Source organism: Silurus aristotelis (assembly GCF_946808225.1).
Source record: "Silurus aristotelis genome assembly, chromosome: 21".
Classification (NCBI taxonomy): Eukaryota; Metazoa; Chordata; class Actinopteri; order Siluriformes; family Siluridae; genus Silurus; species Silurus aristotelis.
In genome coordinates, this window is record NC_139594.1 from 15169259 (window position 1) to 15241347 (window position 72089).

General features: G+C 38.8%; 2 protein-coding genes and 1 long non-coding RNA gene across 5 annotated transcripts; 1 reads left to right on the top strand and 2 right to left on the bottom strand.

The window, feature by feature from the left end:
• Window positions 1–6105: 6105 nt before the first annotated feature.
• On the bottom strand, window positions 6106–36112 carry tpd52 (tumor protein D52). Of its 2 annotated transcripts, XM_083523824.1 has the most exons (8): window positions 25455–26054; window positions 22198–25400; window positions 16597–16718; window positions 13410–13558; window positions 13033–13134; window positions 8775–8816; window positions 8560–8608; window positions 6106–8489 (listed from the first exon to the last, which is right to left on the bottom strand). In XM_083523824.1, exons 2-8 carry the CDS (start codon window positions 22319–22321, stop codon window positions 8367–8369), a joined length of 711 nt encoding a protein of 236 aa, XP_083379950.1. In that variant the 5' UTR covers window positions 22322–25400; window positions 25455–26054; the 3' UTR covers window positions 6106–8366. The 2 variants fall into 2 exon arrangements, with proteins under 2 accessions (XP_083379950.1, XP_083379951.1); XM_083523825.1 differs by lacking the exons at window positions 22198–25400; window positions 25455–26054 and adding an exon at window positions 35942–36112.
• A 1014-nt stretch (window positions 36113–37126) lies between these two features.
• Window positions 37127–40403, bottom strand: LOC310716327. Of its 2 annotated transcripts, XR_014530556.1 has the most exons (3): window positions 40265–40403; window positions 38454–38587; window positions 37127–37461 (listed from the first exon to the last, which is right to left on the bottom strand). It is a non-coding gene; the product is annotated as an uncharacterized lncRNA (long non-coding RNA). The 2 variants fall into 2 exon arrangements; XR_014530557.1 differs by having other exon boundaries at window positions 37127–38587.
• zbtb10 (zinc finger and BTB domain containing 10) lies at window positions 40008–57584 on the top strand. Its single transcript, XM_083523381.1, has 4 exons — window positions 40008–41400; window positions 45132–46026; window positions 51703–51878; window positions 54601–57584. The coding sequence occupies exons 1-4, from the start codon at window positions 40735–40737 to the stop codon at window positions 54904–54906; spliced, it is 2043 nt and encodes a 680-aa protein (XP_083379507.1). The 5' UTR covers window positions 40008–40734; the 3' UTR covers window positions 54907–57584.
• The last annotated feature ends 14505 nt before the right edge of the window (window positions 57585–72089 follow it).

Consider the following 72089-nt stretch of genomic DNA (forward strand, 5'->3'; position numbering starts at 1 on the left):
CACACTGGAGCCTGACTGTGCCTTGGTGAGGTGTGTGTGTGTGTGTGTGTGTGTGTGTGTGTGTGTGTGTGTGTGTGTGTGTGTGTGTGTGTGTGTGTGTGTGTGTGTGTGTGCGCGTGCGTGTGTGTATGGATAAGAACGTCTATAGAAAGCAAAAGGAATGTATCTGGTGTCGGTTTATCTGAGTTCTCTGGGTTTTTTGTACCAATGAGCATGGCTATCGGAGCCGTTTTCCCTTCTCTTTCGTTTTTTCTAGTGGACGTGTTTTGCTAAGAGGTGTTCTTATTTCCCTCCTAACTGTATTTTGTAAATGACTTTTAAACAGCAGTACTGTAGAACTTTTTGTCCTTTTTTTAAATCTGTTTTCCAAAACATGGATAGTTCGTTTGGTTTGTTATGTCTATGTTTTGGGAACCCAAGAGCCTTTTTTTTCTATACAATGCTACATCAGTGAGATCATTCATTGCAGTCAGAAACACAAGCCTTACAAAAAACGCATATATATACAGGCAATGCCGTTTGGTGGAAAATTTCCACAAATGGCAACCCAATTTAATTAAAAAAAATAAATAAATCCTTCATTTGTGGATCTCAAGTCTATATATTTTTCCGGTTTGACAAAAGCACTTATTTGGGACAAACTGTTTGCATTGAATTCCCACTGGGGTTAATGATATTAAACGATCTATAACGTATTGCTGAAATTGTTCTTATGCGTTATGACCCCGAATGCTAACAAGCCCCGTTGCTCTGTAATGAATTATGTCACTGCTCGTGTTAAGTAACGACCATGTTAACCTCAAGAACTCGAAGACTGTCGTGCTGGATTTTTACTCTTTCTAAACCTATACTCTGACTGTATTTTTAATACTGCATGTGCATGCTTGAAAAAAGAGGGGGAAAAAAGAAGACCTGAAATATGATCTGAATTTATAAACGTGTATATTGTGTTTTGTCTCTCAAAGCCAGAGGGCAGGCAGGCTGCAATGCATTATGGGTTAATTAAAAGGACAATGTGGCGCGAAAGGATTTTCTGTGTTTCGGGTCATGGTCTCATCTGAACGCGTTTGATTTTAGTAGCTGCATGGGAAGTGGGAACGCTCTGATTGGCTCAAATAATTCATACTTCATATGCTACGATTTGTCCAGTCTGGGAAGAAAGCCAGAATTCCCTGGGATAATATTATTATTTTTTACGCTCTATATTTAGCAGGCGATACAAATTGGGAAATTTTATAGCACACGGAGGCAGAAGGACGAACGTGGCAGTAAACAAATAGCGTGGCTGCCATTAAAGTCTGCAAATGGCATTGATAAAAGATGAGAGTGAAGAGAAAGTACATTGGCGCGTCTCACTCGTGTGCAGCAGATCAAACACAGAAACGCAACATGCAACTTTAATGGCAACTGCCTGCTCGTGCTCAGTGTGCTTTGTTTTTTTTATTCTGTTCTTGCCATTTCTTTTCGGTAAAGTGTAATAAGTGGTTTGGAGGGTTTATATGACCTGCTCACAGAGGTATACTGAGTATACAACAAACGGAGGTGAATTAAACAAGGTTTGTCATTACTACATGATATAGTTGTTGCAATAGAATTTTGAAGCCATAGAAGATGGACAAAGTTGCAAATGATTTACTGACTTTCCAAAAAACATCACTCGATTGAATTTTATCACAATGATAGCATGCATCGGGTTTTTCTTTGTTTATCTGCTTTGTTTTTTGTTTTGTTTTTGCTGGATGCATTTCATCTGGACACCATATGTGTGGGTCATATTTCTTTAAGATGGTTTCATTCAACCAGCAATGAAAACTTCTCAATTCTCCAACACTGTCAACTCAATATTGTATTGTATTTCACTCCTTTATAAAGCTGCAAACACACTTTTCAGAAGTCAGAATCAAATTCAAGGGCAGTGGGCGAGTGGAAACCCCTAAACCCTGAACTTAACTATTAGGCAAAATATGACGATGTTCGTTTCAAAATCGTTCACAGCTGTAACAACGACAACAGCTTCTTTTTTATTTTATTGCTGCTCAAGGAAAGTGGTGGAAACAGACTTTTCAGTGCTCCTCATTGTATTCGACACAAACATTCCAGTTTCGCATCTTACATACTGTACACACGTGCCGGGGTTTCATTTTTATTAACAATAATTCTTAATAAAATATTCATCATAAAATAGAATCATAATTAAGTAAATATAGAATTGTAATTTAATGATAATTGTTGTCACATGCTACAGTTTTCTAGAAAGCTTAGAAATCCCATCTCTCATTTCTCCCTGATTTCTCGAAAAGGTTTCAGAGATCTGAAGCGTCTGGTGGACTTTAAGTGACCCTATAGACCAAACTTTTGTACACTATGGATAAGTTTTGTTTTGAATATTTTTTTCTAGACCAGCTGATACGATGTGTGGTATAGACACAACCCACTATGTTTTATTTTCATTATATATATTCAACCAATTCTTTTACCAATTTGTACCAATTCTCTGACAGTACCGGGTCATGACCCAGTGGTGGGGAACCTCTGATGTAGACTGCAGGAAATAGGAATCGAGGAATAAAAAAGTAAAAAAAAAAAAAAAAAAAGGTAAAATATTAGGCTTATTATTGAAATGTGTTTCATTATGCTCTGGTTGTTTATTGGAACTAAAAAGCTTTTGAATTTCCAACTTTCCACTGACAGCACAATGTCAAGTTAAAAGGATTTATAAAGTGAATTGTTTTGTTTTGATTTTGGATTCAACCTCATGTGATTCAAATGACCAGTTAAATCCCTGTGAGAAATCAATAACAGATATAATAGCGTTCATAATAGAATCATAGTCTTTTTTGGACCCTTTTGAGTTTTCAGACCTCAGTTTAATAAAAGAGCTAAATTAGAGTTTTGAGGTTGCACTCACTCTTATTGCCAGAATTCTCGTTTTGGCATCTGACCATTAATCTAAGCTGAAAGTGATAGCAGCTTGGGAAATCTGGTGTTCTCTCGGGATCGGTGGTCCGCCTTCCTCTGATAACTCTCCATACGCAGACACGTAAACTTCGACATCATGTGACCGACAGGTCGACATTCACACACATGCTGCTGGGGTCCCTGAGGAATCCAACAGTCTCATTTCCCTCCTTGTCATTTCTTCTCGTCTCTTTGCTTTCATAATGAGCTTACAAAAGACATATTTTTTTATTTTTATTGATGACATTAACTGCTACTGAAAGCTACTAGTGACAGGTGACCAAAATGTTTACCGCTTCATCATTGATCTTAATCCAGACAAAATCCTTATGGCACTACATCACTTTTCCACCTCTTTCTGTTCCACGCAATTATGCAACGTTGCGTATTCAGTGCACATGCAGCCGCACAGCGACGCCTAAACCGTTAATACTTATAACGTTCATGTTATTATGCAATTGGAACCGCAGACTAATCCAGAGGATTAAGTGAAGAAAGAGTTGACAGTGTGAGAGACGCTTATTTCGTGATCTAGGACGATTACGGTGAACGCAATACCCTTTTTGCAAATGGAAGCACTTGCTATTATGTGTACAGTGTCTCAGTGTTTATTGTGTTGCAGCGGTTCCCAAACTGAGCCAGGGATCCCCCGGGATTTACACAGGTCACTGACAAGAGGTGGGGATCAACAGCATAAAAATGAAATTGTGGTTCAAATCTCTGTCATTTTTTAAAGTTTTCAATCGTGAAACTATTCCGTCTGAACTACTCGTGACCTCTATTCTTCGTTTCTTTACACATTTTTGCCTCTTGAACAAGGAGTCCTTGGTGTTAAATGTTTGGGAAGCCCTGCCTTATTGCACCTTTTTTCCCCCTCTTCTCTTCCTCTATTTATAGAGGACAATCCTAGACTGTTAACTTCTTCTCACTGCTGTTGTTTTTTTTTGTTGTTGTTTTTTTTAAACCGTGTGTATATGGAGACTGTAAAATTGTGCTACAGTGACAATGTCCTGGTGCTCGTCAGTGCCGCTGTTGATGTTTCCTTTAGTGTAAGTTTGATGTTTTTCAGTGACTCTCTGAATTAATAAAGAAAATGATTTTTTTGGCAGCTGTTTACTAAAACCTTGTGTGTTCCTGTTTGTTTATTTATCTGGAAATGAAGGCAAAATTGTGTGCTGATTTAATTGAGATTTTAATATTAATATCTTCACTGCAGGAGGGAAAATAATTGCATTTTATTCGCTATTGTGGACCAGGTTCAGTTTCTGTTGAATACAAATTTTTCTATAATTGACTAGCAAAATTAATCCCTTGCAATTAACCAGCCGATAAAATAATAATAATTTAAAATAAAATAGTCGAGAAGAGAAACCTAAAAGGTACAACAAAGTGTGTGTGTGTGTGTATAGATAGATAGATCGATAGATAGATAGATAGATAGATAGATAGATAGATAGATAGATAGATAGATAGATAGATAGATAGATAGATAGATAGATAGATAGATAGCATGGTAAATCTAAGTAGATACATTTTACTTTTTTCTTTGTAATCATTTCACCATAAGGCACATTAATCAACAATTATTTAATTAATTCATTCATACATTAAAGGCAAGCAAGCTTTTTAAGAACCACTTTTCAAACCAGCTAATGTGCAAGACTTTTCCTGTCTATTGATTATAAAAAATAAAAAAAAATACATCTTTACATTTATTTGTTTTTGTCTTTTTATAAAAGAAAACAAAGAAATACATTAGTGACTGGAATCATTTAAAACATTTCATTCAAGTGAATAATTTATTCTTACTGTTTTTTAAATATATATTATTAATAATACTACAATTGTTGTTCCATCAATAGTAGAAATAGAATAAAATTAGTTTTAATAATATTGATGATAAAAAAATGGGGGGGGGGTTTATAGCTTATACAATGGGGAAAAAAGGCAGGCATTCATTTTTTATTATGTGTTTTAGCTGATACTCCATCCTGTATTCATTTGTTCACATTTTTTGACTGGATAAAATGATTTATTTATTTATTTATTGGAAGCCATTGCACAGGCAGAGTGTAATCATGGCCACCAGAGCCTTGAACAGAAATCCTCATACATGCTCCCTAAAACCCTCCTAATTTCTGTAGTACTTCCTTGATTGTCCTTCTGTTCTTGAGAAGCTGAGAACAGTGTTTTAATATTTATTTTTATTGAAGCTCGGAACACTGTAAGCTTAGACTAAGAACTAAAAGAACCATAGATGAACCCTATTTTAAGGACTCCACAGTGAGCACTGATACTTAAAAAGATTGTATATTATCAATTGAAGGATAACCGAATTTATGTACATGGCTGAAGGCAGACGTTTGGGAAAGTTCACTATAATACTGTACATTAAAAAAAAGTGGGGCTACCTGTAAGCATTGAGCTGTTTCACACTGCCATCTAGTGTTTATCAGATGTAGTGCATCACAAACTTGGAACATGAACAGAGTCATACATTTTGGTGCTGCTGTTACAAGCATCTGCATTTGAAAGTGCATCATTTAAAATGATTTTCTATTGATCATGATCCTAGGGGGGGGGGGGGGATTCCTTTATTCCACGTGTCTATCCAGCTCTCACATTCCCATCTCTGTTTGCTCGACTCTGGTAACCTGTGAATGTAATTCTTTTAGTATTCGTTATTAGTTTAAATTCTTTAGTTTTTACACTCTTTTAATGCAACAAGGTTTTTAAAGAATTTGGAAACATTTCTTAAATATAAATAAAAAAAACCCTGCAAATATAATAAGCTTTATTCAGGAATGGATATACAAAGAAACTAACAGCATTTTTGAATTTAGCAGTTTACATCGTGAATCTAAGACACTGCGTGATTTTGCAGAGAATTAGAACAGTTGGACAGGGTTTATTAGGTGTAACTTTATCTAACAGGTCATCTGTTCTACAAAGTCATTAGTAAGTTATATTCTGGGACGCATTGAAAAATATCATTGCTACTGCACATGAATTTTACACAGAAGAACTGACAATAATTTTTCTATGCATTTAAACACTACCTTGCAATACAGCAGCTTCTAAACAAAAGCCATTAGTGTTACAGACAAAAACAAAAAGCCTGCCAGCATTAAGCATTAAAGAATTAACTATATAATAACCTCTGCTTTATTACACATTATCTGATATTTTGTACTTTTTCAATACAAAAATACCTAAATAAATGTTAGGAATGTCTAACAAGCCAAGAAGATCAGTCCAACCTGTCCATGAGGTGCCTTTTATTCTGAGATTGATCTTTAATTCATTTCTAATCTTTCATTTTGATTCTGTGGGGCTACAATTTAGACATAAAAAGTCAACAATGAGAGCATTAAAAAGCAAAAAGTTCTGAACACAATAACCCATCTGAGCCACCTACACCATAAAGTTTATAGATCACGTTTACACGCAAGCGGATTAAGGGCTCGGACATGATGTTAAAAAGAGGATTTGCTGAGTCCTGGAGTAAATCTCAAGCCTTGTTTATTAGATTATATACAACCGAATGGAAATTTGCTCCACTTTAAAACAAGCCAGAAACCTAGGAGATCAAATGGAGAGCCTGGTTTTCTCTCGTATCAGCGAATGTTTGCTCGAAGGCCTCGGAATTGAAACGTGACAATTTGCCAAATGTATGAACGCATTCAAGTGAAATGAATCGGCTTCTACCACAACTCAGGTCAGTTCACGTCCTAATGCTGAGTGGACTGGAAGTTCTGTTACAGCAGCTCTGACAGGACAAATCGCATTTATATGAAGGCACTCGTTCATTACGTTATCGTTTCTATCGTAACAGCGTAGACGAGGAATTGTATAACAGTTGCTCCAAATAAACGGATTTAAAAGGTTATATTGTTAACATGGTTACATTTTCTGTAGTAACAGATTCTAAGATGTGAAATTTTCAAGACGGTGCGCTTCTCAGTACAAGCTGCATATTCAGTGTTATAAGGTTTAAACAGAGGAAAAAAGCTGGTATAAGAACAGCAATAACAGAAAATAAACCAGCATGTTGTACAAACACTAAAATAAATGTGTAAATGGATTAAAAAATGTTTGGTTCTTTCATGAATAAAAAAATCAGCTGTAGTATAAGAGAAATAAAACGCTTGAGGACATGCTGTAGTAGGAAAATGACAAAATTCAACACGCTCTTACTGACATAACGGAATGCCCTGTTTTATTCTTCTTTATTCGAAACAGAGAAGCTACAAGAGCTACATGCAAATAAGCACAACGCTTTGTTTCACTGTATAAATTGTTCTTGGTATTTAAATACATAATTAAGTATTTAAATATCTGGAACCATAAATGTTCCTCAATCAATTCGCGTGGACTCGTATAATGTTGGCGAATACTTTCGATGGACCTCCTCCTCACTAGATCATCTGAACAGAAAAGAAATTCCACACAATTCTAATTTCATCATTTTGGATATTTTAGAACAATTTGTTAATATAGAGAAACCTATTTTTATTTACATTCTATAGAGTTTTGGCAACTACAATCCAGCATTTTTTTTTTATCTAAATGACAGAAAAATTGTCAGATAAGGCTTTTGTTCAGAAAATTGTTCACACTATTTTTTGGCATTTGCATTGTTAAAAGACCAAGAGGCAAAACATTCAATAGAAAAAAAAAGATGTATTTTGGGGAGGGAAACGTTGTAATGAGGTGCTAAAAAGTATGAGATACTGTTTAGAACAGCCTCGAAGTGCGATTTTATGAGTTCTATTTCGAGGGAAATTAAAGGAGTACATTATCTGTATGAAAATTTATGTTTGACCTTCTAATGGCAGTTTTGTCTCTTAAAGCAGATCTGCATATAAAGGTCATCCGTGGGTTTGGGCTACCAGTGTAGATCTCAACCACTATGAACTAAACCCATGAAGGGCACACTGGTCTTATGTGTATCCTACATGTTTGGGGAGTTTTTTTAGAGGTTTGGGGGGTTTAGAGGGAAAAAATACCAAGTAGACTGATCAGGAGTTTATATAGAAACTGTGTGAAGCCCTAAGTCTTCATACATTTCATTCAACTGACCTGAGATCAGCTCCAGTGTTCTCCTACCACACATTCAAGATACCAGACTCGTGCGAACATACGCAAGATTATAACGGAATTTGGAGGAACGTGAACCCATGTAGTGCGAAAATTGAGAAAGTGAGTGGTTTTAGAAAGCTGGTAAATCTTCTCTTATCTAATATTCTTGTGTCCAACACATTCTTTCCTAACTAGTTTGAGGGAAAGAAAATGACCACAGAGCATCGGTTTTGTTTTTCAGCTATGTATGATGATAGGAAGGAAGAAGCGGAAGGGGTGGAAGGGTGGCAAATAGGAAGAGTGGAGTGAAATGTAGATGCTGTTCCTCAGTGTGCCTCTGGTGCCAAAACACTCGTTCCTTCTGGCTGCTTGACCACTGGCTCTTCAGTCTGCATCGATTCTGACTCGGTCCCAAGTTCAGTGGATGATTCACTGGGGCTCACCTTGGTCTAAAATAACATTGGTGGTTATTTCATGATTTCTGACTGTAGCCTTAATGAAACGCAATGCACATCTTACCTTTAAACTCTCCACTTTCTCCTCGAATGACTTGAAGGTAGGAGTGTTCCTGCAAGACATCAAGTACAGCTGGTATTTAATACAGATCGAGTGTTTAGCTGTTTCTGTCACTGCACTGCATCTTAAAATCCGAGTTCAAGCTACGAGAGAAATACAGATGATTCTAACCAGCCACCTTTCTGGGAATAGTCACTCCCAACATACTAAAGGCTTACCTCATCATAGGCATGCTAGTGGATTGCTGTATGGAGCGTATACTGTCAGTCAGCAGTGAGGAAGAGGAGAGAGAATGCAGTTAGACAAGACACATAGCAGCGATGATTTGAGAGAGAAATGACACGTGCAGAACATGCACTTACACATTTAGAATATGGGGGGGGGGGGGGGGGACGACACATCTCTGAATTTTTCCATACGAATCTTTGTTATTGACTTATTGACTTTTAAATTAATTACATTTGTGTATATACAAAATTTTCTCTAGGTGATAAAAGACATCTCACTGGTGCGATTATGAGGTGGTAACAAAAAGTAGTTCTGTAACACATCAACAAATGGCAGCACAAGGCTGCACACACAGTCACGGGGAGCACCGACCTTCATAATGTCAGTGTGCCACAAGACATCGTCCTGTGTACATTAGTGCTATTCTGAGCATGTGGGTTAGCACGTTTGCGATTTAAGTGCGAAAAACTGGAAGCTCCACAAAGACACTCTCCTCAGACGCGAGTTTCTCGCTGGAAATAACTACTCGGCAGATTTGGCTCCTGTGAAATTCAACCTCTCCCCAAAGATGAAGATCCAGCTCAAAGGTCGTCGTTTTGACACTATTGAGGAGATCCAGCACGAATGGCAGAAGGAGCTTGGCACGCTTCGAAAAGACATGGACAGGACATATTCCAGAAGGACCGCTGGGAGAACTGTATTTCTTTGCACAGGGACTATTTAGAAGGTGATAGTGTGCAAACATAGATAAGTAAAGTACTTTCTTGTAAACAGAGCTAGTTTTGAAAACTTTTGATACAACCTCTTAGTGACACTCGTTCTGAATCTCACATCCCGCTGTGCCCCACACAATATATTTTACTAGATGCACTTAATATCATGCAATGAAAACCTAAAACCTTTTCTTATGCAGGCATGTGAAAACCTTTATATATCCTTTCTGCTTACTGCACACACACACTCATCTTACACCTAAACATCTTAACATTAATACACTTTATGGTCAAAGGTTTGTGGACACCTGACCATGAGATTTGTATGGGCCTTTTAAACACAATTAGTCTTCATTTGCTGTTATAATAACCTCCACTCCTCTGGGAAGATGTTCTACTAGATTTTGGAGTGTGCTTGTGGAGATTTGCACTCATTCATCTACAAGAGTGTTAGTAAAGTTTGTTTTAAAACATTTGTCCATAAAGTGTGTCCCTTATGGGATGTGGGATGTAAAGGAAAACACAACAGCTCACACCCAAGCCCTGATTAATAACAGAGTGACTTTGCTGAAGGGGTAAACACCATGTGCTACATCAGAAACTTGACTAAATCATTGGAATTTATGTACTGATTGTAACAGTGTTAATGCACCTAATCCAATTTACACACCCCATTTTTTGTTATGTTAGACACCACTTTTTAGCCTGATTATTTAGGTTTCTAATTTTCAGACACCTGAACGTTATCATACGACATTATCTGTATTAACGGTGTCCAGAAGCACCGGAAAGGTTTATTGCTTCTGGTTAGAGTACATAGAGATAAAATAAACCAGAAGAACACACAAGGACATGTTCATTTAGAGGATCACGAACAAGCAACATGGCCAGCTGGAGATCTAAAAGAGAAAGATCAAACCCGACTCGCAGGGATTTACACCAGACTCAAATAGTTTATACTGAGCTTATATGTGCTTAAACACACACTCACAGAGTCAGACTAGCAGGGTTTGTGTTTGGAAAGTTACTGAATTCATAAGAAAGAGAGAATGTGCAATGGAAAAATCCAGGATATAAAAAACTCTTCCTAAAGGGCAATTCTACTGTCAGTTTCACATCTAAATGCAAACGGTTATAAATTATTACTGAAACACAATTCAAACCATCAACAATACAAGCGAAACAAACAGAGAACGGACATGCATGAACATCAACATGCTACTTTACAACACAAGCAGTACAATCAATTTCTATACAGAACCAGATACACAAAGTTGATCTACAATAAATCTGAATGTTGATAAATGCAGCATCTAGAACACCTCACACTGATGGGAGTATCTGACCTATAGAAATTGGAAAATGACTGTAATTTGTAAAATGTCAGATGGCATTAGCAAACAAACAGAAATGAAACTAGCAGCAAAGACCTTTGTGGGCTCTGAATTAGTCATTTGTCATTGGGTTTAATAAAACCCTGTGCTTACACTAAGCCAAAAAAAAATCGTCAGATGTTTTTCTACATCGGTGTGCGTCACACATCTGCAAAAAGTGCATGTGAAAAAGGGACAAAAACTAATGACTAGGTCATAGGTGAATTCATAGGGCCAATGAGGATTGTGTTGTCCTCGAAAAAACTCTACTCTCGGGGACTGGTATCCAGTCAGTCACACTGTTAATTACTTTTCGTGATTTACCATTATATATATATATATATATATATGTATATAAACACCAATCAGGCATCACATTATGACATTATAACATTATGACCAGTAAAGTGAATAACACTGATTATCTCTTCATTATGGCACCTGTTAGTGAGTGGGATTTATTAAGCAGCAAAGGAACATTTTGTCCTTAAAGTTGACGTGTTCGAAGCAGAAAAAATGGGCGCTTGTAAGGATTTGAGTGAGTTTGACAAATTGTGATGTCTAGACGGTGGGTCAGAGCATCTCCAAAACTGCAGTTCTTGTGGATGTTTCCAGTCTGCAGTGGTCAGAATCTATCAAAAATGGTCCAAGAAAGGAACATTGGTGAACCGGCGACAGGGTCATGTGTGGCCGAGGCTCATTAATGCACGTGAGGAGCAAAGGCAGGTCCGTGTGGTCCAATCCAACAGAGGAGCTCCTGTAGCTCAAATTGCTTTAAGTTAATGCTGTTGATGCTCGACAAGTCAGAACTGTTAACAACACAATATTTGGACGATGGTCATAATGTTATGCCTGATCTGTATATATGTATGTGTGTGTGTGTGTGTATATATATATATATATATGTCAGGTATTGATATAGGCTAAGGTGAGGAGACCTGTGGTGCAGTCAGTTTTTAAATTAATCAAAAAGGTGTTCAGTAGGATTGAGATCAGAACTTTATAGCAGGCCACTCAAGATGTTCCACTCCAGCCCATGTAAACCATATCTTAAATTTAATAGTTGAAGGAAAGGGGAAACGGTAATGCTACCACATCCAAAGACATCCTATGCTATTGTGTGGTTACAGTCTGGGGAAGAAAAAACAAGTTAAATAAAAATGTCAGGTGTCCGGATACCTACTCGACTGCTGCTACTGCTGTTTTTGCACTGCATTGTGTTTGTTTATATATAAAACTTTCTTTTCGGCTTCTCCCGTTAGGGGTCGCCACAGCGGATCCTCCGCACGTTTGATTTGGCACATGTTTTACGCTGGATGCCCTTCCTAACGCAACCCTCCCCAATTTATCCGGGCTTGGGACCGGCACTAAGAGTGGCTGGGGATGGTTCCCTGACCGGGAATCGAACCCGGGTCGCAGCGGTGGGAGCACTGCATCTTAACCACTAGACCACCAGGGGACCATGTGTTTGTTTATATATACTCTCGGTTATAGTCTATATAGTCCTCTTGGCACAATACTATATCATGTGTTATGTGTATTGTCTTGTGTTGTCTGTCTGTACTGTTTTTTTGTCTGCACTGTTTGTCTCGGTTATAGTCTATATAGTCCTCTTGGCACAATACTATATCATGTGTTATGTGTATTGTCTTGTGTTGTCTGTCTGTACTGTTTTTTGTCTGCACTGTTTGCACTAGGTTGCACTCGATGCACTTTATGCTTTTTTTAAGCTTTGTGTTATGTGTTGTAGCTCTATGTTGTTTAGTGTAGCACCAGGGTTCTGGAGGAACGTTGTCTCGTTTTTACTGTGTACCACTGTGTATAGTAGAAATGACAATAAAAGCCTCTAGACTTGACTTGATAGATACATACATACATACACACACATACATATATTGTAAATGATTTCAAATAAAGCTAATATTAAATGTGCAAAAAACATTTTGGTCAATGCCTTTCATACAGGAACATTAAAAAGCAGAACACCATTGACAACAGTAGGAGCTGTTCGCGTGTGAACAAAAACAAATTATTATGGAACAGTGAAAATAGAGGTTAGAGAGTTAGTAGCTGTAAGTAAGAAGTATCATCTATTTGTTACTAAACAGAAAACAGACTTTAGTCTAATCTACAGATAATAAGGTGTCTGTTTATTGTGTTACCTGACATCCTCTAGCTTTTTGGTGATGGCTGAACCCACATTAGAGAATGCTGCTGTGGCTTTCTGTCCCGCTTGGCTCAGTGTTTCTGAGGTCCTCCTATACCTGCATGCACAAGGCAAAATTCAGAGATTCAGAAACACTCCGGATAGACAACTAGCTGTTCTGAAATATGATATAACAAATGCTTAAAATCAGCCAAAAACCAAACTAATTAAGCAACCATTAGGATATAATGGCCTCTGTTCTACTCAAAATGGAGGCAGAATGATAAAGATGGTACAGGATGTAGAGTGTATGATGCAGTGACAGATGGAGCTGTTCCTCCAAATCAGCAGGAGGAGAAGCCCACAGGGCACAGGTGGCTATGGGGCACATACGCTGTAGATGTAGTGACTTCCTGCCAGCTTCGGCTCAGGTTCTGCTTGAGCTCGTTGAATGGAGTGATACCCAGCTTCTGCTTGATCTCTGACAAGTGCTTCTCTTTGGAGGCCAGAACTTGAGTAAGAGTCTGGATTTCCTCCTCTACCTGCAGAGTGCAACAATCAAGATCTTACCAAACTGTAAAATTTATACACACAGAGATATGAGTGATACAGACACGTCCCTGCTGACTGTCTGTCCCTACAAACATACATTTAGGCAATTAATAGAGGTTTCCTAGGTCCTTCTTTAGTGATGCTCAGTAAAGGTTTCCCCATAGTCCTCACAGGATTCTCTTTACAACACGAAACAAAGGAGTTTGGATCAAAAATCTGCCTAAAACTGAGTCAGTCTTCCTTTTGCAAACAAAAGCAACTTCAATAGTAACTCTGTAGTTGAATCAAATAATTGAAAAAATCCAAAATGCACTGCTTTGTTTCGGATTTATTCTTTGGATTTATTCAGTAAGGAAGATTGTTTATTTCAGACTTCTTTATAAAAACAAAATAGCTTTAAAGCAGATCTGGCAAGAAGTACAGAGAGTCATGTTTTAAATACTCTGGTAAAAGTTGAAGTACTGACTATTTTATTAAGTATAAAGTATTTACTTTTTAAAGTTTAAAGACGTTTGGGCTCTGACATGTACTTAAGTGAAAAGTAGCCGTTACTACTACCTGTTTTAGTGACAGGCTGTTAACTGGACCTCACGTCATATTAATATTAATATAATATATACTGTACAAAGTTTTATAGTAAACTCTCTAATCATACCTGACACACAATACTGTCATTTGCACTACCATGCACTCTCACACTTTATGTACATTACTGATCTGTATCCCTACCTAATACCCACACTGTCTATACTGTCTCACATTGTCTGTATTGTCTTGTATTGTCTGTTTTTGTCTTGTCTGTTTTGTCATGTATAGGTTTTATTTATGTCTGTACTTTTGGGAGTCACTAACAGCTGGAACCAAATTCCTTGTGTGTGTCAACACACTTGGCCAATAAACCTGATTCTGATTCTGATTAGGGCTTTAAATCGATAAAAATATTTAAATACGATTAATCGCATGATTGTCATTAGTTAACTCACGATTAATCACAACTTAATCGCACATTTCTTTTTTTAAATGTACCTTGAATTAATACTTTTGAAATTTTTAATACTCTAATCCAGCGGCCCACAACCTTTTTTGCGCCACGGACCAGTTTAATGTCAGACAATATTTTCACGGACCGGCCTTTAGGGTGTGGCGGATAAATGCAACAAAATAAAATGATACAACCAGCATAAAACTGGTATTTTCAAAATATAATAATAAACGTGAATCCACCGTGTTGTTTTTTGTTCATTTTGCTCGCTTGGGGGTTTGAATTGAGCGGTAATGTATTATGTGTTAGCGGTCGGAGCCCCTGTAAGAAGGTAGAGGATGGAGGTAAGACATGTGACCGAGGTATCATGACATGCATCAAGAGTGAGAATCTGGTAATTTTCCAAAATAAAACATCGTTTAGAATCAGATAATAAATAAAGCGTTGGGGGTTGGGGACCACTACTAATCAAATATTGATGCTTTATGCAAATGTATGTTTATTATCAGTAAAACCATATTCAACATGGAGCATGAAGACAAAATGTAACTTCCACACAGATTACATAATCAGAAAATATTTGTTTTCAGTTTGAGAGAGAGAGAGAAAGAGAGAGAGAGAGAGAGAGAGAGAGAGAGAGAGAGAGAGAGAGAGAGAGAGAGAGAGAGAGAGAGAGAGAGAGAGAGAGAGAGAAAGGGGGAGAGAGCGCCCCCTAACGGTTTTCTTTATTTTACAAAATCACATCGTTTTGTTGTTACTATGAGAGTGTACAAATAAAAGCAGACCCTTTACAGATTTGAATGATGTATTGCTCTTACCTGTACAATGAAAATTTACAGATTTATACGTTACGTTACAATCTCTGATGTATGTAAGTCAGAATCTCTGGTGTACGCTAATATATGACCAAATAATCACCAGAAGTTTGTAGCTACTGTATCTTATACAAATGAACACCAAACCACGTTCAAATGTACATCATTTTTATTAAAAGTGCAATTCTGAAACAGTGCAAAGTTAATCATTTATAAATTACATTTTTAAACTGTAAATCTTCAATCCTACAGCAATAGGAGGATTGTTTATGTGCAATTCACCAAGAAACTACAAAACAGAGCTAAAGTCCATTGACAAAAACGCCTTTCGGTCATGCCCGCATCAATACGTTTTTATTGGAAATCGCATATTTTTCTCTCCGTGTTGGTTTTCCGTCCACACTGAGATGTTTCAGTTTCAGTCAAAGAAAAGGTAGCTTTTTGAAAACGCTGTCCCAAATGTGAGAAAATCTGAAAACGTCGTTCAAAGGTCACAGTATGAACTTTGAAAAGGAAACACGATGACACATTTTTTAGAAGTTCAAAGAGCCGGAAAATGTAATTGAAGGCAGAGGGGAAAGAAGCGTTTCGCTCATGCGAAGTACAGGGACGTGAGCATTCAGACATTTTGAGTAGGGATGAGCAACTTTTAGGAAATGAACGAAAACGAAAGTGTGCGAAAAACACTGAAATATCGGTTTTCAAATATATCCAGATTAGTGTAGTGTAGCCTTTTTTTTTTTTTTTTTTTTTTTTTTTTTTTTTTTACAAATTCTTAGTTTTATATTTTAAAAAAATGTATAGGTCAATAGCACAGAAATGTTAAGATTTTTTTAATAGTGGCGTAGGAACCATGTGGCTCAGTAATATAAATGGTATTCATTTCATCCAGACCTGTATGAGGAAACTTTGATTCGCAAATCCTGTTCCTGATTTCAGTCATTTAGCGCCTGAAACAGTGATTTGGTTACCTTTAACACAATGCGAGCCTAAACTATTATAACTTAAGTACAGATCTGTCCCTAGGCTTTTAAATTACATGGTACACTCTCAAAAACTTACAAGTAGGTCAGTAAGAAAGACTGACATTGAGCTAAGATATCAGCGTGACCTTGAAAAGAAATCATATTGCATCCGCTAACGGCAATCCTCAACCCAGTGCTCCATGCAAGGCACAGAAGAACACAATTAAGATTAAGTAGCGTAGACGAGCATGTTATAGACCGCTGACCTTCACCAGTTCAGTGCGAAGCTCCTCTTGTTCCTCCTCAGTAAGGGTTGGAGCAGAGGCGGGCTGCACCATGCCCGCTGCATCTTCCCCCACTTCTGGGGTGGAGTCTAGTCCCTGAGCACCTGCACACACACACACACACACACACACACACACACACACACACACACACACACACACACACACACACACACACATATATTACATCTTAGTGATACAAATCTCAATCTGTGTAGAAGAAAAATACCTAGAATGGTCCAGAAGCATCATTCAACCCTTCATTCAACTTGCTTTCCTAGCTTAGTTCCCTGCCAGCAAACCAGTTCTCACACGTCAGAGGTAGAGACAAGCGGGATTTCAATACGCGAGTATCCTGGTTCAGTCCACACTAGCTCAACACAAAACATAGCTCAAAGCCAAAAAGAAAACAAAAAGCAAAACTCACAATGTTTTGTGATTGGCTCATGCCGCATTGCACTGCGTTGTGATTGGTTCAGTGAGCTTTCGTTGTTTAAACAGAGAAGAGTTCATTGATGTGCCTTGTTTCCTTTGTCTGACTGATGCCGGTGTCTTATAAGTCACGTCCTTATAATTCTGAGTGCTAATGAAAATTCTCCAGACAAGCCTTTGTCCTCTTTTTATCAGGTAAATCAGACCCTGTGTAAATCACCTTATGAATAAAGAAATCTTTCTGGGATTTAAGGGGGAGTGGTGGCTCCAGCGGTTAAGGCGCTGGGTTGCCGATCGGAAGGTCTGGGGTTCAAGCCCCGGTATCGCCAAGCTGCCAGTCTTTGGCCCTCTATGCTCCGGGGGTCCCTTACGAGGGAAATATCAAGGTCCGTGACGTGGGGCTGCCTTCCCGTGGGCTCACCACCTGCAGGAGGGACCGTAAGGGACGGTGCTGTGAGGATTGGGCAGCAGTCGAAGGCGGGGGCCTGCTTAGACTGCTGCCCCCGCGACCCGAATTACGGATAAGCGGGAGAAAATGAATGAATGAATGAATGAATTTCTGGGATTTAGGATTAATTAAATAAGATGCATTTTTAAATGCAGGAAAAAAGAAAAACACACCCTTCAGCATACAGCTTTAGACACAGAAAGTTGGCCTTCAGATGACTGACAGTTACTCAAGTACAGACAAACAAAGCAAACGCAAACACACTCTCTCAGACACAAGGCATGTTTCCCACACACACACACACACACAAAATTCAACTTAGACAAGTTACATATCTACTGCAGGGGTAGATATTTCCAGCAGCAGAGCTGGTGCATTCCCTACTTGGCATTTATTTAAGAAGGGACTCATAAAGCTTGCTGTGAATCGGAGGTGAAGCAAAAGATTTGCCTGGCAAAGCAAAACATTGTTCCATCGTTTTACATTTCTGGCATTTTTATATATCGACTTATCGTTCGATTAATAGACATGATCTCAATCATTTTTGGTGATGCAATATACTGCCTATTGTGTTCACAATAAAGTAAATGTCTCCAACATTTTCTTAGATTTCTCTTGGTGCCAGTGAGGGAAAGCAGAGCTCAGGCAGCTCCTTCACTGGTAGGTAAAGCAAAGACCTTATTTGATGCATTATTTAGTGTGTGTTTTTTTATGACCAATGGCAGTTTGGGAGAATAAATCCAAATGGGTTTCGTTTCAAGGACACAAATCACAGCTCCGTTGTGGGAACATGAATTAGAAAGGTGAGCCAAATGACATAAATGAGCCAGTGTGTCTTAAAAACAGTGGCAGTGAAAAGAGGCAATGCCACTAACCTAAAAACTCATCTAAAACAGAACCAGAGCAACATGTAATTATCTCATTTTTACAGATGAGCAGCTGAGGGTTAAGGCCGTGCTCAAGAACCCAACTGTGGCAGCTTGGTGTTGCCGGGATGTAAAATCCACTCGATTCCCTCGGTAGATAAGAAACTTGGGAAACCTTCCCCTTTTTAAAACCAACTAGGTGTTATGAAAAGCATTTCTCTCAAACGTCCATCTAAAATTTATTGCATAAAATCGATGCTGGTAGAGGTCAACTGAATTAATAGTTGATTGGAACTATTGTCAAAAATTCATACCGATAGTTTTTCCGGCTCCCAGTCCGTTATCATTACGATAGCGGCCACTAGAGGTGAATCATTTATTACATGTGCTTTTTGTTTTTACACGTGAGACTGTGCGCCGCACAGAGAGCGCTATCTTATATTTCATATTTAGCACGTTCTCATGATTTATTCCTTTTTTTTTTTTATATATTTTTTTGTAATAAAGTTCGGTACTATTTTACATGGAGTGTTATGTTCGTTTTTATCAATCCAGTATCCATTTTAAATCGGTTGATTAATCGGCTATCTGCAAGTATTATCCAACCTTACTATTGGTATCTGTAAAATTCTTAGGCCTAGAAACGCATTTTTACACAGCTGTTATTTTGGGACTGCAGGAGGGCGTATTCATGATCACTTCCGAATGCACCGCAGATTGCGTCTCAGCCACGTAACAAGACATCTTATTGCGGAAAATAGCTCATGTTTCAAAATGTGGTTGGAAGTTAATGTTGTAAGCTGATTACTGAAAGAAACAGACAATCCAAGGTTCCCACCTTAACCTCCCACCACATTCCACCAATCCTTCTGCATAAGCAAACTCAACCTCCCGTTTGTAAAATGTGAGAAAAGGCAGGGAGGGGAAGCATGAAGTATAAACAGCTATCAATGACGCTGCATGTGGAGAATAAATCTAAAAGATCATAGACAAGAAATGTTGGGTTTTTTTTTTTAAACTGTACTTAGTTTTTACCCTAGGTTTCACGCTTACTTTTTTCATTGTTATGTGAAACACACCTTTTAGCTCTACAATGGTCTATTTTTTGATTTCCACCTATTAGTTCACACAATACTGCTTTTACTTATTTTTTTTATTTCTTGCTGTAATTTCCATCTTCATCCATATTTATTTATTTAAAATCTGACATTGTTGTGATGTGTTGTGATGATGGCTAAATACTGTTTATTCAGTGTACACTCATTTTATACCTGCTCATTCATCCACTTATCCTAATTTAGACCCTACAACTTACAGTGGGCACAGATTTACCCTTAAATTTTAACTTGAGTTTGTGCCTCAGATTCTTGGTTTCTGTTGTTGTAGCTTTTTGTTTTTTGCTTTGATGAGGTTTGTCTGGAGTTATGTGTAGCCTTCCTGTCCGGTCAAACCAGTCTCGCCATTCTTTTTTTTTACTTTTAGTCAACAATGCGCTTTGTCATTGAAGTGCCGCTCGCTGAATGTTTTCTTGTTTTTCGTACCATTCTACGTAAACCCTAAAGTCTAAATAAACAGCAAATCTCTTAACTACACTCCATCCAGCCAATCTGGCACCAACAAGCATAAATGTTCAACACTATATACACTGAACGCCTATATTAGTTACACGATTACTTTAAGTTGCAGAAGAATAATTTTGGAAAGTGGGTGGTGCGGCAATTGCGATAAATTTCATGCTCTTGTTCCCTCCATGTGCAGCACCAGGAATTTCATAATGACACGCATTTAAATTTCCGAATAATTTTAACCGTGCAGATTTCACCCAGAGTATTAATATTGTAGTCACCCACAGCAAAACCATACAAATCGTGTATTGCCTTGATTCAGAAGAATCATATTTCACAGCCATTGTTTGCTGGAGGTCCGATAACAGGATTAACATTGCAGCGTGAATCACATCGAATCTTAAAACCAATTTAATGCACCGAATCTGATTATTCAAATCCACCTCCAACTCTCTGCATACTCATGTAAATTCTGTTGTAAGTCTGTTAGCAGGGGATGCTACACTCGACACTCGATTTCATTAATAAGCATCTCAATGAATTTCTAGTCACCGGAGTGATCAGGACAGTGAGTGTCACCATGCTAAACAGGTCTCTCACATGGCTCTAAAAAACAGCATTAAAAGACAGTGTTAAAGTGTTTAGCAGCACAGTGAAGTCACCAGCTGGCTGTCATGCGGTGCTGACAGGAACTGCCAGGACCAGAGCTCAGCCAACCTGCAACTCATTTTTTGGTTTTGTACACCCGACCGTTTGCTACCTTACATGTCACTCACACATATGAAACTTACCTAAATTAATTTGAGCTCACAATTTTCCAATTTTGTATTAATCAAACGGCATGATGGTGAATGATTACATCTCATTAGGCAAGAGGAAAAGCAGAGATGTACAGCCTTTCACACCTGGCAGCAATTCATGTGTCTCATAAAACTTAAGTTCAGATTTCAGAAGTCATGGCAATTTATTGTCCACCGCATTCTTTTTATTTTCAGGCAAAATTCTTCAGGGATTCAATCCATTGATGGAATGATGTTTTTTTTTTCTACAGGTTGCTTCAAATCCCTTGCATTGTCTGTTCAAGTCAAGAGGTTAACAAAACCTATAGACAAAATCAGCTGCTTTTAATTCTGCAGTTTTATAGACACATTACCCAGAATGCTGAATGTTAGCATGACAACCTGCACAAAGCCATCTCCCAGAACATATGATTTACATGGGTTAAAGTAGAAGATCTTGAGTGGCCTGCTATAAAACCTACTAAACACTTTGGGATGCCTCCTCGCCTCACCTACATCAGTACTTGACTTGATTAACACCCTTGAAGCTGAATGAGCACAAATCTCTACAAGTATATTCCAAAATCTAGTGGAACTTCTTCCCAGAAGAGTGGTTATTATAACAGCAAATGGAGACAAAATGTGGAATGGGATGTTTAAAAAGCACATACGAATCTTGTGGACCATTTGTGTCCAAGGCCGGATTGCAGTATGCATTTGACCCTGTTCACACTTGTACTTGGTGCAGTCCATGTTAATGTCATGTGTAAACAGGGCCTATGGGACAAAATAGACCCCTCTGATTGAAATGGCATTTCGGTTGTTCGGATCCGTAAAAATCGTTTTCTTGCCTGGGCAAAAAAATAAAAATAAAAAATCTGTTTGGTCTGGAACCAAGAAGCAGTAATATTAAATTAGTCTTGCAAACCAGACCTCCAGTATTCACGAGAGAGTCTGATCCTGTTTAAATTACATTACATAGGCAAGATCCACCTTTCACAGAAAGAGGCAATTTGACACGGCAAATGACCAATCGGAGACCTTTTCCTGTAGACTGCTTGTAAACACACAATTATCTTGTGAAATTAAATAAACCAATTTTTCTTTCGGTTTGCTGCTCCAGAAAGATCAGACGGTAAATCAGCACTTCATCCTTCTTGATTGTAAAACTAGGTCAGTAAAGATATTAGATGTTCTGTAAACCATGGTCATTTGAGAAGAATCTTTTTTAAAAAATGTTATATATATATATTTTTACTGTGACCATGTACCAAGGGTGCCAATAATTCTAGAAAATGCTTATCTGGGGAAATTTGGGTCTCGCTAATAAAATTAGTTTACAAGTAAAATGCTAATAGATGTTCGCCACAGTGCATCAGCACAACTCGAGAAAACACAGAAGAGCAGCATTTCCAGTGTCCACAATAACAACATGCTGAAAAACATGATAACACTGTCAATAAGCTGCATGTGTGTAGCTACACACGGGTTACCTCTGCATGGCAGTGCTGGGGAGCTGGGTGGAGTGAAGCTTTCTTTAGGGGACAAGTAAAGGTAGCTGGTGTTGAGCCCTTCCTCAAAACTGAAAGGGGATTTGTAATCCTCCATGGGATCCATCCTGGATATCTCAGGTGCCCCTGAGCTGCTTCTGCATCATATGACAAACAGGTCAGAAGTGCTAATCGGTTAGCTTTGTGCTGTGCATCGTCTGCGACAGCTAGCAAAACTACGAGCTGAACGAGCGTTTTGGCTGAACAAGCATCGTTATCTTCTATTGGGCTCTGCGTCATGCCCTTCCCCCTCCGTTTCTTGGCTTCCAAGATAAATGAGGATCCATTTGTCTGTTGGTCATGTGACACTGTAGGGATGTAATCTGCAGTGGCCCAGATTACGGTTCTCTAATCCATCTCAGACTGCCTCTGCACTAAACACCAAAGATGGGGTCGGCTGAAAGAAAGTTTAACACTGTTGGAGAATCAATGAACACTAAGGTGAATAAATATGCCTGTGTTTTTCTACTGCCCAGAAATTAATTCCCGAGAAACAACTGATTAGGCCAGAAATATTATCTTGTATTAATTGATTAAAAGTGTTGTGTTAGTGTGCTCACAAGTGACACAACAGAAAAGCTTTGACTCAGTCATTGGAAGATTGTGAGTTCGAACCCTGACAATGTCACAGCCATACAAGGTGGTATCAAACAATTTCAAGACAAGCGTGCTACAGATCCAGTCATTTTCGCCGTATGACTTCCCTCAGATGCCTTAAACCCTGGAAGTAGAACTAGTTATTGAAGGTCCAGCCCCCTGGGGACGAATTCTTGTTGCACAATGCCGCGATGAGCATGCACTTGGACCCGCCTCTCCTTTTTCGGTCATGGAAATGATAGGCTCTTCCACTGTGAAGACTGTTGCTTCGGCTCAGAGCCATACACCCAAGTTTCGTCACAGATGGTTCACGCCACTCTGACGGCGTTCTTGGCAGACTTCGACGCGGTGTTCCTTCTGCTACTGTGTCAGCAGCCTGGGATCGAACTTGGCACCAACATGGTGCATGTATAAATCACACATGAGGATTGCCTGGACTGTCTGGTATAACACACAGACAATGGCAGCAATGTGGATTGTTTTCTGACAATCATCATGCACAAGTTGCTGAATGGTTTCGAATGGTTGAGCTCGTTGAAGGTCTTCCCGGTCTCCCGTTTGCCTTCCGGTGACGTTCTTCCGCTCTTGAAGCGGCCGTGACACTCAAAACACCTCGAACGACTCACTGCAGCATCGCCGTAAGCTTGCAGAGTCATGTCATACGTCCATTCCAGATTTGCCCAGTTTCATGCAGAATTTCACATTTGCTCTTTGTTCTAACTTGCTGTCCATGATGAAATCGCAGACGTGGGTAATGCACGTGGTAAAAAAATATCACCAGTTGCACAACTGCCAACTGACAAGCAGAGAAACTTGTTGCTTCCCTGGTGAGTGCACTGGAATTCACTGAAATACAATTTACTGATATGTAAATCTGGCATCATTTATGGTCATTTATGCATAGTTAAAAAGAAATCTAGGGAAGTGGTAGCTCAGTGGTTAAGACAATGGACTGATCTGGGGGTTGTGAGTTTAAATCCCGGCACCACCAATCTGCTAACCCCCAAATGCTCAGTGTATAAATTATAGAATTGTAAACCTGCCAATTGCTGTAAATGGTGGGATGTGGTTTAAATGTTGGACTTCTGCTCAGAAGTTTCAGAGTTCAGCACAATAAACAGGACAATTAAGCTGCCACTGCCAGGCCCCTAAGCAATGCTCTTAATCTCTATCAACTCGGGGTATACATCAGGTAACTAAGTTTCTCTGGATAAAGGCGTCTGCCAAATGCTGTAAATGTAAATCTATCCATTGTAGAATAGAATCGAATCGAAGAGCCTTTATTTGTCACATATACATTACAGCACTGTAAAATTTGTGCTTCGCATATCCCAGCTTGCTCAAAATCTGGGGTCAGAGCGGCGGGTCAGCCATGATATGGCACCCCTGGAGCACAGAGGGTAAGGGCCTTGCTCAAGGGCCCATGAGTGGCAGCTTGGCATTGTAGCTGTTCAGTGGCATTTTGTTTATTTCTGAGGCATTACAGATATCATCGAATTGGTTTAATACAATCCTTAACTCAAAAAGAAGCAACTCCATAAATAAACTTGGACCTATTGTGGTCTGTCAGTAGATAATTCAGAAATAAACAGCTTTATTGCTCAAATATCAAAAACATATATAGTACTAATATACTAAGAAATGGATTATGTATGTTTCAAGCTTATTTTGGACTGGGGGATGAAAAACAGGCCAAAACAATCATAAAAAACATTTCCATCTCTTCCTATAACTTGTGTTTGCCGGATTCCAGATTTAGCTGTGACGCAGACTTGCTTACAGTATCACTGCATTAATTCTGCAATTTCCTAAAACATCACATTTTAGCTCATCGTATACACAAACACACACCTACACAGCCTGACACTGATGGCAGTAATAAGCTGGTGCTTCAGCAGAGCCACTGCTGTGTGTGGGTTTTTATACACCCAGATATTTGCCTTTCAAACAGGTCCGTGATGGCTCGCTGCCAGATCGTGTATTGCTCAGCCTTCGTGACAAAAGAGGAGTACACGTACACACATGCGGAGTCGGTGACACACCCAGAGATTTATCCGTCCCTGCTTCACCCTGATTGCATCTCAATGCACAAATCCTTTAGCAGGTATGAGAGTGAATTACAGGTCCACTGCTTTAGTACGAGCCCAGGCACGTGGCTTTTGATTACAGTAGAGGCGATGAGGAAATGGAACAGGAATACCCTCAACTTCATCATTCAGGGCCACTTCTGCTTTAAAGAAGAAGTGGGCATTACAAGAGGAACTGAGGCACAATCATGGTATTGTTCCAGTTTGGTCTTTGCTTTTAACACCACAACTTATTTCCCAAATGAATACACTACATTGGCAAAAGTTCTGGGACGCCTGACTTTTCTACTCGTATGTCGTTCTTGTTCAATGTATTACCACAAACATGGAGGTACACGATTGTATAGGATTTATTCGAATGTAGTAGCAAAAAATTACATGGGTTGGAGTGGAAGATCTTGAGTGACCTGATATAAAGCTCTGACTTCAACTATCTATCTATCTATCTATCTATCTATCTATCTATCTATCTATCTATCTATCTATCTATCTATCTATCTATCTATCTATCTATACTGTGTATGTATGTCTTATGATATACACATACATATAGAATACACATAAGATCATTAGATATATCTTATATATAGTTATGTTTATCTTATTTAAAGTTTCTTACTACAGACAACAAACTCACAACCTAGTCATCAGCCATGATAATCAGTCATGAGACAATCATGACCCATGGAAAAAGACAGCTGGGCAGGATCACACGTTTTTTTTAAATACATATATTTTTTCTCTTTTCCAGTGTGAAAACAGAGCATTGGGGCATTTATTTTTTTTTTTTTTAATATCGCTTGATTTTCTATGAATGCAGTTTTCATATGGATGTGTGGTCAAAATGCAGGGACGAATATCTGTACATGTGATCACTGACTGATTAAAGTACAGAAGCCTGTAAATGACCTTCTCTCCTGAGATTCGTATGACTTTCATTTAGATCCACTCAGGAACAAAGATGACCCACAAAAGTCTTAATAAAGCACAGTATCTAATCAATTAGCATATTATTCCCTGCACGCCTTATCACATGATTTCCCCCAAAATGAGAATCATGGGACGTGATGCTTTCCAAGATCGAGGCCACTTAGGCAATTTGAAGGTCTTCTTGCGATGAGTCTTCACAGGGTGGCTGCAAGGTTGGCATAAAATACAGAGCTCATACTAACCAATGTGTTCATCCCTATTACTTACTAAACAAAGTGAAATTAAGTGCAGGATCTAAAGCGTGATTAACGTTATAGCCAAGCATAAAATGTATAAAAAGAAAATTAAAAATTAGAAAATTCTCCAACCTGAACACAAAAATGCTAATTAGAAATCAAGCTCAAAGTTGAAAAAGGGGTCAGGACATAAAACGATTATATCTGGGCTCAACATATGGTTTCTGTGCAGATACAGTATCTTACAAAAGTGAGTACACCCCTCAACCCTCAGCAAATATTTTTGTATATCTTCTCAAGGGACGGTAGTATAGAAATGAAACTTGGATACATTTTAGAGTAGTCAATGTGCAGTTTGTATAGCAGTACAGATTTACTGTCCTCCAAATAAAACTCAACATACAGTCATTATTGTCAAAATAACTGGCAACAAATGTGAGTTCACCCTCAGTGATAACAGCTGTACGTCGTGTAACCATGTAAAGTCACACGTCCTATTCATCATGGTTATGTTTTTGATTGTCTGGACCATTCAAATTTGTGTATCTTGTATTAGAGCAGTTAAAATCTGGTGCTGTGAGTCTATTTCTCTCATACTGATCACTGGATGTTCAACATGGCTCTGAGGATTTAAAAATAAGAAATGTTACAGTACAGTGGTCAGGGTCATACAGAGGATTTCCTAGAGAGGTTCCACTTGGAACAGGCCTCGCAAGGGTCTATGAAAGAAGTTGAGAAATGCTGCGAGTCAGGTGCAGAAGCAGAAGGTCCACTTGACACTGCTCAGACCAGAGTTGCACACTAAAACAAGTCAGTTTGCATGGCCGTCATCCCAGAAGGAAGCGTCTTCTGAAGCTGGCTCACAAGAACGACCACAAACAGTTTGCTGAAGACAAACTGTCCAAGAGTATGAATTACCGGAACCATGTCCTGTGGTCTGATGAGACTAAGATGGTGAGAATGTGAGGAGTACCTAAGAAGGAGTACAGTTTTCAGAAGACAGTAAATCTGTACTGCTATACAAGCTGCTTATTCACTTATACTCTAAAATATAGAAGTTTCATTTCTATAGTATTGTCCCTTAAAAGATATATTAAAATGATCGCTGAAATGTGAGGGGTGCACTCACTTTTGTGAGATACTGTAAATACACAATATGGACAAAAGTATTGGGACATGTGATGTGCACAAAGCCAGCTCCATGTAGATATGATTTACATGGGTTGGAGAACAAGATCTTGAGTGGCCAGCTATAGACCCCCGACGTCAACCCTACTGAACAACTTTGGGATGAATTATGCCTCCTCACCTCACCTCCATCAGAGCCTCACTTTACTAATGTCCTTATGGTTGAATGAAACAGGCACACTCTGAAATCTATTGGACCCTCTTCCCAGAAGAGTGGCATTTAATATTAGAGCGAAAAGGGACTAGATGTGGAATGGAACGCTTTAAAAAGCACATATGAATCTCATGGTCCGGTGTCCACTTTTGTCATTAGTGTATATTGGTTTTAGAAAATTCCAATTTGTACCATAACGTATTAATGTGTGTTTTCCAGCCTGGGAAAACCTCCGATGTGGTCAGTACAACGATATGGTTTGGAAAACTACACACTTTCCTACCCTAAAATGTTTCTCTTTAGATTTGATTTGATTCAACTTAATTGTCATTGTGCAAGGTACATGTCCAGAGCCTGGTTAGTTAGCATCTAACCAGAAGTTCATACAATTTCATTCCATTTCCACTGAAAGTTGCAGCACCAATGTACAACCTGATTTACCTACAGAAACACAACATTACTGCCAAAGACACTTTTGCAGTGACGTGAAAGAGGTTCTGCAGAAACATCTGCCACCTTATTTCACAACCATGTGATTAGCTGGTAAATTTCAGTTCAAAGAAATTCTGACTCGAGTACTGAGATTACTCAAACACACTCGTAAACACACATGTGCGCACAAGCATGAAGGATTAAAAAGAAGCTGTTAACTATTTAAGTAAGGATGACAAATGTCTCAAGTTCCGTTCCACATCTAGTTCCCATTTGTTGTTATAATAAACCTCCACTCTTCTGGGAAGATGTTCCACTAAATTCTGTGAAGATTTGTGCTCATAGAGCTACAAGGTTAAAGTAAAGTCAGGTAGTGATGGAGATTCAGCATTCCAATTCATCCTAAAGGTCTTCAAAAGGGTTGAGGTCAGAGCTCTATAGCAGGCCACTCAAGATCTTCTACTCAAACCCATGTGAAGCACTGTCATGACAAAACAATTTGAGGTCTCCTTGTTCAAGTAAATTGAAAACTCTGGTCATTGGACGCATGCTCCCCTGCTGTCAGTCAAGTTCAAAGACAGGCTCACTCCAAATAGAAGATCTACTCTTCAACTGTCCAGTGTGAAACCTGATGTTGTCTGTAGGAGCCCATCCACCTAAAGGTTTAATGTTTTGCGCATGAGATGATTTTCTGCTTGCCATGACTGTAAAGAGTAACTATGAGTAAATATATCTTTTCTAGGACCTTAACCCAATCCAGTTTTCTCTGATCTCTCTTATTAACAAAGTGGTTCCTGCCACTCACAATGTTTTGGGTTTTTTTGCTTTTCTCATGAAACTTTATAATACTATTACTACTATATACTTGTTACCCAAAACTCGTTCTGTACCTGCCTGCCTTAATGCCTTAATTTCACTAATTAAAAACATTCGGCGCATCATAAAATGAAAAATACAACAAAGAAAACCCAGGACCGTTTTACAGCTAGAATCCTGCATCAGACACAAATTGGACAACATTCATCTCCCAAAACTCCAACAACTGGTTTCCTCAGTTCCCAGATATATATGTACTGTTGGTAAAGGATAAAGGGATGCTACACAATGTCCCTGTACCAACTTTTTTAAGCTGTATTATAGAAATCAAATAAAACATTTATAAATGTATTCCTTTTAATGGCACATTTCCTAAGTTTAAACATTTGATATGTTTTTCTATGTTTAAATAAAACCTTTTTTTTTTTATAAGATTTGCAAATCATTGCCTTCTGATTTCATTTACATTTTTCTCAACTTTTTGGAATCAGAGTTTAAGACCTAGTATACCTATATAAAAAATGCAAGATTTAATTTTTGCACTGCCATCGAGCCTTGTCAATTGCATCCAGTCAAATGTTCACATCTCCACCACAGGGCAGAAACCCGAGAGTGGAATTTTCCACCTGCAGGAGTTCAAATGGACTTGCTGGTAACTAAGGGCAACTACCATAAGAAGCCATGGGGTTTGTTCTCTTCACAGCAGCACACAGTAACACACCACTAAGCAGCACCGATAAAACACAATGGCTGTGTTTACATTTCCGCTCGTGTTACAGCGAGGCGTTGAGTCACTACTCTGCTTCTGAAGGAACACAAGTGTGATCGCTTTATTGTGCACAGATCACTAAGATGGTCATGATTGCTACAACTTTAAAAATAGTGGATTATGTAAATACCTGAAGCACACAGCTCTTTGCATCAAGCTGGAACATGTACACACATACCAGGCTCATAAAAAAAAAAAGAAAAAAAAAGAAAAGAAAAAAAGGAAGCCTCTGCAAAAGCAACGCATGTTGATTCAATCACGTTACTCAGCATGTGGAACTTGCAGATCAGATGAAACAAATCCAATACCAACGTATTCAAAAGAACCCAGAATTTTCTCTCTGGATTGTTACCCTGGTGTGAAAATAGCTTTCAATCTGCATCACACAAAATGAACTCAAAGCTCAAACAGGCCAATATTAAAAATCTACTCTAAAATGCTTTCCCATATACTCCCCTTTAGTATTTAAATAAAAACCCGGTCAAATTTAGTGAGAACACATAGGAAGAACCAAAACAACCAGGAAGTAAGCTCAATATGCTGTATACATTGGATCACAGGCAACATTTTTGCGAATCCGACAGGGTTGTGAATACAGATATTCAAAACATATTTCAACCATCGAACAAAAAGAGAAAATGAACATTTGATGCAGGACACAAAATAATATGAATAGAATGATCAACATTTGTGTCAGCTCCATGTTCAGATGAATGCCACCTACCTATGTGTTACCAATGAAAGAAAGAGTCAGAGTTCGTTCCACTTACAGCTCAGCTTGTCTTGCTGTTTGGTTCATTTATCCATGTGCAACGTAAAACCAGCCGATGTAGCTCACTTTGTTCTAATATCTAGAGCACTCGAGTGCCTATGAAGAACTGGACAATATTTTATATCTTGCTGCGTTTCTCCGTTCCATTCTCTTTTTTAGCATTTGTCTAATACAACAGTTTTCAAATGTGATTTACTGCGGCTGAAATGCTTGTTTTCAATGTTTGTATATTTATGCATATGTAATTTAATTATTATACAACATTAAATTCATTACATACATAATTACATGCTTAAATCTTCACGACTCCACAAAAGGGCTGTGCATTTTTTCAAACAATTTTTTTAAAACCATGTTGTATTAATTTTATATAGATTTTTTTTAAGCATTGTCGTCAACTTGCCATCTACAATTATCATTCAAAAATGTTTATTTCTGCATTAAAACCCCAAAACAAAACTGCATTTGAGTATGAAAGGTTAAGCAATTTTTGTAAATTAGCATTTGTATTGGATTTTTTGCAGATGGCAAGTTGACAACCTGTTTAAAAAAATCGCAATAAAATATAATACATCATTTTGACAATTTTGACAATTATATTTAATATGCATAAATTAAACGTACAAACATTGAAAACAATAAACGTAAATCAGGTTTGAAAACAGATAAGTTACTGTTGCAGTAGACCAATGCTATAAAAAGAGAATGGAATGGAGAAGCACAGCAAACTAACAGGCTTAAATAAAAAAAATTAAAAAAAAGGAGAAAATAAGAATTGGTGTACAAAACCACAACAGTGACTAAAAATGTAATCGTTTACTGCTGCTGTTATTTGCTGCTTTTAGATTTACTGTTTGTTCGCACCAGTTGAAATGATGTACAGTGTATATATATATATATACACACACACACACACACACACACACACACACACACACACACACACACACACACAGTGTTGTTTGGTTGCTGTTATGGTATTTATGCATTCATACAGGTGTTCAGAGTGAATGTAAGAGATGGAAGCATATTAGGATGCATCATGATTCTAATAAATACTTATAAGGCTGAGAAGAGAAATGGAATTATAAGAGAAATATTGGTGGTTTTTATAATAACGTACAAAGGCTCTGCTATGCTGTACGCTTCCCTATAATAGCTTTGCTCTGCCATGCCTAATTTCCTACATATAAGCCAGACGGAGGCAGTTAGGACAATCATGTACATTTTTGCATTATTTTATCAGACTCCAGACCAGGATGGTCCACAGCATTGCACCAATTCAATGCACCTAATTTAGATCTAATTCTGAAATGACCTGAATGTAGTGTTAGTAGGAAGGAGAAGCAATAACAGTAGGAGAAGGAGAAGCAATAACAGTACTATTAGGCAGCACTATTAGGCAGTGAACGGTATTTTGGGCAGATGGCTTGTGCCTTTAAACACACAGCAGCTCTTCAGAGCAGAAGTTGTGATAGTGAGGTATAAATGCTGCTGATAGAAAACACATTCTGCACAGTATACAAATCAAGGCTCCACCTTGCTGTTTAAGTAAGACGAAGACATGACTCAGGAGTATTCACACATGAGGAATGGGTGGATGGCTTCACTGCAGGACAGATGAGAGAGAGAATATAGCTAGCAAGGTTTGCCGAATGGCCATCATTGCAAGATAGAAATACTCGATTATTCAGCTGTGCTCTAAATCCTACAGAAAACATAAGTTCGCTGACGTATTCAGTAATACTGCTTCATCACTGCTGAATGAAAGCAAAAATAAAGGCCTCATCGTTTTTGCTGTTGCTCTCCAACTAACACTAACAGACGTGTGACTAACGGCTCTCCATTAAAGGTCAAGCTGAAGCACTGGAAGTTCTGGATAGGAGGAGCTTTGTTTGCATGTACAGGGGGAGAAAGGGGCAGGTTCAGTGAGTTGAAGAAAAAAAAAAAAAATCATCATTAAGATCTTATTGAACTCCACCAACTGAACTATACTTAATAAAAGATCATAAGCAGCTACACTAGACATTTAAATAGCAACTGGAAGTGAATTAGTAACATTAATACTGAGTTTTGAGATTCACAAGAACTCACATTATACCTTTCGGTAAAAAAAAAAGAAAATAAGACCACATTTATAAATGTGCACGAATGAATGTTAGAGATTAACATCTTACAGCAAGCTTTCTCATAACAGTGATCACACACACTATGAGCTGTTACTGCAGAAATGAGAACGTGTTAGAACCGGCTGCTTTTACAGAAAATGAATCAATGCCTTCTGACCAATCAGAATTGAGAATTCAGCAGCTGAATAAAGGTTTTAGTTTGCACTGAAATTATTAATTTGTTTCTATAAAAAAAAAAAGAAAAAAAAGAAATCACCATATTTTAGCCTGTGTATCCGTTTATTTTTATACGTGTAATCCTTTAACCTTCTGCCTGGTTTTGTAAAACTGTTATTATTAATATTATTATTGTTGTTGCTATTATTAGTATAAAGGGTATAAAGTAATTACGAGAAAAAAAAAAAAAAAAAAAAGAGTAGCCTGAAATGTATTTTTATATTTTATTTATATAATCTGTATTTGCATTTTGTTGTAATACGGCAATTGAATGGGTTTAGTTTTCACAGATATTCTTGTGCGTGATTTCAGCAATAAAATGTTAATTTTGCTTAACAAGAAACAAATGACTTGTTAATTGACTTGTTAATTGTTGGAATAATCGGTAGAATGCTCAAATACTAAATTAATCGATAGCTATTGGCACAAATAAGCCTCTCCTGTAGTCTGACTACATATTAGCCATCTTGTTACTACCAGTTATACAACACCAGGATCGAAACTATTCAAATACGAGATATTTGTACAACAGATAAACACTAATATACATAGAATTTTAAATCTCTAATAAAAGATCTGATCAAAGCAGGATATATTATTTAAAAATTTGCTTTATATGTTTCAGTTTTTTCCATCTACAGGCTGCTCTGTAACTAGCGGTAAGAATCGCGCCACATGAGCACATCAGAGTGATAAAATTTATCCGACCAGTGTTTTCTGTTAACGTCTTTACCCACATGCATTACGAGCAGCTCCAGTTCATATCTTAATTGTCTCTACTGTGTCTGAAGATGCTGCAAAGTTTCACACGGTTATTTACAGACTTCGCTTGAGGTGTGATGAGCTCAAATACGAATTTGCGTACAAATGTACGTATAAGCAGGGTGCAGAAACTGGCCTACAGTAAAAGTTCTGTGATTGCAGGCTTATAAGGGCTCAGTGTGGCATTAGTGCGACTAGTTGGATTGTAGTTACCTTCAGATACAACTTTTCCACAGTTAAAAAATGTATGCCAAAAAATGTCTCGTAACTTAAAACTTAACTTAAAATTTTACCTTAGCCGTTTTTTGGAAAGCATTCTGTGGAGGAGAAGGAGAGAACGCTTTGGTTTTTTTACTACAGTGTATCACAACTAGCATACAATAAAAGCCCATCAGGCAATACACACAATATTCTCTGAAAAATGTATTATTACAGAACAAATAATAATATCATATGATCATATCCCCCACCCCATGTCTAATGCAACCAAATGCAGATCACACAAAGTCACTCGCCCATTTCCTGTTCTCACTGCAGCAGAACTTACAGTTAACTCAAACTCAGGCCAGAGTCATCAAACACATGCAGTACAAGGTACAGAATTTTTAAGGGAAGCAGCATGCACTGTCCTCCATCTGTAGATCAGGATATATATCATATATCCTGATCTACAGATGGAGATCAGGATATATGATATATTTTGTTTTTTTAATTATCCAAATTATACATACATTGTACATGGGTTACTAAGCAGAAGGTCAGAGGTTCAAGCCCTAGCACTGTCACTGTACTTGACCCTCTCTGCTCCAGGGGTGACCCTGTGCTCTGACCCCAACTTCCTAATCAGTCTGAGACATGCAAAGAAAAGAAATTCACTATGCTGTAATGAATCAAATAAAAGCTGTTTCTTTTGTAGATAAAGATATTTGAAATAAACGATGTCACACTACATCTATAATACATCATCGAGCTCATAATATAATTGTATTCCACTTTTTCAATAATAATAATAATAATAATAATCAGACTAAATGCTGATGTCAGGACTTCGTGCCTAATCTATAAATGTATATATGGATACGTTTCTTTTTTTTAATAGTTTCTATATAAACTTTTTTTTTTTTGGAAAAGCAACACTACTGTATAGCTGGGAAATTGTTTGCACACCTGTACTTCACGATACGGGTCCCTTATGGCGTGAGATTTTTGGTTATATAACCAGATCCCAGATTTTGTTACTGGGGTGGGATCTTAAAAGGGATACGGTTTTTAACTCCTATATGTAAATATGTGCTTTTTTTTTCTCTGGGGAAAGTGTCTGTGTAGTCAACATCCAAAACTAAAAACTTTTAAAACTTCCTTGCATATTAAATTATTTCTAAAATAATGTGTCATCTAAATCTAGAGCAGAGATTCCTGAACAAGGGATTGTGGGCCAAAGCTGGCTGTTGGTGACCTTTGAAAAGGTTATTTAAAAAATAAATTAATTAATAAAAAATAAATAAATAAATAAATAAATAATAAAAAAAAAATAATAATAAAAAAAAAATAATAATAATAATAATAATAAATGCCACTGATGCAGATCTTTATTTCCAATTTAACAAAATAATCAAATGTAACATTTTAGCTTTAAGAGAGAATATAAATGATTTTATTTCTCATTTAATGTACATGTTTACTTTAGGGTGCAGGTACAGCATTTTTTTTTATGACACTCAACAAATCCCTAATGAAGGAGTGATTAAAGCACACAGACGTGAAGTCGCCTGCTGTTTAGATACGAATACGATATTTATCTTCATCATGAAACAAAACATTCTTCAGGTTTCTCGCTGTGTGTGTGTGTGTGTGTGTGTGTGTGTGTGTGTGTGTGTGTGTGTGTGTGTGTGTGTGTGTGTGTGTGTAAGAGAGAGAGAGAGCGTTTACACTACATTTCCTTTCAAAAGATTCCCTTTCAGACCATGACCCTGATCTTCTGGGACTTCTGATCTGTATATTAGGCCTGACTTGATTTTTGGACAAATTTATGTGTATAAACTACCAAAAAAAACCTTTGATTTTATTTGTGATGATGTTTTGAGTGCCAAGAAAAACTTGACTCCAACATGATAAACTCCTGCAGTCTGACTGACTCCCATCTAAACCATGGAAGAAGAAGAAGAAGAAAAAGAAGAAGAAGAAGAAGAAGAAGAAGAAAAAAAAGTGAAACATTTGTTATAAGCAAGACGTGGTAGTGATGTTGCGAAATGTCACATAAAAGCAGTTTGAACTTTTCCTCCTGCAACCCCTACATGGTTCTTTCCAACATCTCAGCAGGGTTTTTTTTTTTTTTTTTAGTTGTGAAACTTCCTTCCTTGGTGTATTCAGTTAATCATGTAGTTCCTCCTGTCAACAAAACAAACAATGCAAAAGCGCACTCAGGATCGGTATAAATCCTCCTTCTGACATCTACACCTGGACTCTATGGAAAGCTGGAGCAGATAGCTGTTCCACAGTGTGCTAGCTGAGCGCTGCTAACTTCTGACAGCAGAAAGCAAACACTCCGATTTTATACACGCGGGTTTGCAACACGAAGCATTTCACACATTTCACTCACCTTCGTTGTAGGTCTCCATGTATTCTGTGGACTCCTGGTTTAACACCAAATACTTGTCCTGGTTTTGGGCAAAAAAAAATCTTCTCAGCAACAGTTTGGAGCACTTTGGAGCAGAGACACGCTGCAGCTGAGAGGCGCGCGCACGATAGAGAGCGAGGCGGGGCCGCGTGTAACGTCATCGCGCACGGAAGGCACGCACGCATAAAAAATATTATTATTATTACTATTATTTTTATTATTTTTATTATTATTATTATTATTACACATCATATATATATATATATATATATATATATATATATATATATATATATATATATATATAATTTTTATATAAATTTTTAGTAATGTAATGCATGCATACAAAGCATTATTATAATAATGATGATGATGATTATTATTATAAATTATTATATATATTTAAATATATTATTATATATTATAATAATATATATTATAATAAATTATTTTATTATATATTATAATATATATTATATTATTTTATTATAAAAAAAATTATTTCTATTAAATTTTTTTTATTTGATTTTTGGATTTATATTTATCCAATGTATCCAATGTATAATTCCACATATAAGGATGTTAAATGACAATAGAGGTGGAAGTCTTATACAATGCAATGTACATGCCTTTTTTTTTTTTTTTTCTTTTTTTTTTGTTTGGTTGTTTTTTTTTTTTTTAGTAAAGTAACTTCCTACCTTAAAAGTAAAAAAGCTTTTACATATGAAGTAAAGTGAAGTGCACTTCTAAAAACTAGCCCCAGTCTATTTACATTTTAAATAACAGTATATGTACATTTCGAGGTCACAAACATGTTACAGGTAGAAAAGGTGTTAAGAGTATTTTTAAGAGTAAAGGTCAGTTAAATCATTATTTACCCTGATTGTGCCATATTTTTAGAACATACAGTACATTAGAGTTTAAATGTATAAAAGCTATAACAAGACCATTACATTAAAGCCACCTGTCTAATATTATACAAGTCCCCATACAGCTCAGACATGTCAAGGCCTGGACTTAGCAACAGATCAGTTAAGTATATGAGGTATGAGACAAGGTGTTCAAATGTTCGCTTGTTTGTTACCATAGATGCTTGATCATATGTGATATGGCAGGGAACAGTATCCTTCTCATAAAGCCCACTGTTTGTCAAAGTAACAATACACATTTAATGAATTTAATTTACTTTATTTGCATAGTATTTTTAACAATGGACATTGTCCCAACGCAACTTTACAGAGATAAATAGATTATAAAATATAAATGTATACCTAAGCCTATACGTTTAGTCCCTATAGGTTTATCCCTTATACATTTATCCCTACATGAATGCCAGGACCCAAGGTTTCCTAGCAAAACATTGCCCAGAGCATCACACATGCTCCACTGACTTCCATCTTCTTCCCAGAGTGCATCCTGCTGCCATCTCTTTCCCAGGTAAGTGATGTGGCTATGCAGGCTCATAAGTGTGATGCTCTGTGTGCTCTGACACAGTTGCTCTTCTGTGGGATCAACCCAGAAATACCACATGCATTAATGAGGCTTGGGAGCATATGACCCTTTTGCCAATTATTCTACATTGAACCATTTTCAGTGGGTAGTACCCATGTACTGGGACCCACCAGCCTTTTTTTTTCAAAGCCACTCAGACTGGCTGAGTTCACTATATAATAATTAAAAAATAATGGAGTAAAATGAATAAAAATTTCTGCAAAATACATTTTATTTTTAGAATTATTGGATAAACGATAAACCTCTCCAAATCTTTTGATATATATCTGGCAAATTCACGTTTTGTGAGTTGAATTTATTGTTTTTAAGTTTTTTAATCTAATGTCGCGAATTAGCTCACGAAAGGGAAATATCTATGAGTAATTATAATAGGTTATAACGAATTATAAATATTTAGATTAATTCTTTAGATTTATCTTAAATTGTAATTTAGCGTACCAGTGTAGATTTATTCACTGCTAGAGACTAAAAGGACTAGAGACTAAAAGGACAAGGGCGATAGTTATCATTATAAAATGCTCATAAATCTGTAATGAACATTGCTATGTATTGTATAATTAGCTAATTATAGGAGCAATTTGCATTTGACCAGACAGAAATATTTTGTTTGTTGGAATAAATGCATTCATATAATCTGTCAACAAAAAGGAAAGGACAATTCATTATATCTAATGTATACTGTGTTTTTTCCAAAATATTTTTCAATTTTAAAGATAGATCAAATAAAATCAAGGTAGAATAAAATCAGATATCACAGATATCCACACATGCACTAACATAAAACATTTATATTATAAAGAGGTCTAGTACAGAAATAGCATAATCTCCAACAAGATTTCCTCAATTCACATACAACAGACTGTCTTAAATCGCATGTAAAACTGAATAAATCCATAGCCTTGGGGAGTGTCTTACAGACATAGAAATTAATTAATAACAAATCCATTCATAAGAATCTGAATTTGACCTGAAAAACCGTCACCTGAACCAAAGGTTTTAGTCAGAAAAGTGCTGCAAATCCTTCATGTCAGAGGAATGCAAATCCTTTAACAGCTTTAAATCCTTAACCTTTTGTCTGATCTGTAGTCTGGCACAGGTGAGCTGCAGGGTGTGGCTCTGAAACAGCAAAACACATTTTACATACATTAGCCAATAGGGGGCTAAACAAGTTTTCTTCTCATTTTATACATATTTGTATCTATTTATAAAAAGAAATAAAAAAAAAATACAGCATGTGTACTTTTAATTCTTTGCTCACCTTTAAGTTAAGAATGTACATGAATTATAGTAAAAGAGGGAAAAATACAGGAGGAACTTTAATCTTCATATGATTTGGGATTTTATGTTTCACCTATTTGTGTTTCGGGCTGCTTTAGAACTCATTTACAAACAATTCAAAGAGTAATAAGCTGCATGGGAAAAAGCAAAAGATGCATGGGGGGAAAAATATTTTTAGTCAACCTTTATGCGGGACAAATCCCTTCAGTGAGATGATATCTGATTTTACATGTGGTTTAAGACACACTTCACATTTTCACTTTCACAAATGGACTTTTTAAATGGTCATTTTTCACAGTTATGGAATAAATTACAGATACTGAAACCGAGAGGATGTCGATACTCACGCTTTTTCTATATATAATATAGAAAAAAAAAAAATATATATATATATATATATATATATATATATAGTTACAGGATCAGATTCAAGGCATCGAATTGATCGGATCGATGTGTCTCAAATCATTTATTTATTTCACATGACTACCTCTCATACACCCAGACTAAAAAGCATGACATCATTTGCCTGTAAGAGTAGTAGTAATGCTATAATGACATTAGTTTTATTATTTTCGCACCTATGTAGAGAATAGAACGGATATGAGACATATCTCCCTAAAAGAAGCACAGCTGGGTAATTTCTCTTGTTCACACAGTCTCAAATTCCCCAATCAGGCGACAGAGAAGAGGGAAATCCTCCAGAGACCACGGGTCTCATTAGTAACGTGACAGCGGGCGGCACCGACCTGATTGTGTACAGAGAAGAGAAAGAAAGAAAAAAAAGAAAGAAAGAAAGCACGCCACCCACTGGGCCACGAGACCCTCCATCTCAACCTGCCAGATCAATAACACACCTGATACAAACAAACAAACAAATACAAATGATTTGTCAATAATAAATAAATTGAGGTAAACGTGTCAGTAATGCTTTATTCTTCAAATACTTACGATTTGAAATTGAAATGAAACAACTGGTTGAATTCTTTTACAAGGCATAATAGAAATTATTCGTTTTAGGATTTATTCTAGTTTATTAATTGCGATTTTTTTTTATTATTGCAATTGTATCTAATTTTATCTATATTTGCCTTTTAAACCGCGAATTTAAAAATATATATAAATAAATAAGGTAAAAAAAAAATAAATAAATAAATTAAAAAAAAAACTTAGCTGGAAGGAGTTTTTTTTTTTTTTTTTTTTAATAAATGATTTATAACCCTTTGGGCTATTGGGGTTTGTTTTTTTTGTTTTTTTTGTTTTGTTTTTTATGAAATACTTAAGTCATTCTGGGGCAGGAAAAAGCACCTGTAAATATACACCTATGTAAACACGCCCCAGTCTTCTCTCTCTCTCTCTCTCTCTCTCTCTCTCTCTCTCTCTCTCTCTCCCTCTCTCTGTACCTGCGCTTTGTTTTTCTCCGTGAAAACAAACTCGGTGCGCCTGTTTTTTTAATGCCAGAGCCTCAAAAAAGTGTGCCGGAGCAGGAGGCATGAAAGCCAGACAAGGACTTACAGGTTGAAGACAAGCAAATCCTGAGATGAAAAGCATGCGGAAAATGGGTGCAGTCACCAACACAAAAGATCCCTCGCTGCTTGTTAGTCACCCCCCCATCTTCCTTTAAAGCAAATGCCCCACACACACGCGCGCTCGCACACACACACACACACACACACACCCCGACCCCCCTCACTCCAGCCGAGATGCATTGTGGGGAAAGTCGTTGCCATTCGACCTCTGCAGGGCCTGCGCGGACGCAGCCAGAACCCTGAAATTCATTATGCCTTTAAAACCCCTATTTATTTCCGCATAACCTACATACTCTCACCAGGAGGCCAGGGCGAGGAAACCCGGTCATTTAGATGCGGGTTATTTATTTCTGAACAACTACAGAATAAATCGGGAGCGGTTATAATAAGTAGAATTTGTTACGGGAAAAAATAGTTTTGTAATATATATTAAGGGGGAAAAAAGAAAAAAAAAATATGTCTGGAGAGCGAAACCGCAGGTCGCTGGCTTTCCGAGGAGGCGGATTAGCCGCTACGGGCTCCAGTGGCGTACGCGGCAGCAACGGGGACAGCTGCGAGGCCCAGGCCTGGATGGAGCGACGATTGAACGGTAACAGGCCGGATCAAGACGACGACAGGGATCTCGGTGCGAAAACGGGACCGTCGCCCGGGCAAGTAGAGGGCGGAGGGTCGGTCAGCGACAGCACAGAGCCGGAGGCTGAGGAGGAGGAAGACCCGGAAGGGAGCAAGCGCGCGGCCGAAAGAGACTCTGCCAACAGCCGTGGCTGGACCGCCGTGACGCCCGAGACGACCAGCTGGAGCGCCGGGAACGGGATGAACGGGGACGACGGAGCCGCCGGCACGGTGGACGTGCGACGCGCCAGCGACTCCAGGAAGCCCTTCGTTGAAATGAGACCTCAGACGCTCCTTATCAAGCACTCGCTCTTCCAAGCCGGCTGGCTGCACGAGTTTCCCTGGCTGAAGTTTTGCCACGAAACGGGACTCATGTCGTGCTCGTGGTGCCACAACATCGCCACCAACAACAGCGACGAGCTGGTCAAAGGGTGCCGGAATTATAAACGCGCCTTGCTGCTGAGACATCACCTGTCCTCCGAGCACGGCCGGAACGACCCGACCAAACAGGTACGTGAAAGGTGTCAAAACCCTGCCTCGGAGTCTCACCTGACAGCCGCTAAATATCCCACACAATACCATTTTCTCCTCCGGTGGCTTAAAAGTAAGACTTTAATATTGCGCTGTAGATAAATTACAACCTTTTATACTGAATTATTTTCCCGACGAATGAATTCGCGCTAGCAGACTAGCCGGTTAGCCTACGTAGGTTAGCCATAGCACTTGCTAGCGACGTTGGTTAGGGCAAAACTGGCTAATGTGCCATTTAGCATGTAGGCTAACGATGGTCCTCCCAGCTGATTAGCTCTGTTTCTGTGTACATCACTGACAGTTCTCTTTTTTTTCCTCTCATCCTTTTTTAGTGTATAAACTCAGATTTACGTGTCGTTTGCCCTCCTGTATCTACATCATTAAACATGTCGTGTCAACTGGTGATTTAGGATTCATATCTGCTTGTGAGATGTGTCTTGTGATGTTTTGACTATCAAACCCAAGATAATTCCTATCCAAGTAAAATGATTAACTCTAAGGTCTCTTACAAATGTACTTTTTTTTTTTTTTTTTTTTTTTTTTATACAGGGTCCATGATTAAAACGTGCCCTAGATCCAGACTGTCAGTTCTAACCCTTTTCCTTTCATTTGAGCAGCTTCACCCCCCCCCCCCCACACACACACACACACACACACACACACACACACACACACACCACACAATACACTTATTGCACTGTAATTATCAGCCCTTGTTGCCTTGGAACCTCAGTTGATTTCTACAGAGGTCATAATGCTGAGAGCTTGACCCAGCAGGCTTTGGGGAGCCACAGCCCAACCCATTGCCTCCCAACCCCCTCCTCTGCTGGGGGGAAAAAATGACCTCTGGTACATCTCCGTCTTCCCCTTTAGGGCTTTTCAATCAGCCTTTGTGCCAGATGAGTGTTCGAGAGATATCTATACTGCTTATATCTCTGGACCGTCGGTGCTCCCGAGACCTAAATCACGATCCCTGTGACAAGCTGTACTTGATTTGCAGAATCCGGGGATCAGCTCATCGCATTTCAGTAAATTTCTCTTATGACCTTGTGACCTGGTTGTGTAACCCCCCCCCCCCACACACACACACACACACACACACACACACACGACCCCCACTGTAAAGGGTCTGGAGATCAATAAGCGAGCCTCTGATCATCTTCAGAGCTCACGTATGGACATGCGATGAGCCTTAATGCTTAATGAATCTTTAATCTCAATCAGGGCAAAATTCAGAAGAACCCCCGACCGTGTGTGTGTGTGTGTGTGTGTGTGTGTGTGTGTGTGTGTGTGTATGTGTGTATGTATATATATACAATGTTGTTAAAGGTATACAGCATGTGCCAAGTTTATCATTCATATGCTTCACTTATTATTGGAAAGAACATTACCATTTTTTTTGCTAGCCTCTGTGGCTTTAAAATATTTTTTAACTAATTGACTAATTGTTGCATTTCTACTGGTTTTTAGGAAGAATGGTGGTCATATGCTACAGTCTATGTAAAAACCAAAGCATCAATACAGGATAAATTAGCACGGACAGATGTTTTTTCCAGTAAAATAGATTGTGTTCGACAGAGATACAAGCCCAAGTGAGCTGCCTAAAACAACAGACTACATTTCTTTGCATGTGCAGATGTGACTCTGTGAAGCAGGGGCCGTAACTCAGTTAACCAAATAGGGGGTATCTGGGTTGCTTCAGTCTTGTGTCTGGACATTGTCCTCAAAGTTGCCATCCCTGGTTAGAGTGTCTACAGAGAAGACAGTGGCTCCACCCTTCTCCTGTCTGCCCCATGTGAAACGTAGGTCTGTGTGTATTGGGGAGGGGGGAGAGAGGACTCTGTGGAATTCTCTATCGATGAGCTCTCCACATTGTTGGGAGGCCCAGAGCCTGGTGTTCTCCACCCACACCTTGGGTCAAGCACACTGCTACATTGTTCATGCATCTGCGAGAAGGGCTGGGTGAGGGGACCAAGCACTGGCCTCAGGGCTAGGCTGGCCTAGGGTGGGGTTTACACAAGAAAAACAAAACTGCTGTCCCTGCTATCTGGGGGACAGTGTTATTCCTCTGAGTCACCCTGCGTCTAGTATGTGATTGCATCGCACAGCTTGAGGTGAATCCCCAAGCTAAGAGTTTTACGGTTTGCTTGCACGTGCTTGTTTACAATCAAAGTTGAAGGAGCCTTTTGGACAACATCGTGAGCAATCTGTAGCGTCACTAAGCAGCACATCAGCAAAGGTGATATCAGTGGTGGTGGTTGCGATGTGTTCCGGTTCCACATCAAAACGAAAGTTTGAGGTGTGAAACCAGAACGTGAAAACCACAGCGGGTTTCGTGTCGCTCTTTCAGAGCGTATTTACAACGCTAGCTTTAGTTGACTTTAATACAATAGTTTCAGTATTTATTTTTTTTGACTACTCCTGACCAGTCTATTGGGGTTTTCCAGCCTTTCCATGCTGTGGTCAGTGTTTGTAAAATTATTGTTTGGGTTAAAAAAATAGGCATTGGCACATTCTGACAAGTATGCACATACGACTCATTTGAAAAATTGGGGCTTTTCTGAAAGCATCTGTTCTTCAGCTCTGTGTTAACACGTGGCACATCTGGAGAAAGGATGAGTCGAGCTGGATAGACTGTGTGAGAGAAATAGACAGAAGAGCATTTTGCACCATTGTTTCTTTTCCTCTCGCCGATGACAGAGATTGTTTCTGTCTCTGGTGAGGTGCAGTGTCCGAGCTTCTCCCTGAAACAAACACATGCTTGAGAGAAAGGAGGAAATAATCAAGAACAATAAGACACAACAAGCTGACACTCATTCCCGTATATCCCCCCTCTTCTTTCACATCCCCCTATTTTACTTAAACCCGTGTCCATCTGGCTTCTTTGGGTTTTTCACATAAAAAAGCACCCGCACTGGCTAGATTAGCCACTTTATTTTAAAGTAATTTGGCACATATTGCGTTCACTCTTTTGCAGTCCGTGTGGCTGTCGAAAGCACAAAGCCTCAGTGTGCCACGCAACGTCAGTGAACAATGAGCCTGGAGGAAAGGACTGGCATTGTGAGGAGAAATGGGGTTGCCCTCTATCTCTCCTCTCCATGTCCGCTGGCCCGCCGCTGGAGCCATGCTACCGTAATAACCCTATCCGCCCGGACAAGGGCTGCAGTGTGGAGGAGGCTCGGATGGCCTCCGCCCCGAGAAATGGATTTAATCTAAATTACTCGAGCAGAAAACACAGCTGTGTGGTAGGAGGGGGAAAAATTCTAGGCCTAAGTGGTATAAATGACTCTTTGGATTAGGAAATCTGCTTTGCAATCCAGAAAATTTAGCACACAAGTACTCCCTCTAATAGGTACCAGTCTGTTCTACCTCTTTTTTTTTTTTTTTTTTTTTTAAACCCAAGAGGCAGAAGAGTTCTCAACCACCACTGAGTACAGGTGTAGGGAAAGGGTGGAGGCCCAGAATGAATCTCTTGGCTTAAAGAGGCTTTGCCCAGTGAGCGAAATGGTTTGCTTAGGGTGTGGCTTGTGATACAGTTTCTGTTTGAGTGGGGGGTTTCGGGATAGATATACAGTTCCCACAGAACTGCAGTTTGAGAGCTGGTTGAACCAGTTCTACCATTGTGGTAGTGTCACCATATCCCCACCATGTTGAGTTTACACTGTGCATTAACCCTGTTTGCTTTTTTGTTGTTGTTGTGCCTTTTCTAGGAACCCGAGAGTCTACAAGACACAGAGGGCACTGAGGTGGAGGACTACAGGAACAAGCCAAACGAGAACTCGTACTGCTACCAGCTGCTCCAGGAGCTGGACAAGCAGCGCAAAAGTGGCATCCTGTGTGACGTGAGCATTGTGGTTTGCGGGCAGGTCTTCCGTGCACACAAGAACATCTTGGTGGCAGGAAGCCGCTATTTCAAGACCCTCTACTGCTTGACCAAAAGTGAGAACCTTGACCAGGCCACAATCACACACCTAGACGTTGCTGCCGTACAGGGTTTCTCGGTCATCCTTGATTTCCTGTACTCGGGCAACTTATTGCTCACAAGCCAGAATGCCATTGAGGTGATGTCCGTGGCCAGCTACTTGCAGATGAGCGAGGTCGTGCAGTCGTGCCGTGCTTTTATCAAAGATGCTCTGAACATCAGCATCAAGCAGGAGGCACCTGACTCTGTGCTAGTGGACTACAACAAGCGTCGTGCCGTGCCCAAAGACGTCAAGAAACCTGGCAATTTCTGGGCCACCAGCATCCTGTCCAAGCTGTCGATTAAAGCCAGCGGACATGTGAAGGAGGAGCCGAGTGACGTGGCTGTGCCATCGCTGGGAACGTCGGCCTGGAGTGGCGAAAACTCTGTGGAATCCGGGGAGACGCAGACACAGGGATCAGCACCTGTCTTCGTCTGGAACGAACTACCTCCAGGTGCTGGGGCTGCTATGAAGAGCGAGGAGCGACACGAGCCCGGCAGCGGCAGGCGGAAAAAGCAGATTGCCAGACGCTTTGTCTACAACATCCCACCTGAGCCAGAGGAGGGCTTTGACGAGGGCATGTTCATTCAGCCGTCAGCATCCTACACCAGAGACGACTACTCTTATCTCTCAGAGAAAACAGGTAAAACCACTTGGATGTGTACTAAAACCGCATCTGTTTACTACGCGCAAACTTTACGTGAATAAATAACACCATTGCCCTCGACCGTCTGCTATTGGCTGCTTCATAACCACATCAGAATACCTCCCCATAGAGGTTCAACCCTATGAACTCTTTTTATAGCCATAATTGTTAGGCCTGAGCATACGTTGGCGCAGGTTGTCCACAGGGGTTGCCTTTCTCATAGAAATGAATGGCAACAGGTGCGTTTTAACAGGTATCAAAAAGCCTGAGGCTCAGGGGTTTATTTGAATAAGGTGGGAGCTTTGTTCCGAGTCATGACTGTGCTAAATAGTTGTTTCTATTCAGAGGGACCAAATGATGTGAAGAGTGTGATGCTTTCTGTTGTCCTTGACTCTTCTTACACACCAGCAGCCCACTATGCATTTCAGGATGTTTTACTATGATGATGAAAAACAGTCTGAAAAAGCAGTCTGTGTGTGATCTTGTGATTTTTTTACATTTTCACGTATTTTATCTTTATGGGAAACTTTAACTTTAGTACATTTTAACGTATAATATCTGTCTTTTTAACTACATTTCCGAAAAACATGCCGTCCTTTACTACATTGAAGTGAAAACATATATTGGTTTAAAAGAGAAGCTGTGGCGAGAGCACACGCATAACCCCACGGTTCTTGTCAGAGTGTGTGTGGGTTCACTCACTGTGAGTCTTTAACTGGAAAACTTTCTCCTTATAAAGTTCTGATATGCAGGAAAATAGGAGACAGAACTGCATCTATGGTTTACATAGTTTTTTTTTTTTATACACCACTACTTTTACATTTCAGTATTTAAGTCTACTGAAATGCAAGCACTTTTGTATTTTTTACTCAATTTAAAAAGGAGTTCATTTACTTGAGTCATATTTAATTCAATTCTTAGGAAAAGAGAAATAGGTTACAAAATACATTTTATTGTCATTAGTCCTTTAATAACTTTATTCGTAACGAACGTCTCTGTGGCAAAAGTGGAAAAACTCCCTGAGATGGAATGAGGAAGAAACCTTGAGAGGAACCAGACTCAAAAGGAAACCCATCCTCATCTGGGTCACACCCAGCATCCATTTATTATAGTTCCATCATTGTTGAGGTTCTTAACTGTTCACTGAATGAGACACATGGCAGCTGTTTATATTAATTACAGTCTAAATTCATCCTCATGGGTCTTGAGTTAAGCTGGGGCTTAGTACTTTCACTGAAGTTCTGGAATGACTGTGTTGAAATATAGTAATGCAAGCATCTTGGTTTTTCTGGTGACTAGTTATTCTATCTGTCTGTCTGTCCGTCCATCTAGTATGAGCAATCTGTATACGTCAGATCAACAACACATTACTGACTAATGTAACAAAGTTCACTATACGTTTTTAAGAACTTGTTTGGCTTCCGCAAGAGAATCCATGGCCATCATTAGTGATTTCATATGAAGGGTTCTCTTCCTCATCACACTAACAGAGGCAGGATTAGCATGAGTTATCTAGCTTATGGTCTAGCTACCTCAAACAGGCCATGTTGTTACCGTAATCTGAAATTCATTACCTGGAAGTAGGGCGCGTGCTCGAGTTTGACTTGACTCCACGGGTTCTCTAAAAGCTTTTCTCGCGTGACTGATTAACCTGGATGAACCTGAGCATGGAAAGAGTATTTTGGTTTTGCTCTTCAATGATAACAGCTGATGGTCCCACCTACACCGGTGGTTGACTGTCAGTTAAGTATCAGATGCTTCCATAATCATCTGAGGTTCATCTTAATACCACACTTGCGAGTTTTGTAAAAACTTCCATATTTCAGTGAAATAGCTGTTTTGACATTGAAACAAGTTTGCTGTCACTCGCTCTATGGATTAGCAGTATGTCATGGTTGCTGGCATTTTCCTTTTTATGGGGGCATCTGCAATATTGCCCAAGCACATTCTGGGACACACCCTCATAGTTGTGCCCTGACCTTTGCCTGTGGCATTGTGCCAGTCATGATCTTACATAAAGATTGCTTTTCTACTCGTCCGTGTAGCTGGGTGTGTAATATGCACGGGCACGAGCCATGTCTTCTTTTAATTAGATGTCGAGCCGGTGAGTCTGTGTCCTTATTAAACTGGCCGTCCTGAGATCACACAAACCTGCATAATCTTCAGCCAGAGGAGCCGTCAAGCCTTACGATACATACGGCAAGGCGAAGCATGAAATATCACCACGCATTGAAGTGGTGTGGAATGAAAGTAAACCCGGGATTTTTTTTTATTTATTATTATTATTCATAGATCTGTAAAGGCAGTCTGGGATCCTTGGACCTAAACCTTGTGCATGTGCTGACTGTTCTTCAGCCCAAAGCTTTCTTCTTTCATGCAGTCAGTTAAAGGAATTCTCCAGTGTTTTATAACCAGATCTCTGCCTACCACATCTGTAGCTTATAAGCGATTAGCACAGTCAATATCTCTGACACCTTTTACTCTGAAAAGAATGGAAAAGCCGTTTTCTCCAAGCTCCTTTATAATGGCCGCCTACGGGCAGTTTGTGAAAGCGTTTTATGTAAATAAAGGTCTGTGAATGAGACAGGTATGAAAAGATCTACTAAAGCTGTTTGTGGTGTTCCTATTATGTATTTATTAGCAGGTGTGTATCCACAGTGTTGGGTTTATTCAAGACCACACATTTTTCCATTTCTAAAAGTAATCTACTTTCATTAAGCAATAGATTTATATCTACAGGTGTATTCTCGGATGTAGAGATGTTAACGGACTTTCGTTAACGCTCATTTGGGCAACATTTCCAGGCGATAAATCGAGTTACAGTTTATTATTCATGTACTTATTTGAATATATTATAATTTCTATAGTAACAGTCATATAGGACACAATTATAGAGACATGGTATAGTATAATGGACGTGCCACAATAATCTAATTATAACAATAAACCGATTCTATTTAAAATGATCTCTGGAAGGAGATGTTTATTTCAAATGCGAGGAAAGTGTTTCTGGTTTCTAAATGCAATAATGAAATGGTGCTGCAAGCAATTGCACGACTTAACGTACCTCCGTTCCATTTTATATTGACAAATGCAACTATAAACAGCTAAAATTTTGATCAACTATTTCTTTATTTAATAAGGATTTGGGGGTATTAACTGTAACTCTTCACCCCACATTTGCTGTGTTTCTTCTATCTTATTATTAAGGTCTTTTTATTACATTCCTTTTGAGTTCAGAGTTCGTACAAACTGCTTTCACATTAGTGTTTTTAGTAAACATGTTTTCCATTATCATCTTGGTACAGGGAAAACATGCAAATTTTTGTCAATGGTAATTGCTTATACATTATAGATGTGGGTAAAAAAAAAAAAAAAAAAAAGTATTTAATTAGTGGTTGTTTTCTTTTAATGGCAGTGAGCCTGCTTTTATCTGCTGTGGAAACATGAAGGAGAAATGGTAGCACTGCATAGCTTTAAGATTCTGGCTCTACAGAGAACAGCGCAGGCTTCATTGTCGTAAATACTTGAATTGTGTTCAAAACGGGATTCGGTTGAGCTGTTTGCAGCTGCTGGTTGACTACACACACACACACACACACGTACATTTACTCCCCCCTCAGTCCTCGGAGGTGCAAAGCTGCCAGGGGTCATCCTGCCCTAATCCTCCCTAATGCAGAGCGCCCGTTGCTGCCTTTACAAATATTGACCCAGGCAGCACAGGCCCTTACAGTGGGATCTAATGGCTTACCTACCAGCCCCCAAAATGCACCCTGAGAAAGCTGATCCACTGCTGGCGTTCCTGACAATCATTTACACGTTATACCTTCTCGCCCACATGCCAAAGACACGCTGTCTGTAACCCGCGCACGTTCTTCAAGAGTTAGCCAAGTATTTATGACACGTAAGACGCATTTAATAATGAGTGCAGGCAGAAGCAGTACCGGTAAGTGCATTTGTCCTCAAGGGCTTTAGGGTAGTGTACAGATGGAGCAATTACTGGGTGGAGACCACTCAATCCCTCAGTCTGTTCTATCCTTCTCCCACCACAGAGCTAGCTCACCAACACCACCAGGAAAAGAGTCTGGGAGAACAAGTGTACCAGTTTTTTTTTTCCTTTCTCAAACTCCAGCAGCGTTGTATAAATTTTCTGAATCTAGTTTAATGATTAACTACGTCAAGTCATGTTTTAACAACAAGTCCGTTCGAAGGTGTGGACCAGACTAACATAGCGACGGGTTAAACTTTAATTTTAACACTGAATAACAGTAAGGCGTGCAGTCGTCTTCGGTGGTTCTTCGGTCCACCCACACAGTGGTTTTTGGGGTCTTTTTGAAATTCCCAGGTGATCTGGCTCTCGTCACTCCCTTGGCAGCCTGCTTAACGACTCTATTGTTTGGGCCATTTCACGTCAAATAAAGCTGCCCCCTTCGCTCTGTCACAGATCAAAAGACGTGTGCTGGTTGCTTAAGCACCCCTGTTCCAGCGGGGGCTCGGGCGTGTATTTTTCCTAAAGGATATAATATTTTCCTTCTGCTAAATGTCTTTAATGTCTTTTTAAAAGCCAGTAGAAAGAACTTGCGCTTTATTCATTTCTTCTTCCTTCAATTGGGAGAAATCACATTATAGTTAATGCGGTTAAAGGTTCTGGTATGAAATTACCACAGCAACTGACAATACTTCAGAAGGTTGCACAGCACAATCAGGAAGTAACACAGAACAGAGTGCATCTCTTCTCATCACCCACGAACATGATATCTTGACGCAATAAAAGCGACTACGCCCCTTACACTCACCCAGCTCTTTTTTTAGAAAGCATGAAAGTGCAGCTACTACAGATGTAAAGGAGAGGAAAAAAACTTAGCTACAGCCACTCATTTTCCACGATCAGCTGTTTGTGTGTGTTAGAGAAGCAAAACGAGATCGCAGACAATAACATCCAATGCTGAGGATGTTTTAAGAGACTGTCATGGCCAGTGCTCTCCTGTATGCTGTGGCATTCTGGGAAAGCAGGCTGAGAGTGGCAGACACTAACACACTCCGCTAACTGAGCCGCAAGGCCAGCGATGTTGTTGGGGAGGAGCTAGACTCTCTGACGACAGTGTCTGGAGGGAGGATGCTGTCCAAAGTACATTCCATCTTGGATAACTTCTCCCACCCACTACATAAAACACTGGTCAGTCTAAAGAGTAGGTTCAGTGATACTCGTACAACCACGATACACCACAGAGCACCACAGGAGATCATTTCTGCCTGCGAACTCCTCCTTCTGATGGTTGTTTGGCATAGATAGTATAGTTGTATTTATTTTTCATGCCACACTTGTATATTATTGATACCTTGGGCGGTTATGTGCAATAATAATAATTAATTACTTTTCTGCCATCTGGTTTTCACTGCTGCTAAAAATTACATTTCATGCTGCTACACATTTCTTTTATATATATATATATATATAAATAATCACACACATTAATATGCATATTTATTTTTACTTTAATCTTTTCCTTGATCTTTTACTGTGAGCAACTGTAACTAAATATTTTCCCTAGGGGATCAATGAAGTATTCTGATTCTGAGGTGTGTGTGTGTGTGTGTGTGTGTGTGTGTGTGTGTGTGTGTGTGTGTGTGTGTGTGTGTGTGTGTGTGTGTGTGTGTTTCTGGGTGTCCTAGGTGAAACGTCTGACACGGCCCTGAACAAGCTGAAGTGTCCCCATTGTAACTACATAGCCAAGCACCGACGAACACTAAAGCGCCATCTGATCATCCACTCAGGCGTGCGCTCCTTCAGCTGCGACATCTGCGGCAAGCTCTTCACCCGCCGAGAGCACGTCAAGAGACATTCCCTGGTGAGAAGACGCTTTTCACTCACCATGAATGCTTGTGTGATGTCCTTTTTTCAGACCCATCCCCATGCTCATGCTCTTCCTTCACCAGTGCGCTCTTTTGTTGTAGTTGGGTTGCAAAGGGGCTCCATGGGAACTTAATCTGGGGAATTTTGGAAATATTCCAAGTTGGAAACTTACTTGGAATTTAAGTGAATTTACAGGAATGAATTACAAATTTAGGGGAATTTATATAAACTGTATTATATACAAGCATAAATATAAACATTTTATTTGGTCATAAGCTGACATGCATGCAAACTAATACAGATTTAGAAAAATAACATTTAGACTTCGATTTAATGTTGGTTTAATTTTGTTGCACAATAGCTCACACACAGCACAAGGAAGTTTTAAACATAAACGTGTGTCGTTTGCATGAATGCTCACCAAGATGGAACCCTATTTCGTTTCATTTCCTTTAGATTTAGAATTAGCACAGTGTGATGATGATGAAGATGATGATGATGATCAAGCAGGCTAATTCACATTTAAAGATTTCTTCCCACTCCTAACAAGTTGCAGTTTTTTAAATTATAAAAATGCAACGTATCAAGTCTTAAATGTTTGAGAAATCTGTCCCCGTGTTTTTATTTCTTTCTTTATTTTTTTTTTTCTCGACTTCTGCCACATAATTTGGGGTGCTTTCTTTTAAGGTGGTTAAACAGGTTGGTCATGTTCTCTCCCAGCATGGTAATCTCGCCTTTGCATATTTTGCAAACAGCTGCCGTTTGTGCCATCGTGTAAAAAAACCCAAACCAGTTCTGTGTAATTGATGCATAGATGTTTAGACACCGGCATCTGTGTTATTAAACTAAACGACGATTGAACAGAGGTTCAGGACCTGCCTGCTATTGGTTATTATTGATTCGCTTGTGTATTTCAGGAACAGGAGCTGGACAAGTAAACCGACTGCATGTCTAAGCAGTTACAGTCAGTGTTTTTACAGAACTCGTGCTACAGAAGATCTTACCATCATTCTGTTTACCGCAGTAGTATGAAGCGGTAAAGCTGTAAAAAGGCAATTAAAAATACAGGGGACTCATTGCCTCGTGCATCATATCACATTACTGGATCACCATACCACTAAGAGCAGGGACAGACAGACAGACAGACAGACAGACAGACAGACAGACAGACAGACAGACAGACAGACAGACAGACAGACAGACAGACAGACAGACAGACAGACAGACAGACAGACAGACAGACAGAGACCACATTGGCAAAAGTTTGCGGACACCTGGTCATAAGTTTGGTATGTGCATTTTGAGCACCATGTTCCACATTTAGTCCCATTTTGCTGTTACAATTCCCTCCACTATTCTAGAGAGATGTTCCACTAGATTGATCACAAATGTTGAGCTATTTTATGAGTTGCTCAGTAGCTCCTAGTGTTAACCATAACACTGTATAAGACTGTAGAAAGAAAATTACTTATAATCACACACTCCAGTACTCATGTTAGTTCTCACTCTCCAGTGTTCTGGATTGTTGAAAGATTTATGATCACACTCTTGATGTCACCCAAATGAGGATGGGTTCCCCTTTTGAGTCTGGTTCCTCTCAAGGTTTCTTCCTCATAACATCTAAGGGAGTTTTTCCTTGCCACAGTCGCCACGGCTGCTCATCAGGGACAAATTCGCACCATTCACCTTCACTGTTAAATTTAGAAAAGCTGTTTTGAGACAATGTCTGTTGTGAAAAGCGCTATACAAATAAACTTGACTTGACTAGATTTTGGAGTGTGCTTGTGGACATTTGTGTTCATCAGCCACAAGAGTGTTAATAAAGTTAGGTACTGATGTAGGTGAGGCGAGGAGGCCTGGGGTGCAGTCAGTGTTTCAATTCATCACAAAGGTGTTTAGTAGGGATGAGATCAGAGCTCTATAGCAGGCCACTCAAGATATTCCTCTTCAAACCATATAAACCATATTATCATGGAAGGTTGTAGCTCAGTGTTTAAGGCATATGACCGGAAGGTCATAGGTTCAAATTCCAGCATCATCAAGCGGCTACTGTTGGGCCCCTGAGCAAGGCCCTCAATCCTCAACTGCTTAGTTGTAAGTCGCTCTGGATAAGGGCGTCTCCTAAATGCCGTAAATGTTGATGGAGTTGGCTTTGTGCACAGGGGCATTGCCATGCTGGAACAGGTTTGGGTTTCCAAGTTCAAGTGAACACAATTTTGTTATACCGCATCCAAAGACGTCCTGTACAATTGCGTGCCTCCAGCTTTGTGGTAACAGAACCACCACATACGGAAGAAAAGGTCAGGTGTCCCAATACCTTTTGTCAGCTTAGCATAGATAGATTGATAGATTGATTTAACTTGATCATTGCAGAGTACACGTACACAGCAACGAAATACTTTATCATCTGACAGAAGAGAAAATATCACTTGTGCAAATTGACACATGCAGATAAATATGTAAATAGATGAAATTCCTTTACAAAAAATGGATACAATGCATTCAAATTTTCTTTTAAAAAATCTTACTAAACCTAATCCACACGTCCTCACAGTGTACAGACCACCATACTGGGGTTTTTGCTTGACTAGTCTGAAAGGCATCGGGAAGCAGCCAGTTAAATTAATGCTCGGTTCATTTCTGGTCACCGTGGCTCCAGCTGTCACCGCTTAAAGTCCCCATTATCGAAACTGTAACGTGTTTCTGTCCTCTCGTAGGTTCACAAGAAAGATAAGAAGTACAAGTGCATGGTATGTAAGAAGATCTTCATGCTGGCGGCGAGCGTGGGGATCCGTCACGGCTCTCGCCGCTACGGCGTGTGCGTGGACTGTGCTGACTCGCACCAGGCCACACAGGAAGGGCTGGAGGCCATGCAGGAGCTGGAGTTCAGCCGCGACGAAGACTTCGAGGAGAACGTCGAGGGAGACGAGGACATGGGGGAGGAGGCAGACGCCGAGGAACCCAACGACAATGACCAATCCAACTACGAGGGTGACGCAGGTGCCACCCCTGAGGAGGACTAACATTAATGCAACTTAAAAAAATATATAAATAAACAACAAAAAAAAGCTGGGAAACAATCAACAACTCCAAAGTGCTATCAAACCTCACGGTTGCACAGTAGTGTGTATGTGTAAAAGAATTAAAAAACGCGTTTGGTAGATAGGGACTTGAAGATGTAAAGATTATGTGTGTGACAGAGTCTAAGGCCTGCTGCCTGTTAGAGAAAGAGATAAAAATGACGATATATGAAAATCAGGTTTTTCAGTGATGTATTTTATTTTTCCTTCTTCTTTACTAGGGTCTGATGGTGTACAGTGTTTTAAGTTACGATAGGCCAATCATCTTAAAGATATTATTTAATTTATGAAGAAAGTTAATATGGTCTTATTAAAATGATATTATTATTATTATTTTTCTTATTTTCTTTTCCATGTCTGATCAGAGAGGTTCCGTTTTTGCGGCTGCGCTTCCTGGCAAGTCTGAACTTCCACGACTTCTGTCTGTCCTGATTTTAATGACAGCATTGGGGACATTGCTTACACAGGAAGCTTTTATTTCCTTTTCTTTTCCAGTTGTGTAGATATATTTTAGTTGTCGTAAGAAGACCTACGAAGCTATTTTTCCTTTCCTTGTTGTTTTTTTTTTTTTTCCTGCACAAATCTTGGAACCAAAAAAATCTGTTTTGTGACTCTAATAGACCACAGCCATATTTATGATTTAAGTTATATTGGGGCTGTGCCATTGTGCCAAGCAGAACGCACACTGAGATTTGGCAGGAGGCGAACTACTGAAAATGCTGAGAGTAAACATAAAGCAGAGACAAAAAAAAAAAAGTAAAAAAAAAAGTATAATGGGAATATATTATTGCTAGCTTTATATGAATCACAGCGTCACCGTAACACTTTATAGAGCATTTTGACATTCACTTAAAGCTTGAATTTTTGCCAAATGACGGAAACGTTTGGTGCTGTAATGCTTGCTTTTTTTTTTTGTTGATGTTTTTTTTGTTTTGTTTTTTAATACTGGACCTAAAAGCTGTATATGATATTAATAATCGTAAAGCCTACTCAACTCAGATATTTTAATCAGCTCTATATGTAACACTGTTGTGCTAAAGAGCCGATCAGGTATGCTTTTGCCATTTTTATGTTTTATTTAATGCACATGCACACACATACATACCATTTTAATTTTATTGTATTTTACTTTCGAATCAAATCTACCGGCAGTACAGTAACAACGACCCAAAGTTTCGGACCTTTCTGATTTAGTGTGATGAGGTACTGAGCATACTGATAATCACTTGAATGCGTGCGTGCGTGTGTGGAAGGTAATCGTGAAGAATGCTGATTGGTTGGGATGTATGAAGTTTGATTTGTAAAAGACTTCATTTTCGTGCAAAAACGAACAAAAAAAATTCTATTTACAGCTATTTTATTTGACGCGACGTCGTGTTTGTCTGCCGAGAAAGAAACACTTTGGTCATGCTAATGTAAAGTGGAGCTCTATGGAGAGTCATAGTCCCGCACTTACTACTTTACATTCTTTTTTTTTTTTTTCTTTTTCATTTTTCTCCTTATTTCCCCAAAGCCGGTCTGGATGGAAATAAATATAACTTTGTCCATGTGCAAATTTTCTTTCTTTTTTTTTTTTTTTCTTTTTTTTGGACATTTCATTATTTAATATTATATATATTGATTCCAAAATGCAATCAAGACTGTTAATTTCTATTTGTCCTACCAAAATCATTGTTGAATTAATGTTGAATTAATGTATGAGAAAGCCAGGTAACCTGTTTAGTGTGAATCCTTGCTTGTGTGTATGTAATTGTCAGATTTAAATGTTTTTATTCAAAAAAAAAAAAAAAATCATTCACTTTACCCTAGATGCATATATTGTTTTTTTTTTTTTTTTGGTTTGTATTCCTTTCTATAATGTTTTACTTTTTCTATTTTCATTTCATCAAGCAGATTTTTCTATGAAATATTTGTGGTTTGAAACCTGGGAACAGCAGTTTCTGGTCATATGCAGTGGATATATTGAAGTGCTATAATGATACAAAGTATGTCTATCTTTTCCCTTTACTTCAGATGAACATGTATTTTGAAAGCTCTATAGAAGATATTCATCCTGTTTGTATTATTTACCTTCGATCACTGTGGGAGGGATATATTATATATAGAAATATATATATATAGGTGAAGTATATGAGATATCTATATATATGTATATATACACATAAATATATATTATATAGAGATATTTAAGTTGATCTGAATGATTGGAATCTGGGCTAAGCTTTTGATGTTCTTTCTGTTCATCTGTGTATTTGTTCACACACACACTTCTTTCACATTACGTCTGTGTTTCTGATGAACTTGAGATGACTTCCTCTTTACATTTTACGCTATATGTGGGTATAATCAACAGAAAAAAAAGCAGAACACTACAGATGAAGGGTTTTTCCAGCTGTATTTTTTTAAAGCCGTTTCAAAGATGTATTTTTCAACGCTCTTACAGTGGATGCAAAACGAGCCCACGGCTCACCTCATACACAAAAGCAAATCAGGTTACTCTTTTTATGTTTTTTTTTTCTTGTCCTTCCAATGTTTTAAGATGAATACATTTTCCTTTCTGTTTCAATTGTACTACTGTTCCTCTATAATAAATTTTAAAATAAAACTTTGATATTGCTCTAGTGCGGCTCCTCGTCTGAAGTGATTCATCTATTAAGTTATTAATTTATTTATTTATTCTTCCAGCTTATTTTTTTGTATAATGTAGCATTTAAAAAATTATCGAAATAAAATCTAACTTTTTTTTTATTTTTTTCCCCTTTTGGTTACACCTCTTTCTCATTTAGTCTCCTTCTGATGAATTCAAGATGACTTCATTCTTGCATTTCAGGCTGAATATAATCCACACAATATTCAGAATGCTGCAAATAAAGTGTTTCTCCAGCAGTGGGGTTTTTTTTATGCTGTTATATAATGTACATTTTAAATAATACCCAAATAAAAATACACTGCAACACAGAAGACCAAATTACACTATATGGACAAAAGTATTGGGACACCTTACCTTTTCAGCTTTATGTGGCTCCTCCCCAAACTGTTACCGCAAAGTCGGAGGCACACAATTTTATAAGTTGTCTTAGGGATGCAGTAGAAATAGATTTTCCTTTTATTTGAACCATAATCCCTAAGGGTTAGAGTGGAAGATCCCGAGCAACCTGCTATAGAGCTATTGAACCCTATTAGGATACAATAGCCCTTTGGGATGATTTGGAACACAAACTGCACCCCAGGCCTCCTTACCTACATCGGTATCTGACTTTATTAAAGCCTTTGTGGCTGAATGAGTACAAATGTCCACAAGCACACTCGAAAATCTAATGGAACAGCTTCCCAGAAGAGTGGAGGTTATTAACGGCAAAAGGGGACTAAATGTGGAATGGGATGTTTAGAAAGCAAATACCAATCTGATAGTCAGGTGTCCACAAACTTTTGTCTACACGGTGTTGCCAATGCTGTATTTAATTTTATATGAGAGAAAATCCTATTATTTGAATAATGGATTCAGGTACCAACATGTCTGAATCCTACTTTGATAAGGCTGGATCAAGAATATGTATCATTTTTAGCCAACATCAATGTAGATGACTGAATGCTGGTGACAACCTTTTCTGCCATTTAAAATACCAATACAAGGAAAATACACTTGTAACTATGCTCTAGTACTTTTCAAACTGAGGTACTGTAAATGCATTTAATGCCCAGAGGCCCAAAAAATGTGCTGAATAAGACCACACCATATCCCATTCAGTAAATAAACAGGTATCTGAGGCCATCATAGGCACAGATTTAGAGAAGCATTTAAGCTAAGTATGATGACTATCTTATGAATTCAGATCTTAAGGGTCATTCCCTTAAAAATGTGCTGAAATGGGGCCAGCATTGATACATTGCTGTGAACTCAGGCAATCCCTGGAGGTTTACTTTTACAAGCACTAACAACTTTGCGGTATTTGGAACAACAACTGGCTGACCGCTCTGGCATCCCTCTATCATCCCTGAGCTACTTATTGCCAGCCATACATGTTAGCATTTAATTAGGATGTCACCCCGGCATATCAAATTTCCCCTCATTCGCCGTGAACACACCGACATCGAAAGAAGGCATTTCGTAGCCATTCTGGTTTTGAAATCTAATTGCAAAAAAGTGACTGCATCCATCTTGTTCCAAAACAGCATCCAACTCCATCACATCAATATTTTGTTACAAATATTCAGCAGGAAATACACAAAAAACTTCCACACTCCTGAATCATTAAAATTTTGGATTCTTCACACCCTTATTTGTTTGGACTTTTCCTCCTGGTTGGCTGTGACTCCTGTCTGTCACTGTGCAGTTGGACTTATTTCAACTTGGTAAATGAGAACATTTGGCACAGCTGCCAATTCCCAACCCAACACCCATGACACAATACTGACTGCGAATTTCTATTATAGGTCTGTGAAGGGATTTGAGCAACTCCAAGTAATTATACAATGCAACAATTTTTACTTCTATTTACTACATTCATACAAAAAAAAAGACATTCTTCATCAATCATTATCAGCAGCAGCATTGTAGCTTTGAGAATACAGTTTTAAACACATCAGTAGTAATGTGCAAGCTGCAGATTAAACATCATAAACCTTAAATACATAAAATACCTTATAAGAAATCTTTTTATAAAGTATCACATGAACTTAATAGCAAAATGCTGCAAACTCTGATGGAAAATAAAAATCTCTTTTCTCAGTTTGGCTTTCTCTTTTTAACGCCTGAGGCAAAACCATGTCAAGTGCTGCCATCTAGTGGTTGAAACTTGTAGTCAACACTGGTTTTCTGGAATTTGTTCACCTGAAGGCTTTACACCAGAGGGGCCCAAGCTTTCTTCTACGAAGGGCCAAAAAAATCAAACCCGACAGTCCAAAAATAAATCTTTTACATGCATTATGCCCAACATTATATCATAATTAACGTTGGCACGGTTTTTCTCAATATTTATTTTATAATATTTATATATAAATTGAAAACATGACTCTGACATCTGTTTGACTAATGCAGCTTATTCTCAAGGTTCTAGTTCAGTGAGATGGTACAATGGTACAATGAGAAACACAGTATAAATGCCTAATTCAGCTATTCAGTCACCACTAATGAGAGACATGATGCTGGTTCATATATGACATGGCAAACCAACTTAAAGAGCACCACGAGCTATCTTTGGCCTGCAGACCCTAGTTTGGGTATTTCTGCTCTAAACTAGTAATGACTGTGGTGTATGAAGCAAAAACAAAACAACTAATTCCTAAGTGATGAGTTTCAACCTGAGGGCACCCAATATGCATTTTCATGTTATTAGCCATGGTCAAAAATGCATTTTAAAATGTACATGTGCAAAAAATTTTTTTATGATATTAATTAGCTTTTTTATTTTAAGTATATTATCATTTTAATTATATTATTTTTTATCAAACTGTCTATATCGGTAGAAGAATGCTGAGGATGGAGCCACCAGAAAGGAGGAAAAGGGGAAAACCATGGAGGAGGGTTTATAGATGTGGTGAAGGAAGACATGTAGGTACAGTAGTCGGGTTGAAAAAGGGAGATGTGGAGGACAGTGGGATATGGAGACGAATGATCCGATGTGGCGACCCCTAATGGAAGAAGCCAAAAGATGAAGAGGAAGAAGAATTTGTATCAAACTGTACTTAAGGCAACAAGAGCAGGTTTTGAAAGACATTCTATTTCACGTGTTTCTGTTTCTATTTGAAGTACTCATTACATACATTTAGTTTAAATAGTGAAATACTGAACCAACATGGCTACCAATGCCATACCATCACCATGCAATTCCGTCTGGACTACAGCTAATTAAAACTGATTTCATGTAACTACAAGAAAATTATCTAAAGCATACATAAGCATTATTTAGAAAGCAAACAGAGCACTGGAGTGTTATCTATTATGGAATGGTCTGCCCAGTAACCACACTTAAATTGTATTTAACTGCTCTGGGGTGAACTGGATCACACGTTCTCTCTCTCTCTCTCTCTCTCTCTCTCTCTCTCTCTCTCTCTCTCTCGCTCTCTCTCTCTCCTTCCTTCTCTCCTTCTCTCTGTTCTGTAATGATCATTATTGGTTAAGGTTAACTAATCGAAGCAAGCCAGTGTGTGGGAGTGTGCAGTTTTCGAATTGCCACTAGATGGCAGCAGTTGCTGTGTTTTTGTCCCAGAGCAAAACTGAATGAATAATACATGCCGAATGACAGCTAAGCTAAATTAGCATGTTTGGTACAATCTGACTTGAGATTAGTTTTACCTATAGTGCCAGAAATACTAAAACACATGGGCAAGGGTGTGTGTTTTTTTTTTTTTATTTATATTATATGTTGCACAGTCATATATTAGCATTTTTCCTGTATATTTTTGTATGGGTATGCTAAGTATGATAGGTATGCTCCAAAATAACCTTTTTAGCATAATAATTGGAGTATGTAGGGATGTCAAAACAATGACAAAGGTATCTGTCTGTCTTGAGACATCACTGTGAACACTGCAGACATCCTATAGCTTACTGTGATTTATGTCGATTCTTTGTTTGGATGGTCAGAGTGCTCACTAGTCAAAGCTCACAAACCACATCTGTAGCAAACTGCACAAGTTCAAATATATTTGTGTGGTCTTTATAGCAGTGTTTTCATTCCACAATGGCTGACAAAGAAAATACAATGAATTTGGATATACACTTACAAGGACACTTACAAGATGAACTTTTCAAGAAAAGCTGGAGGAAAATATCTGCCAAAACAGTTCAAAAGAGTTGTTTAGCTTTTTCATGGACCATTTATACGTTTGTGTTTCGTTTCCTGTAGTTTCCTTTGCACCTAAATACACAATTAGTCTTCATCTAAATCCCCAAATAGCACAGAAAACCTGGGGTCATTTTATGAGGTTAATATTGATGCTTCTGCTGGAGATGATATACTGTATGTGAGCGGTGCAACCATGGCTGCAATAACGCTAAATTGTGCTCATTTGGTTTCTTGCTTTAGTAATGGCATTCATTCTCACTGCATGAGCTCTGCGATGCAGCACTCTGTTATACTGCATTTCTCTATAATATTGATGGTTTCTATAGCCGTCATCATAATGATGTTTCATCATACATCATGAAAATAAATATAATCCTGAACTTCTAGGGAAAAAGTTGATTAGCTAATCAACCTCTAATAGACTATTATTGACAATATAATTGTGACATTTCATGATTTAGTGAACACTTGACATGTTTCCAAGAAATGCCCTTATACCCTACAGTGTGAACACTCTCCTACCTGAATGCTGAAATTATATGAATTGTTTTATATTAATGTTTTTGACATTTCTACAACTACCTAACTAAATCTTATGTTATCTAACAAATTACAGTGTTGGTGGTTGTGCTACAGCCAGCTAAGTCTCGGTTTGGACAGAAGAAGCCTCCAGTTAGTTGTAGACAGATCGAAGAGAAAGATGGTTTGAAATCTTTTTTGTGGGTTTCTTATGAATGCATTATCAAAGTTCTCTGTTTTCCTGGTCCTGTGGAGTCTCTGAATTTAACCAGGTGCACACTGAGTGATTTTGGCCACGATTTGGTCGCCTGAGACAAATTTTTTTTAATCCTAAAAGATTCCTATAATTGTAGGCTGCAATCTGAAAGTTTTTGATTACTGATTTGACATGTTCACCTTTAGCCAATTGATGGCTGTTGCGATAATTTTTTTCCTCTGATGAAATTCTGGCAGATTTCAGATGCTTTCCAGCAGTGTGACTTCTCCTACGACAGCTGTCAAACCCAGGATCGCCGAACCTGATGAGGCAATTAGCGTGACAACTTCGAACCACCTCAGTAAAAATGTCGAAACAATACAGCATGAAAAGACACATTGAGTTATTAAGGAAAAATGTTTTAATTAGTTTTTTTTACTATCAAGGCGTCATTAACAAAATTAACATTACAGATTGTTTTTGTTTGCTGCCAGCTACCGTTAGCAAGAGAACACGGGTCTGAGCTTGTCATGGATGGATGACGTAAAACTTTGGACGAGTCTTTTTCTTGTACAGTCTGACATTATGACAACTGTGATACTACCGTGTGACATGGGATAATTATCATAGAGTCTGACAAGCAACAATCGCAAAGGACTATAGAAATCGCACAATGTGAGTGCGGCATTAGGAAGTGATAGATGGAGTAATTTCAAAATCAAACACCAGGGGGCAGGCCATTTCATAGTGATCTTAATGTCTGAAAACATCTTCGAGTTGTACCCTTTCTCATATTCAAAGCAAAATGTGTAAAATCAGTGGAAGTGATTTTGAATCTTTTATTTATTTTTTTATGTCTAGAATTCCAAAAGCAATCTGAACTCATATGATGGTAATTAATGTGTAGAAAACCTGTTGAGTGTTGTTGAGTTTGCTGAAATTTTGAAGTTATGCCAGTTGTATAGTGGAGAATTAAATCTCTATATGGTGTGTGTGTGTGTGTGTGTGTGTGTGTGTGTGTGTGTGTGTGTGTGTGTGTGTGAGTGAGTGTGCAGTGTGTTTGTTTATATACAGTACACTCTGTGTGAGAGTGTGCGTACGTGTGTGTGAGTGTGTGTGTGTGTGTGTGTGTGTGTGTGTGTGTGTGTTTGCACACTGTTCAAACATGCCCCCAGGCACCCACACACTGGTCCATTCTCTCGGCTGTGTGAGAATGGAGGGGTTTGCTTTGTGTGGGTGTCTGTCAGTGCTGTTGTGTGGAGTTGGCCCCATTGTGGCTGACCACTGTTCCTTATTGACACAGGACTCTCTCTTCTCTCTGTTCCCAGGCTCGGAGCCTGCGTCCGGACCTCCAGCACCCTGAAACCGGATCCGGTTAGCACCGTCACTCTCCCTCTCTCTTTCTGCAGTATTGTGCGTGGCTGTATTTCAGTTCAAACTGTGGTTTGGCCCATTAACGTACAGCAGGTAATGGCGTGGTCACAGCTGCAGCTGCTGATAGGGAATGTGACGGCTGCTCATTTAGAGCCACTCTTCTCCTGAATGGCTGCACTCTCTTTCTCTCTTCTTTGTGCCTCCTGTTGCTCTGTAATGGTATGGGTCAGAGAGAGGACATGCTTCATTTTGAGTGTGTTATGGAGCTGTGTGTGTGTGTGTGTGTGTGTGTGTGTGTGTGTGTGCGCGCGCGTGTGTGTGTGTGTGATGGGGGGAAGTGATTTGGGGGGAGTTGAGTAAATATGCCCTTAGAATTTTTCATTATTTCATAGAGAAACAGAAGAACTGGACAGGTAATGACAGTTTAGAGATATGGGGAGTAAACACACACGCAGTAATGATAATGATAATATATAATATAATAGTAATAATATAAATTATAACGATATGAATACATTTTATACCATTCCATTTCTCTCTGTTTCATAAAGGCGTTTATATGACATACAAATACATACAAATAAAGCTTTAAAGTACAAAATAAAAATAATACATTAACAAATAGATAGATAGATAGATAGATAGATAGATAGATAGATAGATAGATAGATAGATAGATAGATAGATAGATAGATAGTATCTACTATACTATAAATTAAAATAAACATATAAATAATAATATAAATATTAACATGTGAATATAGAAATTTTATAAAGAAATGCATGAAATGTAAATATAGTAAATTGTAAATAAATTAATATAAAATAAAATATATATAAAATATATTATATTTGATATTTTTATTATAATACATATTATATCAATTTAAATGTTCCTGTCGATGTAAAAGTTTAAATTGCATTTATATTAGCAATATTTTTTTTTCTCACAAGATTTATTTTGTTCACCAGATGTGTTATAGCAGAGCATTGTGGTATGTCATCATCGTGTTGGACTCATTTGCAGGAGGACAGGTTGTGCTGCTCAGAGTTTGGACAGGATATACAGCATTCTGCGTTCAGCTGTGTGAGATCAGCTGAGTCCCAGAGCTCAGCCTGCCAGGTTCAGTGTGTGAAAACAAGCAAAGACAAGCAACAGAATATCTCCTAGACACTTCTGTCTTATGTTGGATGGAAGAGACAAAGTTCTTTTGGGAATTGTTCACATGGTGAGCCTCACACACACTGGTCTTTTTCACACAGGTCAGTTTTGAACATAGACATGCTTTTGACATTTGTGTGTGAAAACCTCAGGAACTGAAATTCCTTTTTCCTCCCATGTCTTCATTTCAGCTCATACATACACTACAAAAAAAGGTGGACAAACGTTTGTGGCCACCTGATCCTCAGATTTTTCACTAGATTTTGGAGTCTGCTTGTGGACATTTGTGCTCATTCAGCTTCAATGGTGTTAATAAAGACAGGTACTGATGTGGGTAAGGTCATCCCAAAGATGTTCAATGGGTTTGAAGGTCAGAGATCTATAGCAAGATATCTTTCACTTCAATCCATGTAAGACATATCTTCATATCTTCATGGAGCTGGTTTGTGCACAGAGGCATTGTCATGCTGGAACAGGTTTGGGTCTCCCAGTTCGACAGAAGTCAGGTGTCCCAATACTTTTGTCCATATAATGTATTTCATTGAAGTGTTTAAGGACTAATCCTGAAGTGAGTTACCCACCTCAGCTTGACTTTTCATGTAGGGTTTCACTAATACCTACCTACTTACACACACACACACACACACACACACACACACACACACACACACACACACACACACACACACACACACGTCTCCATGCCTGTAGGTATGTCTGAGGTGTGTGCGTTATGATTGTGTGTCTGCAATCTGTCAGTGCATGTTTATGTACACAGCACAGCCGTGTGTGTAGCCATGTGTGCACACGTGTGCTTCTGTGTGTGTGTGCGTGTGTGTGTGTGTGTGTGTGCGTGTGTGTATGTGTGTGTGTGTGTGTGTCGGCCTGACGAGGTGCCGGTTCCCACAGCTCTGATCTAATTCAGCTGTAACCCAATCTCCGTGTGAGTGTCGCTCAGCCAGCGCTCTCCCTCCCACCACCAGCATTCAGTGTGTGGGTGTGTGTTCACGCTTGTGTGTGTGTCAGTGCATGCACGTGTGTGTGTGTGTGTGTGTGTGTGTGTGTGTGTGTGTATGTGTGGTGTGTGTGTGTGTCTGTCAGCCACTCCCACCCCCCCTTCCCTTGTCAGTCCCACAAGCCCCTAGGCGCAGCAGCTCACAGGGATTGGTTTACTGTGTCAACACCGGCAGGCGCGCTCAGATGGCCTGCTGCATCCTGTGTGCACACCATCACGACACTCAATACCTGACGCTTGGCAACTGCATGAGCCTGAAGAAGACAAGCAAGAAAGAGAGCGACGAAAGAGAGCAGAAAGATATGATACACCCTCAATACACGTTACTCCGGTTGTTTATCAGTTACACCGTTTCTCTGTTGTAGCTCATATGAAATATATGACAGTATATACAGTTCCTCTGTACTTTCCATTCATTCTAACAATGGTTTCTTAATGAATCAGCACACATACCGATCAGGCATAACATTATGACCACCTACCCAATATTGTTTTACTCCCCATTCCTCCCACTCCTTTGCCGCCAAAACAGTTGTGACCTGTCATGCTACCCGTCTTCAGCAAGTTGAGCTACAGGAGCTCGTATGTTGGATCAGACCACACAGGCCCGTCTTCGCTCCCTAAGTGCATCAATGAGCCTCGGGCGCCCATGACCCTGTCGCTGGTTCACCACTGTTCCTTCCAGGAACCACTTTTGATAGATACTGACCACTGCAGACCGGGTACATCCCACAAGAGCTGCAGTTTTGGAGATGTTCTGACCCAGTCGTCTAGACGTCACAATTTGGACCTTGTCAAACTCGCTCAGAAACTTACCCATTTTTCCAGTTTCAAACATAAGGACCAAATGTTTACTTGCTGCCTAATATATACCACCCACTAACAGGTGCCATGATAAAGAGGAAATCAGCACTTCACCGGTATTATTCACTTCATGTTATGTTATGCCTGGTTGGTGTATACAGTTCCTTTGTACATTTCCATTCATTCTAACAGTGGTTCCTTCAGCACACATACTGTATATACTCTGGGACTGGATTACCAACAAAATAGCCTCGATAGAGACATGTTTCATGGACACATGTTTTGTTTTTTGTTTTTTTATACTTTAGAGAAGATTTAAAAATGGATGAAGTCTTTCAGTGATGGAAGAACCCCAGAATAACTATTTTTGTTTTCCCAAAGAGGCATTTGACTAATGGACCTTAAACCAGTTTTGTTGATGCTGCAAAGAACTAAAATAGGAGAAAAATAGGAGACCAGTGCAGGATATCAGGAAAGGAGATCACTGGAAGGAAGCAGGAAGATGGAGATCACTGGAATGAATCAGGAAGATGGAAATCACTGGAGGGAAGCAGGAGGAATATGATCAGTGGAGAAAAGGAGGGAGATAGAGATCACTGGAAGAAAGCAGAAGGATGGAGATGACTATAAGAGAGTAGGAGGATGGAGATCAGTGGAAGAAAGCATAATGATACAGATTACTGGAGGGTACCAAGAAGATGAAGATCACTGGAAGAGTTAAGGAGGATGGAAATAATTGGAGGGTAGCAGGAGGATGGATATCACTAGAAGAGAGCAAGAAGAAGGAGATCACTGGAAGAGAGCAGGAGGATGGAGATCACTGGAAGAGAGCAGGAGGATGGAGATCACTGGAAGAGAGCAGGAGAATGAAGATCATTGGAAGAGAGCAAGAGGATGGAGATCAGGATAAAAGAGATTAGTAAAAGACAGCAGGAGAAAGGAGAACAGTACAAGAGAGAAGTATGAAAAAGATTTGTGAAAGACCACAGGCAGGAGATCAGTAAACCAGCAAGAAGGAGATCAGTGAAACACAGCAAAGGAAGCAGATCAGTGAAAGGGATCAGAAATTAGTCAAGTAGATCAGGAGGAAGGAGATCAGAGGCAGAGAGCTGCAGGATGGAGATCACTGAACGTGAAAAGGAACAGATCAGACAAAAAAAGCAGGCGGAAGCTTCAGTTTAAGAGACTATGAAATCAATAGGTTACAGCAAATCAGAGAAGTGCAAAGAGGTAGAGTGGAGATCAGACGGAGATCAGAGGTGGAAAACAGGATGTGTTATGTAACAAATAACATTTTAAGACATCCTATGTGATCAGCAATGCAGAACTGTTCGAGATCAGGCACTGGTTTCTTGTAGGAAGAAAAACTGTGTTTCATGACTTTTTGCAGACAAGGACTAACACAATGAGCGTGAGTTTCCCAGTGTGTATCCAAGTTATTTGTGTGTTGGATTGGTCAGAAAAACAGATGTGAGAGGGTCGTGTGAGAAAGAGGGAGCACTCTGTCAGAGAGAAAGTTTGAGAAACATGTGCATGAGTGGAGCAAAGACAGAGCTAACCGAGTCAAATGATTGGATTACTGGGAATATATTTATTTTGTAGCAATAGGTCTCTCTATCCATGAGATATGACATGCTTGCTTAGTTGATACTGAACCGCTGATACTTATTTAGTATCTATTAATCCTAACCTGCTTCACTTTAACATCAGGGACCAGGATCTTCACTGACGGATGTACAGTCATCTTTAAAACTTTCACACTATTCAAATGTCTTCCTGCAGCTGAGCGTCTCATCACCGTACTGTGCTTGACGTCTTCTGTAGATATTCGTGGGTTTTATACCTTCGCTCACAAAAAGCATGGAACATCACCACATAACCATGAAACATGGAACATCACCACATTCGCTGTGGCATCGTTTCGATAAGCTTCTGCAATGTCACAACATTTATTCCTGTCCAGTGTTGCAGTCATTTTTCACCAAGGTCTTGTATTGATGATGGGAGAGTCGAACCCCTGTGCAAAGTCTTCTCCAGCACATCCCAAAGATTCTCAATTCAGTTAAGGTCTGGACTCTGTGATGGCCCATCCATGTGTGAAAATAATGTCACATGCTCCCTGAACCATTATTTCACAATTTGAGTCCGATGAATCCTGGAATTGTAATTTTGGAAATATGCCTGTGACATCAGAGAAGAAAAAAATCAATTGATAGAATAACCTGGTCATGCAGTATATTCAGGTAGTCAGCTGACCTCATTCTTTGGGCACATAACGTTGCTGAACCCAGACCTCACCAACTGCAGCAACCCCAGATCATAGCACTGCCCCCACAGGCTTGTACAAGGGGCACTAGGCATGATGGATGCATCAGTTCATCCGACTCTCTTTTTACCCTGATGCTCCAATCACTCTGGAACAGGGCAAATCTGGACTCATCAGACCACATGACCTTCTTTCCATTGCTCCAGAGTCCAATGTTTTTGCTCCCTAGCAATTTGAAGGCTATTTTTCAGATTAGCCTCACTGATAAGTGTTTTTTTTTTTGTTTGTGTTTTTTTTTTTGTCCCTTGAGGTCCCTTCCCATTGTGCATGTGGAAATGCTCTTACTTTCACTATTGAACATAGCTGTAAGTTCAACTGTTGTTTTTTTATGAGTTGATTTCACCAAACGTTTAAGTGATCACCGATCACAATCATTCAAGATTTTTTTCCGACCACATTTCTTCCTCTAAGATGATGGTTCCCCACTATCCTTCCAGTTTTTAATAATGCGTTGAACAGTTCTTAACTTAAGTTTAGTAGTTTCAGCGATCTCCTTAGATGTTTTTTTTTTGCTTGATTTTTTTTTGCTTGATTCATGCTAATAATTTGACCCTTCTGATAAAGATTAACATATTTTCCACGACCACAGGACGTGTCTTCCAACATGGTTGTTTAAAAAATGAGAAGCTACTCACTGCATTAGTTAGGGTTAAATAACTTGTTGCCAGCTGAAACATAATCACCCATGCAGTAATTATCCAATAGGAGGCTCTTACTTATTTAAATATATATAAATAAAAACCAGCAGTTTCACATAAGGGTGTGTAGACTTTTTATATGCACTGTATGTTTATTGCTTTGAACATCCAGGAAACAAGTTAGATCATTAAATGCTAACAGCGTACACGTTATGAAAGTTACTGCTTTGCCACTAGGTTAGATAGCACTGACTCTGGGGACTCTTTCCATTAATCAGGGAAAACAACTATTATGTTTGTTTTTTTATCTTTTGTGATACCGTCTAATATATGTTGTTACAACAGTAATAATAATATAAAGTATGGGAACATTCTAGATTCAAATTAAATACAAATTGTTGTCATGAATTAAATTTGACCAACACCTTCTGACTAATCGGCCTTGAGAATTCAGCAGCACTGTGGTAATCAATATCATCAGTATTCAGTTGTTCAGTAATTTATGCTTTACAGTGAAACAGATTTATGTGTTTGATCAATGGTTTCTTTTTTGAGATGAAGCATATTAAGACTTCTCATATGACTGTGAGACTTTCTCCATTAAATGAATATTTTTCTCCAAACCATGTCCCATTGTATTCACATGACTGACAAAGACAGAATGACAGCGGTGACAGAGAATTACACACACACACACACACACACACACACACACACACACACACACACACACACACACACACACACACACACACACACACACACACGTCTATCATCACAAGTCTCACACCTCTGCATAAACAAACTCTAAAAAAACCACACTTTCAAACAGACCTGTATTGCTATCTTCAGGATTACTACCTTTGTGTTTGTGGACACATAAACACAAGATTTGTATGTGCTTTGAAAAACAGCTTATCCCACATTTAGTCTCCATTTTCTGTTATAATAACCTCCACTCTTCTGGGATGATGATCCACTAGATTTTTAGAGTGTGCTTTTGGAAATTTGTGTTAGTAAAGTCAGGTACTAATGTAGGTGAAGTGAAGAGGTCTGGAAGCATCATGCTGGAAGAGTGTTTTGGTCTCCTAGTTCAAGTGAAGTTGAATTCTACCACATCTAAAGACATCCTGTACAATGTGGTAACATTTCGGGAAAGAACCACATACGTATATAATGTATTTTATAAAGGAAATCATTTGAAGCTGTAATTTTTGCGATGTCAGAAATGCACAGTTTAGTATCATGGTTATCATAAAGGCATTTATGGGGTTTAGCTCTTCACTATTACTTGCATTACTTGTACTAGTGGAACTTTAACACTGGACCTAGACACTCTAACTCTGGACTAGACTAGCACAGCATCACTTTATAACATTTAACTTTTACATTTTTACACCAGCACATATACACGTGTATATGTATATGCTTTTATGTGTGTGTGTGTGTATATATATATATATATATATATATATATATATATATATATATATATATATATATATATATATATATATATATATATATAAATGTATATATACAAAAAAGCTTTTCACTATATCTCATACTCTGTATGAATGTGTAAGTGACAAATAAAATTTACAGTGAGGAAAATAAATATTTGAACACTCTGCTATTTTGCAAGTTCTCCCACTTAGAAATCATGGAGGGGTCTGAAATTGTCATCGTAGGTGCATGTCCACTGTGAGAGACATAAGCTAAAAAAAAAAAATCCAGAAATCACAATGTAAGATTTTTTAACTATTTATTTGTATGATACAGCTGCAAATAAGTATTTGAACACCTGAGAAAGTCAATGTTAATATTTGGTACAGGAGCCTTTGTTTGCAATTACAGAGGTCAAACGTTTCCTGTAGTTTTTCACCAGGTTTGCACACACTGCAGGAGGGATTTTGGACCACTCCTCCACACAGATCTTCTCTAGATCAGTCAGGTTTCTGGCCTGTTGCTGAGAAACACGGAGTTTGAGCTCCCACCAAAGATTCTCTATTGGGTTTAGGTCTGGAGACTGGCTAGGCCACACCAGAACCTTGATATGCTTCTTACAGAGCCACTCCTTGGTTATCCTGGCTGTGTGCTTCGGGTCATTGTCATGTTGGAAGACCCAGCCTCGACGCATCTTCAATGCTCTAACTGAGGGAAGGAGGTTGTTCCCCAAATCTCGCAATACATGGCCCCGGTCATCCTCTCCATAATACAGTGCAGTCGCCCTGTCCCATGTGCAGAAAAACACCCCCAAAGCATGATGCTACCACCCCCATGCTTCACAGTAGGGATGGTGTT

What these genes read in the sequence shown, in the direction of transcription:
- tpd52 (XM_083523824.1), bottom strand. Translation starts at nt 22,321, where the DNA reads ATGGATCCCATGGAGGATTACAAATCCCCTTTCAGTTTTGAGGAAGGG. An exon ending in CCCAGCACTGCCATGCAGAG is followed by an intron (nt 16,719 to 22,197) that starts GTAACCCGTGTG and finishes GTGTGTGTGCAG; the next exon opens with GTGCTCAGGGACTAGACTCC. An exon ending in ACTAGCATGCCTATGATGAG is followed by an intron (nt 8,609 to 8,774) that starts GTAAGCCTTTAG and finishes GATGTCTTGCAG; the next exon opens with GAACACTCCTACCTTCAAGT.
- zbtb10 (XM_083523381.1), top strand. Translation starts at nt 40,735, where the DNA reads ATGTCTGGAGAGCGAAACCGCAGGTCGCTGGCTTTCCGAGGAGGCGGA. An exon ending in GGAACGACCCGACCAAACAG is followed by an intron (nt 41,401 to 45,131) that starts GTACGTGAAAGG and finishes TGCCTTTTCTAG; the next exon opens with GAACCCGAGAGTCTACAAGA. An exon ending in ACGTCAAGAGACATTCCCTG is followed by an intron (nt 51,879 to 54,600) that starts GTGAGAAGACGC and finishes GTCCTCTCGTAG; the next exon opens with GTTCACAAGAAAGATAAGAA.